General features: G+C 43.7%; 7 protein-coding genes across 8 annotated transcripts; 4 read left to right on the forward strand and 3 right to left on the reverse strand.

Moving 5' to 3' along the window:
* The first annotated feature begins 251 nt into the window (after positions 1 to 251).
* On the forward strand, positions 252 to 1,217 carry LOC137154878 (olfactory receptor 5AR1-like). Its single transcript, XM_067550726.1, has one exon. It carries the CDS (start codon positions 273 to 275, stop codon positions 1,215 to 1,217), a length of 945 nt encoding a protein of 314 aa, XP_067406827.1. The 5' UTR covers positions 252 to 272.
* Positions 1,218 to 18,242: 17,025 nt separating this feature from the next.
* LOC137154880 (olfactory receptor 5G9-like) lies at positions 18,243 to 19,187 on the reverse strand. The gene has a single exon (XM_067550727.1). It carries the CDS (start codon positions 19,185 to 19,187, stop codon positions 18,243 to 18,245), a length of 945 nt encoding a protein of 314 aa, XP_067406828.1.
* Positions 19,188 to 23,374: 4,187 nt separating this feature from the next.
* LOC137154846 (olfactory receptor 5AP2-like) lies at positions 23,375 to 26,705 on the reverse strand. Its single transcript, XM_067550695.1, has 2 exons — positions 25,782 to 26,705; positions 23,375 to 23,410 (listed from the first exon to the last, which is right to left on the reverse strand). Exons 1-2 carry the CDS (start codon positions 26,703 to 26,705, stop codon positions 23,375 to 23,377), a joined length of 960 nt encoding a protein of 319 aa, XP_067406796.1.
* Positions 26,706 to 35,681: 8,976 nt separating this feature from the next.
* Positions 35,682 to 44,751, reverse strand: LOC137154782 (olfactory receptor 5AR1-like). Of its 2 annotated transcripts, none has more exons than XM_067550595.1 (2): positions 44,731 to 44,751; positions 35,682 to 37,207 (listed from the first exon to the last, which is right to left on the reverse strand). In XM_067550595.1, exons 1-2 carry the CDS (start codon positions 44,749 to 44,751, stop codon positions 36,260 to 36,262), a joined length of 969 nt encoding a protein of 322 aa, XP_067406696.1. In that variant the 3' UTR covers positions 35,682 to 36,259. The 2 variants fall into 2 exon arrangements, with proteins under 2 accessions (XP_067406696.1, XP_067406695.1); XM_067550594.1 differs by lacking the exon at positions 44,731 to 44,751 and adding an exon at positions 39,564 to 39,583 and having other exon boundaries at positions 35,682 to 37,227.
* An 11,572-nt stretch (positions 44,752 to 56,323) lies between these two features.
* On the forward strand, positions 56,324 to 57,307 carry LOC137154847 (olfactory receptor 5J3-like). The gene has a single exon (XM_067550696.1). The coding sequence runs from the start codon at positions 56,330 to 56,332 to the stop codon at positions 57,305 to 57,307; it is 978 nt and encodes a 325-aa protein (XP_067406797.1). The 5' UTR covers positions 56,324 to 56,329.
* Positions 57,308 to 65,487: 8,180 nt separating this feature from the next.
* Positions 65,488 to 66,969, forward strand: LOC137154848 (olfactory receptor 5J3-like). The gene is made up of 2 exons (XM_067550697.1): positions 65,488 to 66,386; positions 66,858 to 66,969. The coding sequence occupies exons 1-2, from the start codon at positions 65,488 to 65,490 to the stop codon at positions 66,967 to 66,969; spliced, it is 1,011 nt and encodes a 336-aa protein (XP_067406798.1).
* Positions 66,970 to 69,953: 2,984 nt separating this feature from the next.
* LOC137154849 (olfactory receptor 5J3-like) lies at positions 69,954 to 70,916 on the forward strand. Its single transcript, XM_067550698.1, has one exon. The coding sequence runs from the start codon at positions 69,954 to 69,956 to the stop codon at positions 70,914 to 70,916; it is 963 nt and encodes a 320-aa protein (XP_067406799.1).
* The last annotated feature ends 164 nt before the right edge of the window (positions 70,917 to 71,080 follow it).

The raw sequence follows: 71,080 nt of genomic DNA on the forward strand, positions 1-71,080 counted from the left end.
AATGAGATGGTCTAGCTGACAATGAACGTCATTGGCTCCTTTTGGACTCAGGGGCCCTGTGTGTGGTGAAGGAATGAATTTCTGTGTTATGATTTGGTTTGTTTCTTTGTTTACTAGAGAAAGGAGCTGATCATTTTCCATACCCATGTTGCAAAAGAGCATCTCAGAGAAACATAAGGTTGGATTTCAGTGGGTCAGTGAGATTTGTTGACCCCATTCATCCCTGCAAGTCACTTTTGCCTTAACTCCAGAAATTATTCCACACTGAACAAATGGCTGAGGGCAATGGCACCACAGTGACTGAGTTCATCCTCTCTGGGATAACGGATGATCAGCAGATACAGGTCGCCCTCTTTGTGGTGTTCCTGGCCATCTATCTGGTGAACATCATGGGGAACCTGGGCATGGTCATCCTGATATCATCCGATTCCCAGCTCCACAGCCCCATGTACTTCTTCCTCTGGCACCTGTCCTTCTGTGACCTCTGTTACTCCTCTGCCATCGCCCCCAGAATGCTGACTGACCTCTTCTCCCAGAGGAGAACCATCTCCTTTGCCGGCTGCACTGCCCAGTTATATTTCTTCGCTGCCTTCGTGAGTGCAGAGTGCTATGTTCTGGCTGTAATGGCCTATGACCGCTACGTGGCCATCTGCAATCCGCTGCGCTACTCCTCCACCATGTGCACAGGGCTCTGCATCCGGCTTGTAATCAGCTCATACATCGCTGGCACGGTGAATGCAGTGATACACACAACAGCCACCTTCAGCCTGCGTTTCTGCGACTCCAGCCCCATCAATCATTTCTTCTGTGATGTCCCCCCACTTCTGGCGCTGTCCTGCTCTGACACCCGCATCAACGAAATCCTGCTCTTTGCCTTCGCTGGCTTTGTTGAGATGAGCTCCCTCTCCATCATCCTCATCTCTTACATCTTCATCCTCTCTGCCATTCTGCGGATCCGCTCTGCCGAGGGCAGGCACAAAGCCTTCGCCACCTGCGGCTCTCACTTCACTGGGGTCACTTTGTTTTACGGGACGGTCATCTTCATGTACCTTCGACCCACTTCAGTCTATTCCCTGGACCAGGATAAATGGGCCTCAGTGTTCTACACCGTGGTGATCCCCATGCTCAACCCCCTGATCTACAGCCTGCGGAACAAGGATGTGAAAACGTCTCTGAGAAACCTCATCAGCAGGAAACTGAGATTTGCACTGACCTGAGAGACAAAATCAGAGCCCTCATGGCCGTGTACCATGGTATTAGACAGTAGTGAGCACAGAAGTTAGGGTTCACTCGACCATTCAATTTTCAACACCATTTTTCACAGTTATTCATATTTCCCCTCACCAAATCAATTCCCTGCCATTGCAGGGGGCTCAGGTATTGCCCCTCCTGTGCTCTGCCCATGGCACACAACAGTTTAGTCTCCTGTGGGTTGTAGTACTTTGATCTATTTCTGGTTGTTTCGTTTAGTGTGCTTGTGCTGGGTGGGGGTTAATGGCTTGTGATATACCAGAGGGCAAATTGGATGATCTGGTGGTCCCTTCTGGATTTGAACTCTAAGACTCTTTGACAGTTATTCACTCACATTCTTTGTGAACTGGACATTTTCATATTCAGTCAGGCCAGAGGTGACTTTTTCAGGAAAATCTAACGCAATGCTGTTTGTCCATTTTTGTTATCAGGTAGAAGAAATAAATACATCATTTCCAGATACACAGGTTGATAATCAAATATAAACTAACATAATAAAATGATATATCTATAATAACAATTACAAAAATATTCTGAGCTTTTTTGTATAAGCTCTGAGGCCTTACAAACTGCATCCTTTACAAATGTTGCCAGTTGAAGTAAATAGAGCTGTCCTCTCTTAATGCAAGTAGTGAAAATGGCCTTCTGGGCTAAACATATGCAAAGTCCTTAGGTGAGGAATGTGGGCATTGATCAGGCTGAAAATGGTTGGATTGAAAATAGCAAATATATTATTTTTTGCATTATAGTAGTACTTAAAGACTCCTAAACAAATCACTCTCCTATTGTGCTAAGCACATTATAAATGTGACAGATATGGAAATTTCCTGCGTATCCTTGGGAGATCTTATTAAATGCAAAGTTTGCATCTTATTGTGGGCCAGGATTGCATGTAACTTCTCTAGGGAGGAGATCTGAAATGAAGCCTGCAAGTTCAAAGGGCTATGTTGAAAATGTGTCAGACCAGAATGGACTTTTGGAACAATAAGTGTGTGGTGCATTTCCTGTGGGATAACGAGGGAGAGGTTAATGCAAATACCACACCTTGGGTTATGTAAAAAAACAGCTTTTTTGAAGCTATGGCCTAAAGAATGTTTCGCTGTCTGCTGATTACCTTTTTATGAAGATTGGAGATGAAAGGCTCATGCTGTATAAAGAAAGATCTGAACTGCCCAGCTGGAGTTCTGGTTGTGAATCTGAGATAGTTATGAGCTTGTAACCTTATGGAAAAACCTAGCTATGGGCATTGACACACTGCCAGCTACCAGAGCCTGAGGTTGAAGCTGGGGGTGGCATCTGATAAGCTTTTTAGCACGTCTGAAGGTTCTTTTATTGCTGTTAGTATGTTCTCTTGATTATACTTTCACCTTAAGAATGAATGTGCTTGCTTAGAAAGAGCTATGTGGTAACTTATATCTGCAGGCTATACATTGACCATAGCCTCAGGACAGAAAACCAAGTGTAGACGTGAATATAAAGGCTGCCTAAGTTTGACCACTAGAAATATCATAGAAATTTACCTTCATTTTTAAAGGAATAATTACAAACTGTGCTCTCCACAACTTGTTCAGCATGCCTCCATGTACACGCTAGGCAATCTTTGATTTTTTTTAAGTGCAGACCTGTCCAGGTCAATATCCTGCATAATAACACAAATGCAACATTAACTGTGACTTTGTAAACACACATGAAGAAAAAAAATATCTCTTTGGCTATTTTTTAGTCAGATGCATGAAAAATATTCTAGTTTTCCAGTAAAGGGAAAAGGAAATCTTGCAATTTTTTTTGGTGCTCAAATAATTCAAAAGTGGCAGAAGATTTGACATAAAACACCTCAGCCAAAAGAATGTGTGTGGGGAAAGCTAGGAAATAAAACAATCAAACAGTAAAATAGACAGAGGGAGGGAAATGGAAAGTACAAACCCAAAAGGTGAATTAAGGAGCATTTCTGCAGCTTATCAAACTGGAATGGACTGGTTCTTCCTTTAGATACAGGCTTCGTGTTTGTTGAGGCAGTGGTAGGTCGGAGAGGGGAGGAGGGAAGGGGAGGAGAGGTGGACAGTGTAGTCCAATGGAGATAGTACTCCATTGTTGTAGGCTAGATCCTCTACTGGTGTAAATTGGTGTACCCTGCTAAAATCAATGGAGCTGTACTAGTTTATGCCCACTGAGGAACTGGCTGAGTCAGAAAATGTAGGTTAATAGATTTGCAGATCTTAATACTGAAAGGGACCCATTATCATCATCTAGTCTGACCTCCTGCACTACACAGGCCACACCAAACAATTTCTGCATCAAGCCCATAAATTATGTTTGAGTGAAAGCATACCTTTTAGAAAGACAGACAGACAGACAAACAGAGAAATACCATCATGTTGAGTGTATGTCGTCTGAAGGTCAGCCAGTGAAGGGATTCCAGTTTTCAGAGTCACTGATAAAATGAAGCAAAACACTTTCATATGGATGGATCAGGGGTGTATGAGTTTCTGATTTTCTCAGTGCATATCTGCAGCAGCAGGGTAACAGAGGTCTGGGTGCCTTGTTTGAGAAGCTCAGCCATAACTGAGCATTCTTGATTTTCTAATGTTTATGGTGATGCTTATTCTTATTAAACGCTATGGTTTTGAAAGGTTTTAGACACTCGGTCCGCCGCTACGTGCCTGGAGACTTAATTTCACCTTAACAAAGCTTTTGTGTGGAAACTGCCTTAGTTTCTTTTCTTTTCTTTCCTTGATGATACAAGGATCTGCAAGACAGAATCTCTGCTCTTTGCAAAACCTAGCAGCCCCATAAAAGTGAAGGTCCGATCCTGCAGGACTTATGAGACCCAGGGAAAGGAAATGTCCCCTTGATCTACTGACCATAGACACTCCTACTAAACGTAGTCCCCACCCTCCATCCTTTGGAAGGGAATCCTAATACTGCAGCTGACCTTGTAGCTAACATTGTAGCTCCTCTCTTGCTGTTGTTCAGAGCAATGGGTACGAGTGTATTGGAAGGAAATGTGGCTGTAGTAGGCCTGGAGGGTCAGCAAAACTGTGGGGAAGAACCTCCCTACCCCCAGTTTCTCCTCACATCCCATGGATTGTGTGCTAGAGAGTGAGGAGCCACATTCTCCCTCTCCCTGCTGCCTTCTGCTGCTGCCCAGGCTCCAGTCACTCCTCTGGGAGTGAAGACACCCTGAGCTGCTTCCCTTGAACTCCCTGCTCTCCACTCATGGGACCTAAGCCCCTAAGCAGCCTTCATAGGCAGCCAATGGATTCCTGCTGCAGCCTGAAATGTAGAGGGCCATAACAAGGATGTTGGCCCCTTGACTACCCAGAATAGGACAAATCAGGCCTCTGGTGGTCTAGAACGGGTTTGAGGAGCCCAAGCAGCCTTGCTGGAAGGGCCAAAAATCCTAGTTAGGCCCTAATGAGCCTCCTAAACCTCAAAGGGTTGGCAAGTCCCTACAGGCCAGAGAGCTGGGTTGACCCTCAATGGTCTTAGCAAAGGAATCCAACAAGCCAACCTAATGGGTTCTTCCCTGCTGCAGACAGCAGTATGTCCATAGGAAAGAGGAAGATCCTGATCCCCTCACCAAACCTCCTGCTGTCTCCAACATCCCTTCTCTCCCCACACAGAGCTACTGAGGCCTATAGGAGCAGGGTTCCCTTCCTACTGACCTCCGGACAGGTCACTGGGTGAGAGCAAGGGGCCCTGGGGAAGAAGAGTTTAGGGGGACATTTGTTGCCTTTGTGAAGCCCTCCTGAAGGATGTAGGAGAGGAAAGCCCTCAGTGAGCCTCAGGCAGCTCATCAGGCCCTCTGAAGAGGCTCAGGAGACTGATGGAGACTCTCCTTCCCATGAGCCTTTGGAAGGTTGATGCCTTCTTCTCCATCCCATGACTCTTAGGAGTCTCATTGAGGCCTCCCTCCCTGTGATCCTAAGGAGATTCATTAGCCCCAATTTCATCATGCCAGGGGCACTGGAGTTGATGATCCCCAAAGTAACATTCCCACTTTGAATCCTCCACAGTGTCTCCAACTCTCGTGAGTGTCTTAGAACTTGGTGTTTTTCTTAAAGCCCCAACTTCTGGAGACAGGAGACTCCATGGGAATCTCAGATTTCATCAAGAAAATGTAAGTTTCTAGCCCTCATGGTTACAGAGAAAACCTTGACTTGGGTGTGACCCTAAAGCAAAGAAAAATAACCCAACATTGATTTTGTTAAAACCTCCTGATTTTTAAGCCACTCTCATGATTTTTGAGGCCCAATTCATTATTTTTGAATCGTTGAGGTTGTCAATATTGCTTTTGTAATGAGACTTTAAAGCATGGGCCTGGGCACTAGTTCTCATATCAGGGAGGGCATAAAACCAGACTTTATTTCTCTCCTGCTTTCTGGGGGAGTTTATTAAACTCTTAAACTCTTGTGGACATACCTATTTTCAGGATATCGCAATTCAGGAACTTCTTACCCATTCACTTCAAATTTTGCAGAAGAACTCCACCCTGTCCCTAGGTGGTGCCTTACCAATGTTGAGGCCAGTGCAACTTGTTATGTGTATTTTAGACTAGGGACCAAAACCAGACCTGTAATGGAAACTCAGTTGAGAACTAGACTGTTGAAGAACTGTTGCTGCTCCTTAACACTGTAAACTTTCCATCAGTGGGGTTGCTTTTGCCCCGGCAGGTGTATTCTGTGCATCACATGACACCAGAGAAAGCGCTGCATAATATGGGAGGATGGAGTGACCACGGCCATCTTCTGTGCCCTCTGCTGGCCTGATGGCAGAGAGCGATCTCCACGACAGCGCATAGCGCTTCATCAGTCAGGGTAGGATTGACCACTGACTTCTGCTCGTGTGTCCGGAGCTGTGCCAAGAGCAGTGGACCAAATCACCTCTGCCCTCAGCCAGCATGACTTGTACTGCGGTTTCTGCAGGGCATCGTGCAACCACTGCCCCCCTGCTTGTCTGTACTGGAATGTGCAGGGCACAGCCTCGGCAGTAGGCTCTGTGCTACCTTGTCTGTAATAATGACAGCCCCCTCTCAGCAGGCATGTGCTGTACGCTATAAATCTGTGCAGAATATGTCTGGTGCTGCTTTGGCAGTCAGCCACAAAGTGTACACAGCCCCAGGCAACACATCATGAGATTCCTCAGCTGCAAGGAATGGAGTGACAGCTTCCCTCTTCTGGCATGCCCCGTGCAAGGGACACAGTGACTTCCATAACCAGGAGCAGATCCCACACAGCCTTATTACCTTGTGCCAGTGTCCTGTTTAATACAACGGATGCAAGTACCGGGGTTCCTGACTGGTATATCCTGTGTTTGCCCCCTGCTAGAATATCCTGTTTTACATAGACGTGACGCTTTCTGAGGGTACCGGGCTTGAGAGGCACCTCACTACCACCTGCCCTTAGTGTGAGGGAGCCTGGTCTGTGCTGCTGTGAATCAGCTCCTCAACTCCAAGGCAACACAAAGCCTATCCAGGCCCCTCTGTCACTCTGCAGGTTAGCAATAGGCACACTCCAGACCTCTGAGCATGTCCCAGGCGTGTCCAGTGAACACTCACAGTATTTACAGATCCGCTGCTTCCAAAGAAACAGTATGCTCCAGTTTCCCAGTTCCACCTCAGATTACCTCTCTCAAGTGCATAACTCACAGCACTTAGATATGTTTATAGTGAAGTCAAGGGTAAGTTTATTTAACAAAGCCTGGAGATTCAAGTAATAGCAATTAGAAGTATTGGAAACAAATGGTTACATATAAAACAAAATCATAACATGCATATATAACAAAATCATAATAAAATCAAGTAGAGCATTGTTCACTCATAATCCTTCAAGCGCTTTACAGCCAGACTGTCTGAGATATTCCTTTCATGAGATATTTACACTGTCAGCTTGCTTTCTCAGTGAAATACCCTGTGTGTTTCCTTGCACCACAAGAAATACCAGTCCCATTCTTTGTGTTTATTCATTAACAGGATACCCCCTGTTGTTTGTCTTATCTGGTAGATTTCTTTTCTTGTAGATCTTGCCATCTCTTGTTTGCAGCTGGCTTGGTATGCAAATAGGCCTGCAGTGTGAGGCAGACGCTACACAGTACACATACAACCAGTCAGGGAGATGGGTCAGTTACCTCCTGCCCGAAACATCTCCAAGGTATAGCACGTCCTGGTGACCTGCCTTAACTCCAAAACCTTTGAACATAATATTCAGTATAGATAAATAACTCCTTAAACACTATCCATATGTACCTTTCACAATGATCATGACGACCAGTGGGCAGCTGGCTCTCAGTACAGACCTCACCTGCCACCTTTTGGTGAACTATTATGCATCTATCTGACCCAGGGATCCTTGTAAAACCCTCTGCACCCCCTGTGCCCTCTGGCAGTTGGCATCAAGGGGCCCCTGGGTCACAGCAGGGCATGCAGTACCCTGTGCTGCAATATGCTGTGTTGACATTTCTGTGGGCCTCAGAACTGGACACAGTATTCCAGCAACAGTCTCACCAGTGTCAATTACAGAGGTAAAATAACCTCTCTACTCCTACTGAAGATTCCCTTCTTTATGCATCCAAGGAACGTATTAACTCTTTGGCCACTGCATCACTGTGGAAGCTCATGTTCAGCTGATTATCTTTTTCTGAGTCACTGTTTCCCGGAAGAGTGTCCCTTGTCATATAAGAATGGCTGACATTTTTCATTCCTGGATGTATACGTTTTCATTTACCCTTATTAAAACACATATTGTTTGCTTGCAACCCAGTTACCAAATGATCCAGATCTCTCTATATCAGTGATCTGTCTTCTCCTTTATTTACCATTCCATCAGTTTTTTTTGTCATCTGTAAACTTTTCCAGTGATGATTTTATTTTTTCTTCCAGGTCGTTAATAAAAATTGTAAATAGTGTAGGGCCAAGAAGCAATCCTTGTAGGATCCCACTGGAAACACCTGTTCAATGATGAGTCCCCATTTATAGTTACATTTTGAGACCTATCAGTTAATCAACTTTTAATCCATTTAATCTGTGCCATGTTAATTTTATATCATTCTAATTTTTTAAAATAAAAATGGCATGTGGTACCAAGTCAAATGCCTTACAGAAGTCTAAGTATTATGTCAACACTATTGCCTTTATCAATCAAACTTGTAATCTCATACAAAAAATATATTGAGTTAGTTTGACAGAATCTATTTTCCATAAACCCATTATGATTGGCACTAATTATATTACCCTCATTTTTTAATTCTGTATTAATCGAGTCCTGTATTAGCCACTCCATTATCTTGCCATGGATTGACATCAGACTGACAGGTCTACAAATACTTGGGTCAACTCATTTACCTTTTTAAATATTGGCACAACATTAGCTTAACTTCAAATCTTAACTTACCCAATATTCCAATACTTATTGAAAATGAACATTAACAATAAGCTCCTCAGGCAACTCTTTTAAAACTCTTGCATGCAAGTTATATGGACCTGCTCATTTAAAACTGTCTAACTTTAAGAGCTACATTTTAACATTCTCCTGAGATACTAGTGGAATGGAAAGACTGTTTTTCTATGCTATAAGTACATCATCTGTTTTTTCCTGAATACAGAACAGAAATATTTATTGAACGCTTCTGCTTTTTCTGTATTATTATTGATAATTCTACCACTTTCATCTAGTATTGGACCAATACTATTGTAAGGAGTCTTTTTGTTCTTAATATATTTTAAAAACTCCTTCTTATTGTCCTTAACTCTGCTGGCCATATATTTCCCCTTGTGTCCCTGTGCATCTCTTAACAATTTTCTACAATTCCTAGCTTCTAATCTATATTCATTATCAACTTACCCTTTCTTCCATTTATTATATATTATTTTTATAACTGCTTTCACTTCCCCTTAAAATCACGTCAGTTTTTTAATCAATATGGGCCTCTTCCTCGACTGTGGAATTGTGGCCTTTTGGTCATCTAGTAAAATGTTCTTAAACAATTCCCAATTATCATTCACATTTTTTCTGATTAGATTCTTCCTCCCAGCATATTTGGCTCATAATTATTTTGAGCTTTGTGAAAATGGCATTTTTAAACCACCAAGTATGTATATCATTGTTCTGGACTTTATTCTCTTTTCACATTAAAAATGTGATCAAGTCATAATCACTAGTACCTAAGCTACCATTATTTTTTAGTTCTGTGATCAATTTCTCTTTATATGTCAAGAAGAGGTCTAATATAGAATTCCCCCATGTTGGAGCAAAACTTTTTGAGTTAGGAAATTGTCATTTATAATATTTGGAAATTCCAAGGATGTTTTAGTACTAGCAGAATGAGACTTCCAGCATATACCCTGTAGGATAGTCATGTATAGCTGTGTCTGTTGGAAAAGGCCTCTTTGCTCTTCCTTGCTGCAATACCTACAGTGTGCACATTGCCACTGCTGGTGTATCTGGTACTGTATTGAGTGCAAGAGATAGAATTACCTCTCTTCCCTGTGGCTATATCTGGCATTGCCTTTTCTGTGTCTGGATGGAGTGAGTACTGCCTCCTGCTGGTACATCCAGCACTGTACAGGACAGCCGATGGCCATTACAATGTCTTGTGCTGACCAACCTGCAAGGGAATATAGTGACCACTGCCTCCTTGACTCAGATGCAGGGGCTGCAGTGACTTGCTGCTGGGACCCTGCCTAACTTGGTGTCTCCTGCTCCTAGCCCACTAGCTCTGGGCAAGGCCTCTATCTGATCTGCTGGGGAAGGCCTGGCTTCTGGAATTTCCTCTTCCAGCTTGCCTCCGGGGCAGGCCCTAGGCCAATTGGCACCTAAATACCTTATTTTTTTGTTGCATTTGCAGCCCATTTCATGACTTTGATGCACGATTTGCATGCGTGATCTAGCCCTGTCATATAAGATGATAAATTTGCATGCTAGCATTTGTGAATCTGTATTTTATCGCTATCAACAAAAACAGCACCCTGAGCTCCCCCAAGACCAGCACCCCAGGTGGTCACCTGGGTGTCTGCCCCTTAATCCAGCCCCGCTTGCCTCCAGGGGAAAATGACTGCCCCGCTATGCTTGTGTGTCTTGACTGACTTGTGACCACTACCCCCTACTGGCAATTCCCGTGTAGGACTGCTGCTCCCTGGTGTTATTTACTTCTGCCTCATCTGAAGGTGATGGAGTGAGCTATTTGGACAGGACAGCATTGAAAGGAAGGACCACTGTCCCCCCCCCTCCACCTCCTTGGTGTGTGCCATGCTGTCACATCTGCAAGGGACAGCCTCTGCTGGAATATCCTGAATTGCCATGTGTTGCTCTTGCTAATGTGTTGTGTCACTTCCTTCACAGATCGGGGCCTTGAAGCTGTCACATTAGGCAACGGACCGGAAGCATTGGCCTTTTGTAACCCTGAGCCATGTCAGGTGAATGGGCACAGGAAATCAGATTCAGACTCTTTGGCTTGAATTTCAAAACATGCCAAGGGCCTGGAGCTTCCACTTGCTCAGTGGGATTTCAACATGCCCTGGGCTGCTGCAAACTAGGCCTTTAGGAGCACTCCAGCCACAAGCAAAGGCCAAGCCATTGCCTGCAGTTACTGAAGGGCAGAGCACACAAGCAGGGGGCAGCGTTAGCTATTAATCCTCCTCCCCCCCCCCCCCCATCCCAGCTCCCCCTTCTAATTTTAAACAAGAAGCTGTAAAAACAGAAGCAAATAGAAAAGTAGCTTGATTATTTTTTTTCTTTTAATTGCTGCATATTTTAATATGAGTGAAAGAAACCAGCAGCCACAGAGTCCCTATGAACAATGAGATAACAAGGCAGCTAGACTGTGCACACAGAGTGACTGTGAATGAGATGGCACTCATATACTTTATGCAGCATGGATCTGAATGAGAAGGGGCAGCTGTACTTTATATAAACTGGATGTGAATTGAAAGAGGCTGCTAATACAGACGACCCTTGATGTTTGTTGCAACTCAACACACTGAATATTTCAGGGCCAGTGTCCTAAATTCCAGGCACTGACACCTGAGCGGTTCACTCCATGGGCATCAGAACTGTCACCAAGTTAATTTGGCCTCTCCTTCCCAAGGCAGGAACGGAAATGTACATTGGGGCTCAGCAGCCCTTGGGGACTCTCAAACTAACAAGCCATGCTGGGTATTGTTAAGAGAGTCTCTTAACAATCCTGGAGACTTGGAGACAGTGCATCAGAGAACTTGTAGGCAGCTTTCCTCATCACTCGTAAACAAGCTACCAAGGGGCTAATTAGGAGACTAACAAAAAGAAAACTTTTCTGTTGCTGATGCTAATGAGTTGCTGCTAAAACCTTTTGGCCTGCCACAGCTCATTCAGGCCCTGAAATCAGCAACTGCAGAACCTAGGGTCAGTGTCTTGGCACACAGATGAACATTACTAGCTAGTTCATGGGATACCACCAGCCAGCTAGCTCTCTCTCTCTCCCTCCCTCCCTGAGACTACCACCCACTGAGGCTCTGTGAGCAAAGAAATAAAATCCCCAGAGTTCAAAGGCCACAGAGCTGAGCTCGTTCTCCAACCAGCCCAGAGAGCAACAGCAACCTGTGAACTGCTGACTAGGGCCTGGGCAGTGGTGCTAACTTCATACCCTCTGCAGGCATGAAGCACCTCATAGGATCAAGCCCTTTGTAGTGCAGATGGATGGAAAGTGGGGGCTCCAGGCCAGCACTAATTCCCCGCTGCGAGGTGATGCAGTTTCCTGCCAGTGCCTCACAATCCTGCCCAGCAGCATCCCTTGCTCTTCTAGTCCTAGGCCCCCCCAAGGTCTGCCAGTTCATGCCAGTCCTGAGCTGCAGAACCCCTTGATATTGTGGGCCTGGACTCGTGCACACACAGTTCTCTCAGTGCATCTCTGTCCTGACCCGCTCATTACTCCAGTATGTATCCCCCAGATCTGCTCCCAAAATCCTGTCTTGTAGAAGCAACCCTTGATTTCCCACTGTTCAATCAGCTGCCAGCCCCAACCAGCACACTACAGTTCTGAACCTCATGTCTTCTGCTACATTAACCCTGGGACCTACCAGTAATTAACACTACCACTTAGCTCTTATGTAGCACCTTTCATCCAATGAGCTCAAAAAACATTACACACACTAGTGAATGAATCCCCACAGTCAGATCTTTGTGAGTGAAATAAGTAGCAACTTGCATGTATTAATAAACCCTTTAAAATACCCTTTTTTCTTAAATAAACTTGAGCAAATCACTTTCCTGCTCTGTGCCTCAGTTTTCCCACCTGTGAAATAGGGATAATGATATGGATCATCCATGTAAAGTACTTTGAGATTTACACTAGCTAGGAGCTAGATATTATTATCCCCATTACACAGATGGAGAAACTGAGGCACAGAGAGGCTTTTTTTTAAATTGATTTGCTGAGGTCACTCAGGAAATCAGTGGCACATGGATTGCAAATCCTGTGTTCTGGCTACCGTGCTTGTGGTGCCACTATGCCACTTCACTGAATGAGTTCCTTTGTTACATCTCCACCCAGAGGACAGCTCTTGTAAATGCAGCTAAAACTAAAAGTGAGATTTGACGTGTTGGGATCCCAGAATTTTTCCAGTAAATTTTCTGCAAAACAGCTTGCAAAGGGAGCAAGAGAAAAGCTAGTGACTGCTGATCAAAGTGATGGGGGAAATCTTCTCACCATAAGCTCTGCCAATGTACCTCAACCCTGATTATCAGCCCCTGCTATTGTCCCCAGCCTAGGGCCTGCTCACAGACCTCAGCCAACATCCCGCAGGACTGGTCTGCATGGCCTCGTGCCATTCCGGCAGTGCCTCTTGGTGGACAGCTGATGAACTCACTACCAATCCTGTCCTGTTAATGCAGAATATCACTGTTGTTCTACCCCTGGTACTTCAAGCAAGTCTGCCAATGTGACGCAATCCTGGCCTGCGGCCTTCCTTCCGCACCACTCATGCCGTGCAAGTCCTGTGACCTTGGGCACTATACCACAGTCCTTATCTGCAGCACTGCTTATAGGTTCCCTTCTATCTCTGCGAGTGCCTCGCACACACCCATGGATATGCCACCCATGCCCCCTCAAAGTTATTCTAAGGCACTTCCCTCCTCACTAGGGTTGCCAGGTATCCAGTTTTCGACCAGAAAGTGGTCAAAAGGGGACCTGTACAGTGTCCAGCCAGATGTACTGACTGGACAGCAAAATTCTGGTTACCACGGGCTGGGGGGAGGTGCCAGGCCATCAACCCCTGCCAGCCCCTGCATCTCATGGGCAGGAAGACTCCACGTCAGGGGCTGCAGCTCCCATCTCAGTCCCGGAGCAGAGGGGAGCCCCACTGGGGGTGGTGAGGGAGATGGAGAGGCTCAAGCGATAAGGAAGAGGGCGGGGGAGAGCAGTAAGCGATGAGGGGAGAGAGGAGCGAGTAGGGGGCAGGGCCACGAGGGAAGAGGAGGGGCAGGGGTGGGGCCTTGGGAGAAGAGGTGAGGCAGGGGGCAGGACCTCCAGGGGAAGAGCGGGGTGGGGGCTGGGCCTCAGGCAGAAGAGGCAGGGCAGGGGCGCAGAAAGGTTCCTGCACTCCTGCTGTGGTGTCTGGTTTTCAGAAATTAGAAAACTGAAAATTGTAATCCTCCCCCACAATGCACCCTCCTGGTCCAATCTGGAAATCCCACCTAATGTCAGTCAGTACATCACAGTCCCAAATATGGGCCCCAACATATCTCTTCTTCATGCTTGTGGCTCATGCACCTGACCCTGCTGACTAGGCCTGGGCAAGGTGTGGGGACAGAGAACTGTCCAGGAGGGGTGGTTGATGGGGCTTGGGCAGTGTGTGAAGGGGGGGGCTGAGCAGTGTTTAGGGGTACTGGTGGAGTCTGAGCAGTATCTAGGGGGTGGGTAGTGCTTAGTGTCTGAACAGGGCGCGCAGGGCGCTGAGCAGTGTCTGAACAGGGCGCTTGGAGGAGCACTTTGGACAGCCACTACCACTGCCATTGCGACTGGCCTTTGAAGGTTTTATTTGTTGCTGTAAGCCTTGTTAGTCCTAGGACATTAGCGACAAGGTGGATGAGGTAATATCTTTTATTGGAGCAACTTCTGTTGGGGAAAGAGACAAGCTTTCGAGGTCCTGAAGAAGAGCTCTGCATATGGGCAAAAGCTTGTCTCTTTCCCTAATACAAGTTGGTCCAATAAAAGATATTACCTCACCCACCTTGTCTCTTTGAAGGTTTAAGTCACTGTTGTACTCTGTATTTCAGTGGTTTACACACATGCTCTTGCACTATACTTCATGTAGCACACTTGTTATTCTTCACTTGTAAGCAAGGCACGGGTATATCTGTAACCCCTTTGCTATATTTCTTTTCCCCTGCTTTGGTTGCTTTTGTTATTAAAGGTGTTGGCTTGTGCAGTAGGTTGCTATGTGAGTTGCTTGCAAAGGAAAGAAGAGCGAGGAAGTTGTGTTGTAAAATTTTAATCAAGTTGCAAAATCTCACAGTCCCATAAAACCTAAAACCACAATAAACCAATAGTCTCAGAAAACCTATAGCAAATTGACAATTGTACAGTAGTACAGTAAAAATTGATTAACAGAGTTCAAACCATTACAAGCCCCTGTTGACCAATATATATTGGGTATATACATCACATTATCCATGTGTATTATTCACACCACATGTATTAATATGCATTAAACACACACTATTAATATAATATTATATTGTGCATATGTTTGTTTGTGTGTGCGTATATCTAGCAGTTACAAGACCTGAACTGGCGTATGTCTTTCTATAATCCTGTTCACTTATGCTAAGTATTCCATACGCCATTTTGCAAAGCTGAAGTTACCTTTGTCATTAGACTCAAGGAGCTCAATTTATTTAGCTCAACAAAGAAAACATGAAGGGGTCATTTGATCACAGTTTATAAATACCTATATGGGAAACAAAACTTTCATAATCAGGTCTTCAATCTAGCAGACAAAGGTATAACAAGATCCAATGATTGGAAGCTGAAGCTAGAAAAATTCAAATCAGAAGAAAGGCATGATTTTTTAAGAGACAGGGTAATTAGCAATTGGAACAATTTACCAAGGTTGTGGTGGAGTCTATATCTGGGAAGTGTTATGGCTTGTGTTTTAAATTAATAGATTCCAAGGCCAGAAGGGACAATTGTGATCATCTAGTCTGACCTCCTGTGTAACACAGGCCAGAGACCTGCCCCCAAATTATTCCTAGAGCATATATTTTAGAAAAAATATCCAGGAGGTAGACTAGATGACTACAATGGTCACTTTTGGCCTTTTACTCTTTGAATCTATGAAAATCATGAGAGTGTCTTAAAATCATGAAATTTTAACAATAATAAATTCTGGGTTCTCTTTAATGATGACCGTCTCATATATTCACATGACTCCAGGAGCTGAAGCATAGGAAAAACACTTAACAACCTGAGAATCATGATAAAAATCACCATAGTTGGTGGCACTCCTGATTTGGGGGATATAAACAGTCTTTTGTCCTGTAGTTCTGTAAGAATTAAAGAGGCTTTTTCATTATATCTTGTAATGATCATCGGGGTAGCATAATGTCATTTTAAGAGGAATACTGATTCTGAGAACTACATCCCTGGAAGAGAAGAGGTGTCATTGTGGTTAAGACATTGGTCTAAGACTAGTAGTGCTGTTTTCAGTTCCCACCTCTGCCACAGACTCACTGTGTATCCTCAAATGGTCACTTAATTTCTCGGTGCCTCAGTTTCCCAGCTGCAAAATTGGGAAAATTATACTTCATTGTCTATTTAGATTGCAAACTCTTTGTGTCAGGGACAGTCTCTTTCCATTTGTTTGTACAATTCTTTGCATATTAGGGCCCTGTTACTGTAATGCAAACAATAATAGTTATCACTCAAAACTAAGTGACAACAGATTTTGAGTATTGAATAATGAGCTATAGGAAAAGTTAAACTCATAACATTTCATTCAGTAATCTGGAACAGCAAACGCATGGGAGAAAATTAAGATCACTTCACTAACATTCTGCCAGCAGAAAGAGAGAATTTGTCAAAATACATTATTTATCATGAATAATTTCAATCTGTTTTCAGAAATAGCCAATTTTAGTGTACATACAGAGAGGCAGAGTTAAGGTTAAAGTGAACCATATTTTTGTTTACTTTTCAAAGTTCATATTTCAACATTAATTTTTCACTAATTTAGTGTTTTCATCTTAATTTCAATATATTTGGTTTTGGAACCAAAATACATGTAAGAAAAGTCACCAAATTATCCACATTTTAGTGTAATCGAATCACAGTAACTTTCTCCATGAGTTTCTAGGACAGTGAATTCTAGAGAATGGCTGTATGCTGCAGATTGTAGAATTTCTTTTTGTGGTCCAAAACTGATATCCTTTGAAATCACATGGAGCACTATTCATGTATAACAGAGAGTTAAAGAGAAGAAGTAATCTCTTCTCTTCTATACAGAAATAAATAGAGATGACTGGGAATTTTTGATGAATCATTTTTTCATCAAAAAATACCAGTTTATTGAAACTAAAACTGTTCAATGAAAAGGGCTGGGTTTGATGAATCTCCTTGATCATATCTCCAAAAAGAATATTTTAAGGAAACAAGTTTCAAAATTATCAAATTGTTTCCTTTTGATATTTTCACAATGAAAAATTTCAGTTTTCCCATTCAAAATTACTTTTTTTTCAAAATTCAAGATAATTAGGCTGAAAAAAAGGTTTAAGAAAAAAGGGTCAAAATGAAACATTTCAAAATTATCCAACAAAACATTTTGATCTGAAATGAAAAAAAAAACAACATTTTTTGGTTCCCAAATATTTTTGAGATTTTGACTTTCCATCATGGTTTGAAATGGGAAAAAACCTCAAACTCTCAAAAATGGTGTTGGGATGGGAAAACCATTTCCTGCCCAGCTCTAGAAATAAACAGATGACTGAAGAGCACCTGGCTGTCATGTCATCTAGAGAAGAGAGAAGAAATGAAGATAAGAAATGAGAAACATATAGAGGCACATCCTGGTATTCTTCTACAGCAAGAGGCAGCGTGGCCTAGTTGACAGAGCATGAACATCAGGAGACCTGTGTTCTGTTCTCACTTGTGACTTTGTGCAACTCACTTCACCTCTCTGTCTTTCTGTTTCCCCACAGAACCTCTGGCATTTATTTGGCTAATTATATTTAAGGTACGAGGGATAGGGATCTCTTTATGTGTGTGTGTGTGTGAGCATGTATGCACACGTGCCCCGGTGCACACAGTTCCTAAATGGGGCCCCTAATCTTGGTTTGGGTCTAGGTGCTACTATAATATAAATACTAGCATAGAGGACACACAGCCACTGATTGTTAGGGTAATGCACAGTCAAGGCGTACACTATTACTGGACAATTGAAGGAGAGTGTGGATGAACGCCTTCTAATACTTCTGAGCTATGTGTGCCTTTACCACCTCTGTGTTAGACGGCTGCAGTCACGCTGCCTACGGGTGAATGTCAGCATTACATGGACCTACTCATTCTTTCAGCATGAAGCAGCTTGCTTCTCAAACAAGAAAGGAGGGTGTGATTATGTCACTCGGGTGCCTCCTGACTGGTTCACAATTTGCTTCCGGACCAAATTCAGTATCCTAGTTCTGATCTACAGGGCCCTAAATAGTTTAAGGCTTTCCTGTCTCAGAGACCTCCGTGCCATCTGCACCCCACCGCGACAATGGTACTTAACAGGGATAATGCTACTAGAGAAGCCCATGGGTAGACTCTTCTGTGCTTGGGATAATATTCCCAGTGGCAGGTGCCCAACTGTGGAATTCCTTACAAAGTCCAAGTGTGACTATGTCCAGATCAACATGAAAAATACACATTTTTTCTAAAAACTTCCTCTTGTTACACTATCTTCCTGCAAACATCGCTCTTTGGGGGTCAGGAGAGAAGAAACAGGGAGAAGGAAATAAAGGGAGGAGAAGAGAAAATAAAAATAAGAATCACTTGTGTGAGCATGATAATTTTCTCTCTATCGCTCTCCGCAGGGCGTCCTTCACCTCCTTGTTTCGCAGGCTGTAGATCATGGGGTTCAGCAGGGGAATCACCACTGTAGAGAACACGGAAGCCACTTTATTCTCATCAACTGCAGAACTAGAACTAGGTCGTAGATATATAAGGACAAAGCTCCCATACAATATCATGACGGCGGTCAGGTGGGAGGTGCAGGTGGAGAAGGCTTTGCGCCTGCCTTCGGCCGAGCGGATCCTCAGGATGGTGGCCAGAATGTAGGCGTAGGAGACAGTGATGAACAGCTGGGTGGTTATCATATTGAAGCCAGCTAATACAAACATCACAATTTCATTGATGCGAGTGTCGGTGCAGGAGAGCACAAATAGTGGGGGGCCATCACAGTAGAAATTATTGATGATATTGGGGCCACAGAAAGACAATCGTAACATGGTGCTTGTGTGTATGATGGAGTTTAGAGACCCAGCAAGGTATGAACCTGCTACCAGCCAGACACAGAGCCTCCGTGACATGATGGTTGTATAGAGCAGTGGGTTACATATTGCTACATAACGGTCATACGCCATTGCAGCCAGGAGGTAAATCTCAGTGGTGGCAAAAATTGCATAAAAATAGAACTGAGTAAGACAGCCCGCAAAAGAAATGACTCTCCTCTTTGCTAACAGGTCCAGCAGCATCTTGGGACTGATGGTGCATGAATAGCAAATGTCTAAGAAGGACAAGTTATTGAGGAAAAAGTACATGGGGGTGTGAAGTTGTGAGTCAATCCTAATTAACAAGATCATCCCAAGATTCCCCATCATAGTGAGCAGGTAGGTCATTAGAAACAACAAAGCAAGGGTGAACTTCAGCTCTGGAAGATCTGTGAGTCCTGAGAAGATAAACAGGGTCACCTGGGTATCATTTCCGTCAGCCATTTTTATGGCTTGTAAACTCTGTTGAGAGACACAGACGAAGAGAGAGACACAGAAAAGAGCTGAGATAATTCTGGGTTCAGGTATAAATGTCAGAAGTGAGAAGCTGATGTGATCTTCGAGGTTATATACAGAAGACGACATTGGATTGATAACATTACTGCCTATAATCTAGTGATTTTACCGTAAATCAAGAATATAATTTTAGGTAGGAACTATAAGTGCAAGTTAACCGTAAGTGCAAGATGTGCGATGACTGCATGATTGTACGTTCTTAAGTTGACACAGCCATCTTATGATACCTGCTAGGGCAAATATCTATAGCTATAACTATCTGTCTAAGGCCTCCTGTTGTCCTTATATCCTCCAGTTTATATATAGACTACGCAGAATACTATTGGCAGCAGTGGAAGCTTCACCTAACCCCCTGTGTCACCTTTGTCTTCTCCCCTCAGCATCTCCTCAAGAATATCCATTGGGGTAGTTGTGACTTCAACCCTATACAAAAACACAACCTATGGGGAGGGACCATTTGGTTTGTACCCCTTCGAACTAGGACTGTGGATGTGGATAATTCTCTAGACACCCTTTTCCCTTCACTTCCTCTCATTAGTGGTTCACTGGTGTTCAGACACTATGGCAATGAAAATGGTCTTAGAACCTATATAGAATAGGGGAATTGCTCTTTTTGAGGCAGTCTGCAGGAAACTACACACAAAACTGAGATTTGTAGAATCTTATTAAAATTCATGAGCAAATTGTAGTAAAACTATATGAAAGTTTGAAGGAAATACCTAGCTTTACACAGCTTGTAGGTTAAACTGAATGAAGTACTCTTGTCTTAGTTATAGACTGATAAAAGGAATATCCATCCATTACTTTTCTAGAACATTATGTTCACTGTGCTGTGCTTTATACTAGTTACCTATTAGTTTCATTAGGTAGTTTCACTACCTCTGAGAGCCCGTTTGAAGGGTCGATTATGCTCTTTAAAGAACTGAAAGGTCTTCCTCCCAATCACCCCAAAGATCCTTCCCCCCCTTATTTTCTGTCACGGCCATCAAGAACAGCCAGTTTCCTCTTCCTTCGGCACTGGAAATTTCACTGGCAGTTAATGTCCCCAGCTGTGGAACTCTCTCCCTTGCATGGGTTTCCAGATCCTACAAAGTGTCCATCTCAAAAGGCTGAAACTGTCATTTCAGGGACAGTCTGATATTCCTCTGCATGCAAGGGCACTGAGATTCTGAGTAAAGGCAGGTAGATATCAAATACTGGCTTCTCCTACCTGCTTGCAGAGCAGAGGGACATTTCCACACCGCCTCCATAGCTCCATCCCCTCATAAGGAGGTGGGAACTATATTGACTTCTTGTGGCTTTGGGACCTACTCCCTATGCTCCAGGTCTCAGGAGCTCAGGTGTAGAGAGAAGAAATAATTACAGGCAGCTTTATGTCTTCCAAACTGACAGTTCTTTCCACACAGACTGTTTGGAATTAAAGTTTCTGCCACTGGGAGATCTTCCTTTTCATGATCTTGTGCCTGGTGTCGGCTATTTCCCCTGATTTACGCTCTGTGTGGTGGTCATTGCTCCAGTCACACAGTCACAGCTTTCTATACATGTCCTGGGATTTCAATCACCAAGGGCCAGTCTGAGACAATTTCAGACTGGCCAGAGTCTCCTTCTCATCCCTGACTGTGTGCGTCTCTGGCTCACACATGTACACAGATTCTCATGCTGTTATACACAACTGTGACGCACTGTCACCAGGGCTCAGAAGTCTCATGGCAGAATGGAGCAAGAACCCAAGAGTCCCAGTGGTCTACTCCAGCCAGCATAATTCATACTTTGCTCTGACATCTTCATGGGCCATTCCTCTGTCTAATATCCACATGGCAGCCAATAGCTTCCTCCATACAGCTAAATTCAGCCCTTCTATAAACAGGTGTGTCTGGGCACCATTTTAATATCATAGTCCACTTAACAGTGAGATTTAAACCCAGGATTTTACATGCTAAAAGTATGAACCACTACCTCAGGAGTGAAAAGAGCAATTCTCAAAATGTGTGACCCGTACCTCTGATTGTCTATGTGCTACAGTGAGGTGGAACGTGGGTCAGTTCTGAACAAAGACTGGTCTTCCAAACTAGCTCAGTAAATCGAAACATGAATAATCAGACAGAAAGAATAGGCAAGCTGGGGGTGGGGAGCACATGTTTAATTAAGATACATTTGTTTTAAGGTGTTTAGGATGTGATAGACAGAAATCCACAGACAGTAACACAGAAGGAATGCTTTATGAGTGCAGCTGGCTGCATAGTGCATATGTAGTGGGGGAAATAATGTTGCCTTTGAATCAGGGGCATAGTTAGAGTGGGGGGGGCAATCACTCTGTCACAGCCCAGATTGACTCCCCCTTTGTAGACAGTCATCAGGCTTCTGTATTGGACCCAGACTTCGGGAGCTTCATACCGCTAAGCCCATTGGGTCTGAGCAGTGCCCAGGCACTGTTTCTAAGTCCGGCCCCTCAGACACACTTCTGGGGTGCAGACTCCCTATGCGGTACCCCCTTTTCTTGAGTTGTGGGACCCTGCAGTCCAACTACCCAAGGCGCCACGGTCAGTGCTGAGCCCCCTACTCTTCCCTCTTTAGCTTATGCACAGTGTCCCCAAGCCATGTTGGCACGCTGGCTTGCAGTATAACCTTTTGGAGACCACATGGCAGCTAAACCAAGGAACTTGCAAAGCGGCTTCTTAAACACTGAGAAGCACAAGAGATCTATATATTTACAGAAAAATATTAAACACCAGAAGGCAAACCCCTCCCTCCAGGGTCCCCACGGTCTTCTGAGTTTTGGGCAGTGTTTTTCAAGGAGTCCAGAGCCCTCCCCTCCTTTCTCCTGCTCAGTCATCTCATTCTGGCAATGGCATGCCCACTTTGTGAGAGAGGGTCTCTATTTAAAACCAGTTTCTAGCACCTTGTGCGCCTTCTCACTTTCCACTGTGGGATTTTTCCATTCTCCAGCCCTCCTTGGGATAACTGGCAGAGAGTCATAAACAGTCAATAGCTCAGCTGGGTTGCCTTCATTGTGCCAACAAGGCAAGGCTGTTAAGAGTTGATGGCCCTTGTTGACTAATATACGCTGGCTAGCATACATATATATTATGCTGGTAATACTATCCCCAATAGATATAGTCCAAGCGTTTAAGAATGCACATTATTAAGTATCAATATAGCAATTATATAGCCCAAATTGGCCTATACCGTCATTATAATCCTGTTCATTTATGCTAAGTATCCCATAACACCTTGCATTAACTGTGTTATGGGATACATTGGCTTAAGTAGATAAGAAAAAGGTCAGTATCAGGCCATATGATTGTTTCCTCATAGCAACAGAAAGGAAGCAACCCTCACAAACCTATTTGTCCTGCTACAGGCCTAGAAGGTCTCTTCATGCCCCTCAGTTCCTGGAATGCAAGTGCTCAGAGCAAAGGTTAGGGTGTATCGTGATCTGGAATGCATGGGTTCAGAACAAAAGAGAAAGGGGTACACCATGATGCCAGAAACACACAGATAAAAAGTGGATTAACGGAATCCAGTTTCAAGTGATGTATATCATACCTTTTACTGGTGAACAAGTAGGGTGTAAAAAGATGGCTTTAGAGAAGTACCTTTGGGGAGCACACCTTCTGCATCAGGAGGTTTTTCAGCCATTTTTGGCTTTTTTACACTTTACAAATTGCTCTGAGATGGATAGGTGCAACTAGCTCAAAAAGTGGCTCATGGTCCATGTTACAACATTGCAGAAAAAGTGGGAAATGTTTGGCTAAAGACACTAAGGCAAATTCTTATCATCGTACCAGGGGCTCTGTAATGGTCCTGCATAACAGGCACTTGTATCTGTTCATCCAACAGCTCTCTGCATAGTATATGGAACTCATTTAATCTGCATGGAAGAATAAAAGGTTGGGTTGACAGTTCTGGACTTTCAATGGGAGACTTCTGGGTGCCCTAATATTTGAAATATGAGGCTTAGGCCACCACTTGCCCCTGAGTAGAAATGAGAGCTTTTTCTTGGGTTCATAGATTTTAAAGCCAGAGAGATACATTATTCTGATCTCCAGGCCAAGATATTTCACTCAGTAGTTCCCATATGTAGCCCATGTTTTGTAGCTAGAACATATTCTCAGTCAGATTCTGCATAAATGGTTTTGGGTGAGCAAAACCTGTTTAAACAGGTAAATAATTGAAGCAGAGATAAAATTTCCCCTCTTATAACAAACACTTTTTCCAATGATGCAGCTCTTCACTACATTTGAAATATATCCCAACTCTAACAAACGACAGCCAGAAACTGATGTTGCCTCAGTCATTCCAACTGGTGCAAATCATGATTTTCCTTGTCTATACTTGGGATGTGTTTCACTGCAGCTATACCAATCAACTGCTGGAATCAGGGCAAATTCCCTTGTAGTCAAGGCCAGGGAGTCAAAGTCAGGAATGTTCCTCAACTCACCATTTTCCTGGAGTTCAGGAAATTCCTTCCATTAGTCTGAGCGATGCGGGTGACAGAATGACTTCCAGTTTGGATTTCACAGGGGAATTGGCATCAAACCACTTTTCCTTACTCCACAGCAGTTACTTTATACTGATGTCCCTTTGATGGGGTTGGGACATCAATTCCATTTCAAGAAAACTCATATTATCATACTCATTCATCCTGTAGGTGATTTACATCAGGGATTTGTGACCATGGGACCTGTCCCAGAAGAACCCCAGAGCTCATCTGCATGCATGCAAAGTGATGGCAATTAAATTCACACCTCCCCTATTGAAAATGAAATGCACACAGAAGTATTTTTGTAAAGTTTTTTTTAAATTAGGACAATTTTTTCTCCTGTTTTTTGGGCTCTAGAGAATAAAGTGAAACTTTGTACATTTTTAATGATGGGAAATGATAGTTATTAGTGAACTTGATGAGTTTATTTGGGTGAGGCACATGTATTGTGTTAAATTTCCAACTGTATTTACCCTATGCTTGCGTAGAGCAAAAGGAAATGTTCAATTTAAAAATAACATCAGCCAGTACATTAATCCAAGTGACTCCATCTAATAAGCTGAGTTCTCAGAGTTAAAGTAGCGCTGTCATATTATAAAGGAATTTCCAATGGATTTGTACATTGCTGCCTTCTGCTGGGTGGGATGTCAGACATGACCCCACATATAATGGCCAAGATTTTCAAAAGCAACTAGCAATTCTGGGTGCTTCCATTCCTGGAGGCCTAGCTTCCAAAAATCTTAAAGAAGCCTGACTTTCTGGAGAGTAGGTACTCAGTACTTTCTGAAAATCCCTGCAAAGTGTTTCAGGTTGGGCACCTAAAAATCACGAGTCCTGTATAAAAATCTTAACCATTGTAGAGAACAGGCAGGAGGGAATGAAAAAGCATGGAATGTTAAAATTGCAACAAAATATATTCAGTGATGACAGCCACCAACTACCCAAGCAGCAGACTTTTTGCAAATACCCTTATTAACACCAACCCAACAGAGTAATGGGGTGTGGTAATAGTGATTCTCAGAGTTGATCTGTCCAGGTGCATGGGGCAGTTGGCACCTATCAGATTCATTATTTCAGCCTGTCTGCAGGCTCAGGCAGACAATTTGCTTATGCTCAGGGAATACTTTCAGGATTTTCTCAGCAACCATGAAAGCTAGAAACATATATTCCAGCTTTTGGAATCCTATAATAATGTCAGAATCTCAGCTTTTTTCATGACATTATTAGATGATTCAAAAAGCTGGATGTCTAGGTGCATATTTACAGAGCCTATGCTTTAAGCTGCCCTGATCAGAGATAATTACCTTACAATTGTCCTGTGAGGGTACCACTCACATAATACTTTGGCTTTCCTACTATCTATTGTAATATATGTGTATTCAATATACATAGTACGTCTTTTATATGTTGGAACTGCATCATACATGTGACTGATGTTGGAGATTTGTAACTAATATGGAGATAGATACTATAACTGGATTTAAATGAACAGCTGTATAGTCTTTGTGATCTCTACTAAAAATTGAATAGAGCCTATGGAAAAGTGAAGATAATGAAATGAATAAAATTCTTTTAATCACCCTCTTTCTTAAAGTAACAATAGGTTCCTCTCTTTGATCACTTGGGGTTGAAATGGTAATACCTTTTTAAACCTCAAAGAACTGCAGGAAAAAAGAGTGTTTTTATCTTCTGAATGATTCAGCGAAGACTATAAAACATAAAATAAACTGTATTTAAAAATGCACGACATCAGAACAGACTACCAATCCATGTAGCCCATTATCCTGCTCACAAGGGCAGTCAGAAACTGAGTATTAAGGAGTAAGGGGGAATGATACAACAATACACCTGATAAATTCTGCAATACTGTTCCTGACAGGGGAATTCTTCTGTCATTATGGGACTGTTTGAGAATGAGGGATTCAATGATTCCAACTGCACTCTCCCAAGTGTGCCTCCAAATTTTTGTTCAAGAGTTTGGGTATAATTTACCCATTGGATAAACCAAGAGGCATATTCTCCAAGTGCAAGGAATAAACTTTCCTCTTCAACATTTTTCTCAGGGTGTCCTTCACCTCTTTGTTCCTCAGGCTGTAGATGAGGGGGTTCAGCATGGGAGTCACCACCGTGTAGAACACGGAGGCTACTTTGTCTAGTTTCTGTGATTGTCTGGAACTTGGTCGGGAATACATGGACGCAAGTGCCCCATAGAAGATGGTGACAGCCATCAAGTGAGAGGCACAGGTGGAGAAGGCTTTGCGTCTGCCCTCGGCAGAGAGGACCCTCAGGATGGTATCCAGGATGCAGATGTATGAGATAAGGACGGTCAGGTTAGTCGTGATCATATTGAAGCCAACAACTACAAACATCACAATGTCGTTGACATGGGTGTCAGAGCAGGACAGTGCGAAGAGAGGGGGACCTTCACAATAAAAATTATTGATGACATTGGGCCCACAGAAAGACAGTCGTAATGCAATACTTGTGTGCACCAGAGCATTCAGAATCCCAGCCATATACGAGCCAGCCACCAATAGAGCACAGACTCTGGTGGACATGACAACTGTGTAGAGCAGTGGGTTACAGATGGCCACGTAACGGTCATACGCCATCACAGCCAGGAGGTAGCACTCAGTTGTGGCAAAGACAGCATAAAAATAAAACTGTGTAAAGCACGCAGCATAAGAAATGACTTTCCTTTCTGCTAAGAGGTCTGCCAGCAACCTGGGAGTGATGGATGATGAATAGCAAATGTCTAAGAAGGACAAGTTGCTGAGGAAAAAGTACATGGGTGTGTGGAGTCGGGGGTTGACCCTGATTAACACGATCATCCCGAGATTCCCCACGAGGGTAATAACAAAGATCAGTAGAAACATCATGAAGAGGGGGACCTGCAGATCTAGCCGATCCGTGAATCCTGTGAAAATGAACTCAGTGACTTGGGTCCAATTTCTCTCCTCCATTTTAATAACACATAGTTGCTCTGGGGAAAAGGAGATGGAGAGAAAAAAACATGGTCAGCATCATCTCAATTATTTTCATTCACATAGAAATAACAGAATTTTTGGAAAATGATGTGATTTTCTGATGGGGAAGCACAAGATTCAGAGGGAGCAGGTGCAGAATGATATGATCAATGTATATTAGAACATTCAACAAAACAATGTACGTGAAGGAATGTGTTTCTAAAAGATACACTCTGGTTCAACCACAAATTCTTGGGCTTGATGATGCCATTTGTGTATTAAGGAAGAATAGTTCCAACCACTGAAGGCTTGACTTGGAAAGGGCCAGATGCCTGTATACACAGGAGGTGCAACAAAAAAACTACAATAGTTCCTTCAGCTTAAAAAAAATCTATAAGGAAGAGGAATGAGAGCTTCAGACACCAGCAGGAGAAAAGGATATAGCCAGTAGTGAAAGGAAGGGAAAGATTCAGTTTAGACATGTAAACAAGCTTAAGGAAATTCAAAACCCTAAGTTTACTGAGTAAAACAAATAATAATAAAACATTCATTTGGGTTTCTCACTGTGGAAAAACAGACATCATAGTTAAGTTTGAGGTGGAGGTTTCAGTTTAATTTTGCATAGTACTGAGGATGGTAACTATTACTGAAACTACATATCTCATTTCTGAGATATAAAGGGGGACAATAAGAAGGATTCTTTTTAATATATTAGGAACAAAAGAAATCCTAGTACTGGTATAGGTCTGTTACTATATATGGATAGTAAAATTGTCAGTGATTATGCTGAAAGAATAGACATGTTCAATAAATATTTCTATATTCTGTGTTTCTGAAAAAGCTAAATGATATAGTCACATCTTACAGACATAATGAAATACTTTCTGTTAAAAAAGTAACCAGTTTAAGAGCAACTGCTAAAGTAAACATCTTCAAGATCAAATAGCTTGTAACCAAGAGTATTAAAATAATTGGCCTACATTTTTAAACCACAACTATTGATAATTAACAAATCTTGGAACACTGAGAAAGTGTCTCAGAAATAAAGAAAAGTTAATCTTGCACAAATATTTGAAAAGAGATATTTTAAAATACTTTAAAAGGAAGCCCTGGCTGTGTATAGTTTGGTGAGCATAATATCAAGAAAACCAAGGAAAAGCTGAAAAGGGATGCAGTCACTAAAGAGTTAAAGATGGTACTATTATTAATGGCAATCAACATCATTTTATAGAAAATAGGTCTTATCAAGCAAACTTGATCCTGTTTTTTGATGAGATCAAAATTTTGGTCGACAAAGGTAACTGTGTTGACATAATATATTTAGCAATAAAGGTGGGTGAGGTAATATTTTTCATTGCACCAACTTCTGTGGGTGAAAGAGACATGCTTTTTGAGCTACACCTGAAGAAGAGCTCTGTGTAGCTCAAAAGCTTGTCTCTTTCACCCACAGAAGTTGGTCCTCTAAGAGACCCCATCGCCTTTGTCTCACTAATATCCTGCGACCAACATGGCAACAGCAACGCTGCAAATGATATACTTAGACATTTGATTTAGTACCACACAACATTCTGATTTTAAAAAATACTACTATTCAAAACAAATGCAACACATATTAAGTGACTTAAGAACGGCCTAAAAGACAGATTTCAAAAAGTAATTGTAAATGAGGAACCATCATTTATGAGGCATATTTCTAGTGGGATCTATTCTTGGCCCAGAACTAGACAAAATCTATATCAATTATATGGAAGGAAACATAAAATCAGCACTGAAAAAATTGGCAGATGTCACAGAAATGGATGGAGAGATAAATAAAACGATACAGGCAGATCAGTTCTGTAGAGAGATCTGGGCTGCATGAGAAGTTGAGCTTATGTGAGCCATATGTTTAATAAACCTAAATGCAAGATTATACATCTAGGGATGGGGGTTGTGTTTTGGAAAGCAGGATGTCAGAAATGGATTTAGGAGTCTTAGTTGATAATTCACTAAACGTGAGTTTACAGTGTGTTGCGGCAGCTAAAACAGCAAATGCACGCCTTGGATAATAAGCAGAAGAATTTCAAGTAGGAGTAAGGAGGTGGTTTTGCCACTGTATGTGGCCTTAGTGAAACTATTTCTTGGGTCTGTGTTTTTAAAAGGATGTTGCAAATTGGAAAGGGTGCAGGGAAGAGCTACAAGAAAGATTTGAGGTCCAGAAAACTTCAGTTCTTCTGTTCTTATTACAGCTCTCTGCTGGTAGAGAGAAGAATGATAAATTGTCAGGTACATGTGTGAATTTGAGGGTGTTTGACTCATAATAATAGCAATGATGAGTAAATACTCATCAAACATTAGTTAGAGATCCCATGAAAAGAGAGATTTGATTTGTATGGCATGTATTAAGAGGTGCAGCAGGCAATGCATGTTTACAGGCACTGGAAAGAAAAGTTTATGGCAGAAGAACATGAGGCAGAAAAAAGAAGATCTTGAATGAATGATGTTGTACCCTGGGTGGATCAAAAGAACTATTCATCCACAAAAAGAATAGCAGAGGACAGTACAGAAGAATTACCAAGATTGTAAACCTCCAGTAATGGAGATGTCACGTGAGAAGAAGAAATACTATTTTGCGTTTACAAAGCAACATGTTCTCTAGCTACAGCTCTCAGTGTGGAGATACCACTGGTATGGAGAAAAGCAGCTGGACCAAATTTCTTAACAACATGTTGCAAAATTGTGCCCTGTGACCCATCCGTGACTAGGGTAGACCACCTGAAAATGCGAAGGTCAGGGCAGGCTGCAAAAGGAGAGCAGATTCTCCCGACACTGGTGCATGACACAGAAGTCAGACTTCCCAACCAGCCACAAACAGTGCTTTTGATTCCTCACATTGGTTATCAAGAAGCTAAAACAAAATATACAGAGCCCCCTTTACTGCATTTCAGTCTCTGGCTCCCAATCAGCCATTAGGTCCAGTAAAGAGACCAGTTATTTAAATCTCTATGCTCTTTATCAAAAAGGTTTCTCCTGACCCCAAAGAGTCAGGCACAGTACCAGTTCAATATAAGTTTAGATCTTACCCAAAACACCACACTGTCAGCCAATCCTTTAGTAAATACAACTAAAGACTAAAGATTTATTATAAAAAGGGGGAAAAAAACAAGAAGAGAGTTGTTAAATGGTCAAAGAAATCAGATACATACAAATTATTTGAAAGTCCATATAAATCGGGTTTTCAATAGAATTGTGGAGTATGCAGGCTTGTACAGTCCCTCTGGTGTACATCCATTACCTGGATGGGTCTCAGTCCTTTGTTTCAGAGTTTCAGTTGTAGATGAGTAGTTGACCAGAGGTAGGTGAAGACTAACGACTGAAGACTGACAACTGAAGACAAAATGGATGTGATGTAGCTACTTTTTATGTCCATTGGTGTTTGCTATGCTGCTTGTGGAAATTTACAGAAATAAGAGGGAGTCCAGGGTCACATGAGTAAATCCTGGTGATTCATCAGGTGTACTCTTGGTTTCTCTCCCTGGGTCCATTGAACCTATGAGTTTCCTTAATGGGCCATTAAGCAGACTAGTGCTGCAGCCATCTTGTCTGGGGTGTCATCCAGAAACACAGCACAAGTTGAAATACAAATACATCAAACAGATCCATAACTTCCAAAGCAAATATGACACAGGAGCATAAACAATATCATCATACTTAGCAAATTATAACTTGTCTAATGGTACCTGACATGGCCTATCTCATATGAATTATTATAATTTTGACATATGGATGTTAAATAATATCAGAAATGGTCCCCCTAATCCCTCCAGTGTCACATGCCCAAGAACAGGAAACTTTAGACCCAAGATAATGGATCAAGTTGCTGCTGACATGGGCTCTTTAGCCCTCCTGCAGAGCAGGTAGCACCTCCATTTGTATGAACTGAATCATAAGATCTCCATCTGGCAGCATGCATAGTATTCAGCGTATCTGCACCAGAAAAACAAGAGTTAAATTTAAAGTTCTGGTGGGCTATAAAATAATGACACCTGGGATTCCAGGAGTTTCACACTCAGCAGAAACGATTGCTTGTTCTCAGACAGGTTCTGTATGGACAAATTAAAGTTTAAGTCCCTTCATGTTTGAAACATGTCATGTTCTGGTGTGCAGTACAGACCAGTGAGTGGTTGTGTCACCAAATGTGACATTGCCATAGTTGAACCAGGATTTACACACAGCTTGCCCTTTTAACTGAGATTTATACTTTAAGCAACGGTGAAACATTTTAAAGTATTCTCAAGAGCAGAGGCTGGAAGTAGTCAATGTAAGGTTACAGTTTGTTATTTTCTGTTTGCTTATTTCAGGTGAGAGCACAGAACAGAAGCAGGGGCAAGATGAGCAAAGAACCATATGCCAAATATACCAGAAAAGAGTAAGAAGAATTATGCTCAGATTGCTGCATATTCTATGCTTGAAAAAAAAACAGATGAGTTAAAAAGCATCCTCATGGATTAAGACAAATTACATGCTTTCTGGAGTCCATCTGAGGTCCCTGTGTCCATAGAATCTGGAGGGAACAGATCCTCTAGCTTACAAGTGCAGAATGGATGCAGCTGGAGAGAGAGAGAATGCAGCTGGCAACCCTTTGAATCCAACATAAACAGGAAGAGAACAAAAAGAAAAGTCGACATGAACTCAAAATGTGGGGGCTAAGGGTGGAAAATTTCACCTCTTGTGACAGCTCAATTCTTCAGTGTAATTTAGGCTAAAAGTGATGTATAAAGATCTCCAAAACTCACCTGTTTCCTCAAAATATGTGAGCACTCTCTGCTATTCTAAGATATGTAGGTACCACACAGCAGCTCCCAATCTGAACTCAAATTAGGGGAACTGATAGCAACCCTCCTTTTCCTGAGGTTGACATTCAAAGCAAGAATCATCTCCCTATAATGTAAGGTGTAAGGCCACTCTGATGGAACTCAATGCTTCTCTAATTTACCTTCAGGAGAGAACAAGGGATATAATCACTGGCTTTGGAGTTACGTCATGCTGGAGATTCCTCTTGAGAGCGTGGGACTTTGGGAGCTGTTCCCTGATGTGTCCCAGAACTCAGGTGTGAAGACACTAAGCAAAAGGCAATTATCTTCATCTCTTTGTAGTTGAAAATAGAGAGCAAACGTATAGGCTTGTGTAAATGTTTTTAATTTCACTCCTGTGGTTTTCCCCCTAGAATCCTAGGAGAATGAATTAAAACTAGATGGAGATAAAGAATGGCCCTGTGGTTAAGAGCTAGCATAGGACTTAGGGAACCTGGTTCTCTCCTCTGCCATAAACTATGTATGTAACTGAGAGTATGTCTGGACCGCACGTAGTCTTAGACTCAGGTTTGGGCCCAAGCCTTCCTTCTGTCCATACACAAATCAGTCTGGATCAGCAAGTATTCAGGACCTGGGCCCTGCTAGAGGGGTGAGTCAGAGCCTGAGTCCTGCTGTGACTCAGGTCTGAGTGCTGTCATCTGTGCAGTGCAGACATGGTTCCAGCCTCACACCTGAGTCAGAAAGTTTGTGCAGTGCAGTATCATGCCAGCACGGCTGTGAGACAAATTATGTGCCCTCACCTCACATCAATTATATTTTCACCCCAAACCCCTCATTCCCCCTTGCCTCCATCTCCACATCTGTCACTTGCCCTCATCACACCTCTCTTCTTTATGAAGTTCTGAGGATTCTTCACCTCATCCTCACCCTTTCCTGTCATGACGGGTGGGCATCTCCAGAGCATCTTCAGAGTATAGGGATGCAGATAGGAGGGGAAAGGATCAAAGGATCCTTCCCATTGCTCCCAGGAAGGGAGGAGGGACTGGAGAAGCCATGAGCTGTTGGACTCTTTCTGCTCCCTCCTCAACCTTACCCTCCTTTGAAAAGGATCAGCCACTCCTTCCCCTCTGGAACTGAGAAAAGTTTTTGGGGAGGATGGGCTAGCACCCTGTGTGATACACTGTATCCCAAAGCAGCACACTGAAAACCCCATAGTCATTGTTTCTGTACGGTTGTAATCATTCATATGAAGTATGTCACGTAAAATATCTGATGAAAGATTGTAATCTGCTAAAACCCGTTGTGCTTTCAAAATATGCATATCACTAGTATATATCATATAATAAGATTTTGCTGTTATTACAATATGTTAAAAGATTGCTAGTATCAGCAAAGGAGTTGTAAACAAAGGATTTACAATACAATGACACTGCACAAAACTATACAATAGAGATTGTTCAACTCTGTGGCTCAATTGCATGGGAGGATATGGTCAAAAAGAAGAAACAGAGGCTGCATGCCTGATCCTCTCTCATCCCCTATCTATGCAGAAAGGAACAGGAACCCTGGAAAACTAGGAGACTGGACCGAGGCTTGGGAGAAGCCTGAATACTGAGAACAGGAACATTCAAGTGGGGTGAGAAAACTGCCTAATCCAGATGCTGCCTAATTTTAGAGGTTTAAAATTTAGATTGTGTGTTTATTTTATTTTCTTTGGCACCTATCTCTAATCTCTTATGCCTGCCACTTGTACTCACTTCAAGTCCACCTTTATGTAGTTAATAAGCCTGTTTTACATTCTTAACTTAAGAAATGTGTGTTTCAGTAAAGTGCTTGGAAAAATCCACACTCAGTGAACAAAATCTGGCATGTCTTCTCCACACTGAGGGAGGGACAAACCAGGTGATACACTTACTGGTCAGACTTCTGACCAGGGCAACTTTGGGGATCAAGGCAGGGAAGTGGGGTGACCAGGCTCATGCCTGTCTCTGTGAGATTCATGAGTGGCTCTGGGAGCGTTTATACAATCTAGCTGAATGTAGAGTTCCACCTACTGTTGGGCTGAGTGATAACAGCAGCTGTAGGGGATTGCTGCTTGTCACTAGCAAAGTAGTGTGGAAGACAACCCAGTCTGGAGAGTTAAGGGGGTGCAGCAGTACCCTACTCCCAGGTGGCACCCCGACGGAACCCGTCACACCCTGCAACAGCTCTGATTGGCTGCTCTTCCCCAGGAGGCAGAGCCATGGGGAAGCCAGCCAAACACAGGGTGGGCAGGGCTGAACCTTGTGTAATAGAGGGACCATCCTGTGTTATGAGACTGGCTCCAGCAGGGGCTAAAATAGCAATAACTGGCAACACTGCCCCCCCAAAATTGACCCATGACCCTGATCCCACCATTTATTACACGCACAAAATGTTGAGCAATGTAGTGTGTCACCATACAATTTTTCTGTTATTGTGTGGGTGCTGGACTAAAACTGTTTGAGAGCCTGGTTTCGGGAGCCTCTCCCCTGAAAGAGCCCATTTGAATGTTGCCCAGGTTAGTCGTGTCTAAGCATCACTAAAGCTATGGCTGTGCAGTGGTACATTTGGGATAATAGCTACTCAGAGTCTGGAGGCAAACTGGAAATGTAATAACTGCTTTTTATTAAGAGTTCAATTCCACTAGCTGCATTGGAGTGCCCTCTGATCACCAGTGAGTACTTTCCACTCATTTCCAGCCACACAGCAATCACATCAAGATATTGCATGGAAACACACTCCGCTGGGGAAATGCAAGTATACTTGCCAAGGCAAGTGGCAGCAGACCAGAGCTGAGCATACATTTGTGGACCACTCTACAGCACACAGTGGCACATTGATGACACCGTGAGGTCAACAGGAAACTGTGCAAGGCCTTTGTGACCCACCCGTGGCTAGGGTAGGCATCCCAAGGTCAGGGCAGGCTGCAAAAGGAGAGCAGATTCTCCCAACACTGGTGGGTGACACTGAAGTCAGACTTCCCAACCAGCCACAAACAATGCTTCTGATTCCCCACACTGGTTATAAAGAAGCTAAAATAAAAATATCCACAGCCCCCTTTATTGCATTTCAGTCTCTGGCTCCCAATTAGCCACTAGGTCCAGTAAAGAGATCAGTTATTTAAACTCTACGCTCTTTACCAAAAAGGTTCTCCTGACCCCAAAGGGTCAACCACATTACCAGATCAATATGTTTGGATCTTACCCAAAATACCATGCTGCCAGCCAATCCTTTAGTAACTAAAACTAAAGGTTTATTATAAAATGAAAGAAACAAACCACAAGGGCAGTGTTAAATGATCAAAGCAATCACATACATACAAATGATTGGAAGTCCATTTACATCAGGTTTCCAGTAGAAATGTGGAGTTTGCAGGCTTGTGTAGGCCCTCTGGTGTACATCCAGTACCTGGATGGATTTCAGTCTTTTGATTTACGACTTCAGTTGTAGATGAATTGATCCCGAGGAATGAAGACTAAATAGTCCATGTGCATAGTTTGTTCAAATTCTCCCATGAGAATTAGCAGGGTGATTCCAGGCTGGTGCTGGGATCTCAATCTTGCGATCCAAACTTTCCCTGGCAAGCTTGGACAGATTTGAGATAAAAGGATCAGTTCCCTAAAGTCTTTTATAGATCCATGCAGGCTGACCAATACTTTCTTGACAGCAGGTATCTCCTTGAACAATTAATAGATGATTACTTGGGACTCTGAAGTACCATCTCCCATGTCCTGAGCATACCGATAACTAGTTATTTTAGCACAAGGTAAATGGTCATTTATAAACTGTTCACAGGTGTTTACTACTTAAACTTCAAAGAGAAATACAAACAAGAGTAGTTACATTCAAAATTCCATCTAAATGTTCATATGTTCCTTTTGAAATCTTAATCAATAGAACAGTGACAGACAGGAAAGCAGTTTATCTATCTTGCTAACCTCTAACAAGAGATACATAAATAACATCAAATAACTACCAACAATACATTTGCATATCAAAGCTGTAGTCTACTTATAAGGAATGATCCTCACTACCTTTTATTTTTCTATAATATATCTTGAAAGGTCAGAGTTAGGTCCTGCAACTTGCAAAGTTGCTTCGCTGTTTTGGACCTACTGTCACAACCTTCCCCTGAAAGAGGAGAAGAGACTCTGCACCCAGCTGATGAGTGCAGTTGAGCTGTGGCTCGTGAATGAGGTTTAGATGGGAGTTTTGCATCGGAGCAGAACTTGGGAGACCTCAACACTCAGCCATCAAGTACTAATGGAGGTTCTTGGTCTGCCATGGCTCAGGTACCTTTGGGGTTCCTGCTTAACCTGATTAGGTTCATTAAGGAGATGTTTGTCCTTTTCCCAATGAAGAAGCATCCATGGCATCAGCTCCCCTAGACTCGGGTGTCTTTGCTGAGTGAAGAAAAAGCAGCGTGGGGGGGGGCGGATAAATAAGGTTTTAAGTACTTAGAACCTGCCAGCATGAACAACATTGTAGGGGAAGCTATGAGCCAAATGTATATTTATTGTGAAAGATGACACTACCATGTAATTTAATCATAATACCTGAATGAATCCAGACACATTACCACTTTCAACACAAGGCAGGATGTTTACATGTAACCAAATATATGAAATTTGGAGGAAATGTACCATTCTGAGAAACTCCAAGGAATGTTTCTTCCTTCCTCCTCATTATTCCTCCTCATTCCTTCCTCCTCCTTTTATCTTTATAATTTCATGAGTATTAGACCAAGGAACACAGACATAGGCGGAACAAATTCCTCCCTACCATTCTCCACAAGGCGTCCTTCACCTCCTTGTTCCGCAGGCTGTAGATCAGGGGGTTCAGCATGGGGATCACCACTGTGTAGAACACGGAGGCCACTTTGTCTTGGTCCAGTGAGTGTTTGGAACTGGGTCGTAGATACATAAATGCAGCAGATCCATAGAAGAGGGTGACAGCCGTCAGGTGGGAGGCACAGGTGGAGAAGACCTTGCATCTGCCCTTAGAGGAGTGGATTCTCAGAATGGCAGCCAGGATGCAGGCATAGGAGATGAGGATAGTCAGGCTTGCAGTTATTATGGTGAAACCAATAAATACAAACATCATCATCTCATTGATCCAGGTATCAGTGCAGGAGAGTGACAACAGTGGGGGCATTTCGCAGTAGAAATGATTGATGATATTGGAGCTACAGAAGGACAACCGCAACACAGTGGCTGTGTGCACTAAAGCATTGAGAATCCCAGCCACATATGACCCAACTACCAGTTGGGTACAAGCTCTCTGGGACATGATGGCAGTGTAAAGCAGTGGGTTACAGATGGCAATGTAGCGGTCGTATGCCATCATGGCAAGGAGGAAAGCTTCAGTAGTGCCAAATACAGCATAAAAATAAAACTGTGTGATGCACCCATTAAAAGAAATGACATTCCTCTTTGTTAAGAGGCCTGAGAGCAACCTGGGGGTGATGGAAGAGGAATAGCAGATGTCTAAGGAAGACAAGTTGCTGAGGAAGAAATACATGGGGGTTTGAAGTCGGGAGTCAACCCAGATTAAAATGATCATCCCAAGATTCCCTACCAGGGTGATAACATAGATCACTAAGAACACCACAAAGAGGAGCATCCGCAGTTCTGGATGATCTGAGAATCCAAGAAGGATGAACTCAGTCACTGTAGAGCAATTTCCCTGGGTCATTGTCTTGGTATCTGGAGAGAGAAGACAAAGAGAAATACACAGTATAGAGGTGAAACAATCCTGCTCCTCACACAGAAATATTCAATGAAGGGAGCTGACATAATCTCAGTGGTTTTCTCATTGGGGAACCCACAACACAGTGGTTGGGAGGGCAGAATTGCATACGTCACAAATGATAGACATATTCTTTGGTACAATAGACTAGAAATAAGGTGAAATACAAGGCCTAAAGCAGCACAGGTTTTGGCTGAAACATAAGGAAACAAAACCCTGAACCTGTATGAATGTTCCCAGTCTCACTGACTTTAATGTGTGAGCAGGACTGTGCACCAATTAGTTTAAAAACAATAATATTATTGTGAGAAAATGAATACATTAATCTGTGATTCTCAGTTGACATATTAATGAGTATGGTATTAATGAGTATGTGGCAAGGGAAATACAGGTTAGATATTAGAACAAACTTTCTAATTATAAGGATAGTTAAGCACTGGAATAGGGTACCAAGGAAGGGTGTGGAACCCCCAACACTGGAGGTTTTAAGAAATGCTTTTTAAGAATGATTGCAATGTTGTTGTAGCCATGTTGATTCTGAGATATTAGAGAGACAAGGTGGGTGAGGTAATATCTTTTATTGAATCAACTTCTGTTGGTGAAAGAGACAAGCTTTCGAGATAAACACCTGTCAGGGATGGTTAGGTGAATTTGGTCCTGCCTCAGTGCCGAGGTATGGACTAGCTGAACTGTTAAATTTCTCTTACAGTCCTACATTTCTATGATTCTGTGGTAGATGTCATATGTGACACAGCTAGATGGAGATGGTTTTCCTGTCATCTGATAATTTTCAAAAATATTTATCAACTTGAATCAGAATGAAAAGTAAAAAATTTTGTCAACTGAGAATCAGAAAAAAGAAATTCAGATTGGGTCAATCAAATCATTTCATTTTGATCATTTCAAAACATTTTGTTTCTTTTATATAATGTCCTTTTTACTATTAAGCAACTTAAATTTCAAAATGAAAAGTCATTCTGAACTAATGGAATTTTTTAGTTTCAAGAATGGCAAAATAGGATGTTTTGACAATTTTGAAACATTTTTCAAATCTTTTCATAATGGGAAACTCCTCAAAACCACATCTTTCCCACAAAAAGTTTCAGTTTCAACATATCACATTTTCAGACTTAAAAAAAAAGTTATCAAAAAATTCCCAACCAGCTCTAAACACAGCTATATTTTCTTACACTGTGGTCCTGGTGCTAACTGAATTGAATTGCGCTCCGTTGAATTTTAGCCAGTTATTTGTCTAGGATCAGAACAGACCCAGACCAGTTTACCATGGTCATTAGACTATCCAACTGTTTGGAAATTTCTGATCAACACTATCCCATGGCTGTTTTCTTTAGCCTAGAGGTTTTCCATTCTCTTTTCGATCCACTTGCCTCACTTGATAAAAAAATCAATCTAAAATACCACCAATCAACTTAACAAATTAGGACCAAACACTCAGGCGTTTTCATAGATTCATAGATGTGTATATCTCCAGGCCGGAAAGGGCCATTAAATCATCTAGTCTGACCTCCTACACAACACAGGTGAAAGAATGTCATCCCTTAATTCCTGTACTCAGCCCGAGATATATTTGCCTAAAGCAGGGGTGTCAAACTCGCTGATGATGGTGGACCACATTTTAATAAATTGTACCTGAGCTGGGCCATACCTAGGAGCGATACCCGCCACCAAATATTTCGGGGCATCTTCTCTTTTTTGGCGGTTCGGCAGCAGCTCCTTTTCAGCAGCAACTCCTAGTGCTATCCTCGCCGCCGAAAAAACTCCCCGCCTCCTCACATTTTCGGCAGCAGCTATGATGCCGTGAGCTGCCGTAGAAAAGGGGAGGAGGCAGCTACTCTTCTTGGTGGCAGGTCGCGGAATCAGAGCTGCCGCCGTCAAAACTCGCCGAGTCCTCCCCTCTTCGGCTGTGGCTCCAGGGGCTGCGGACCACACAAAAATGGTTCGCAGGCCACATCCGGCCCATGGGCCATATGTTTGACACCCCTGGCCTAAAGCATATCTTCCAGAAAGACATGCATTCTTTTTTTGAAGACTTCAGGAGATGGAGAATCCATCACTTCACTTGATAGTTTGTTCCAATGATTTATCACCCTCCATATTAATTCTTTCCCCTTATTTCTAATCTAAATTTGTCTGGTTTTACCTTCCAGACATTGTTTCCTATTCTGCCTTTCTCTGCTAAATTAATGAGCCTTTTAGTACCTGCTATTTTCTCCCCATGAAGATACTTATACCCCATAATCAAGTCACTTGATCTTCTTTTTGACAAACTCACCAGACTGAGCTCTTTAAATCCCTCCCTGTAAGGCGTTTCCTCCAATTTTCAAATCATTTTTGTGGCTCTTCTCTGCACCCACTCCAATTTTTCAGCATCCTTTTTAAAATATGAACACCAGGACCAGATGCACGGCTCCAGTATCTGTCTTCTAGAGCATACAGAGGTAAAACAATATCCCTAGTCCTGATCACTACTCCCCTTTTCATACAATTCAAGGTTCACATTAGCTCTTCTTATCACAGCATTGCATTGGGCACTCTTGTTAGTCCACTGTGGCCACAAAATCCTTTCCTTGTTCTATTTCTTGGTGAGCTGGGTTGACCAGAATGGAGAGTTGTATCCCATACTGGAGTATCCCATCAATTTATGTAACAATATTATTATGTTTTCATCCTTATTTTTTCTCCTCTTCCTTTTACAAACTTACATCAGTTTCCTTACTTGACCCCACTGCATACTAAGCAATTGTTTGCACTGCACTGTCAATAAAGACACTCAGTTCTTTTCCTTGAGTGGTTACAGGTAGTTTAGAATTCAGTCAGGTGTCTGAGAAGTTCATGTTATTTCCTCCCATGTCCATTCCCCTTGAAATTCTCTACACTGAATTTCCTCTGCTATTACGTTGCTCAATTTACCTACCTTTGCTTGGTGCCTCTGTCATTCCTCACAGTTCTTTTTTCTTTCTTTTAGCCCATGTATAGATGGTAGTTTATCACTCAAATGTTGTCGGAAGGAGTTGGGTAACTAGATTATGTGCAAACAGATACATTTTCCATCTAATAACAGACAAACTCTTCGCATAAGTCACACGCAATCATTTAGACTCAGAAACGCTCCAGAATTCACCCATTTCCTCAGTTCAGTGGTTCCTACATTTACTCTGAGACGTACACATAGCACAAAGCCACTCTTGGGCTGAGCTCTGCATATAGGGTTTGCTGCATCCCTGTCAAATGATCTCACTATGACAAGGTGGGTAAATCCATTCCCATGGAAATCAAAGCTTCTTCCATTTACCTGCACAACAGAATGACATATCCTTTGGGAGCTGTGGAGTTGCATCACACAAAAGATTTAACTTTGAGGTTGGTGACTTTGGGACTGGTCCCTGAAGTACCTCAGAGCTAAGGTGTACAGAAACTAAGATAATGTAATTACTTGCCCATCTTTGCAACTGGAAATGAAATGGACACAAATGGATTTTTGTCAAGGTTTTAAAGTAGATGAAACTTTTAAAATAGAAGAAAAACTTGTATCCTGTGTCTCTTGGTGTTCTATGGAATAAAGTAAAATATTGCACAATTTCAGTAACAGAAAATGATACTTATTAATGGTCCTGATTTGAGTCAGTGTGAACTAGTGTTCATGTGCACACAATGCTACTGTGTGCTACTTTGACAATCTTCCAGCTGCTGACCCACACTGCTTCAGGGCCAGCTTTGATAGAGGTGTCTGTTTCCCTGTGTGCATGTGCTGCTCCAGGCTCAAGTTGACTAGATGCTCCCTAAACCATTAAACAGCTAGCATGGACAGTCATTTTGCTCCTGGATTTGAAGCTATTGATTGAGAGTGAGTTGCACTGGAACTTCTCCATTGTCATTGACTGGAGTCTTCCAAAGCCACATCCCAAATACTCTCTTTTAAGCCCATTGGTTCAGGGAAGAGAACAATAATTTAGATCTACCTATCTATATTTATATAAAATAGTGGTTTTGTATAGAAAAGTATTTAAAAGAATAAAGCAGGGATTAGGGATTTTACCATATACATTATTCCTTGTTCTCTGTGTGGTTCTATAACTTTTATTTCTCTCTACCTACAGTCATGTTTACCCACCTCCCATGGTACATATCTTGGCTCTGGGCCCATGGGCAGTATGTTATCTTACATATGATTGCGCGCTCAGGCTCAGATCCTTCAAACTTAACTACACTGATTAACCCAATGGGGCAATGCCCCAGAAGCAGAACATATGTCTAACAGGGGCTTCTCAGTGTGACAGTCACTACCTTTGTTTCCTGTGAAGGTGTTTGGGGAGGGAAAGAGGAGAAATGTGCTCCTAACCTTCCCCTACCACTTTATTTCACTGTCTGCACTGGCTCGACTCTATTGGCTGGCACATTGTGGGGCTGGATCCATGATTCCAGCAGTCATACACCCCATCCTGCCCGATCCCCAGCCCCCTGTGTATGAGGCAGCTTTTCATTGTTCTGTAAGGATGTGGCTGCAGGGACCAAAGTTGGTCCTGCACTGTGGGAAAGCAGGGCTCTGCACAGCAGGGACAGATCAGGGGGCTGCAGGCTGATATCTCGGTTATATAATGCTTGAATCTAAGTCATTTAATTATTGAGCTCTTTCTTGTTTAAATGCAAACATTTCCACAAGCGGCACAGAGTAGGAGAATAGTGGCCTGGTGATGATGGCAATATTATCAACCCAAAAGGCTCAAAAATCATGTACCAAACCCCCAGAGTTCATGAGATTTGTTTTTAAAAAGATGATATGGTGGGTGGTGTGATACGATCCATGCCCAGAGTTGCCAACTGATAATACCAAGATCAGGGCAGGCTGCAAAAGGAGAGCAGATTCTCCCCACGCTGGTGGGTGACATTGAAGTCCGGCTTCCCAACCGGCCACAAACTGCTTCTGATTACCCCACACTGGATATCAAGAAGCCAGTCCACAAATGCCCACAGCCCCCTTCACTGCATTTCAGCTCCAGGCTCCCAAATCAGCACTAGGTCCAGTAAAAAGACCAGTTACTTAAACTCTCTGCTCTTTGCTAAAAAGGTTCCCTCTGACCCCAAGAGGCCAGCCACAGCACCAGAGCAATACAAGTTTGGACCTTACCTAAAATATCATGCTGTCAGCCAATCCTTTAGTATCTAAAACTAAAGGTTTATTGTACCAAGAAAGAAATAAACGATGAGAGAAATGTTAAAGGGTTAAAGTAAATCACAGATATACAAATGATTAAAAGTCCATATACTTCAGGTTTCTGGAAGAAATGTGGAGTTGCAGGCTTGTGTAGTTCTCTCTGGTTCACATCCAGTACCTGGATGGGTCTAAGTCCTTCGGTTCAGTTGCAAGATGAATTGGTCCAGAGATAGGTGTATGTCTGCAGACTGGACAGGAACAAAGACAAAATGGTTTTTCTGGCTTGATCTTATAAACCCCCTCCCCCGGCCATGCAGCCTGTGGGCAGTCACAAGACCCAAAATGGAGTCCATAGTCACATGGGACAATCCTGGTGACTCCTCCGGTGTGCCTGGGGTTCATAGTCACATGGGACAGTCCTGATGCTTCATCAGGTAGGCTGCCTGCAATGGAGTCCAGAGTCACGTAAGCAGGTTCTGGTGACTCAATGGTGATGCTGGCTTCTCCCTCAGGGCCCCTTGCACCTGGGAATGCCTTAATGGGCCATTATGCAAGCCATTGTTCTGCAGCCTTCCTATCTGGGCTGTTGCCCAGGCAGAACAATTTGAAATACAGATATCTCAAATACATCTTTAACTTTATTATCTTACTTAGCACATTACAACCTTCCTAACAGTACCTGACATGGCATATCCCACATGGATTATTATGATTCTACCATACTGATGTCACCCAATATACTAAATGCCCCCCCACTCAAGCCAGTCCACATGACACCCCCAACACAAGACTGGTGTAGAAAGGAGTAATCGGAGCTCCTGAATACACCTCAGGGCCCCCCTTATCCAGACAGCATGACACCCCCCATGCAAAACTGATGCAGAAAGGGGTGTGCCTAGACACAACTGAATGCATCATAGGAACTTTCCCTCTTCAGGTTTTAACACGTTTCAAGGGATTTACACAATATCAGGCACATGGTACATTTTTATTATTCTTGCACTAACAACAGATTAACTACAAGACTTAATAATGGCACACAGATCATTAGCAAACTCATGTTTAGCTAAAACAGGCTTTCTCCTTGCAAGGTTCACTAAGGAGTTAACAATGTTCACTAAGGAGTTAACAATGTTATACAATTTTTTACAAATAGTTGTAAGGGTTTAGTTAGCTCAATGGTGACACATACTTTACCACTGGTTGTTCTGTTATCTCTACATTACCCTCCTGCTGGGGCTAGGCTTTGGACCCCCACTCTGGCCCCCTCTAAAGAAACATTCCTTCATTGAGCCCTAACAAACTCATTCTGCATGTGACTCCAAGTCAGAGCTGTTCCAGGCATGCCCAACTCACTTTCAGCTGGCCACACCCAAGAGGAATTCTCCTTGCTTACAGCCATGGGTGGATCTTTTTCCCCCCTGTCCAGCATGTCATTTACATTAACACATACACTAGCTAGTTTACTAATTTCCAGATGCTTAACTGCTATCCCTTTCAAGTCTGGACTAGGTTTTAAAGAGACATCCACCATTTTCACTAGCATCTTATAAACAGGGTTCTGATGTTCTTCCATTGCTAATCTCTGACTCCATATAGCATCAGATGTACCTGAGTCCACTAAGAGACTACAAGATATACCCAAAGTCTTCAGAGGTGAGAGTTTGTCTACCACCCCCTTTTTGTCCCAGCCCACATGGCTGTCCTCAGACAAACTTTCAGGGACTGGGGCAGCCTCCCCCATGGGCAAGCTACTACCCCCAACAGACACAGGTTTAGGACCACTTCCTTCCTGGGTCTCAGTTGGATCCAGAACCACTTCTGGTATATCAACTGATAAATCCTGCACCAGTACAGGCTGAACAGTACTTTCTGCCTCCTCCACAGACAGCACTCTGGGGATTACTTCCCCCAGGGGCAAGCCATTACCCCCAACAGACACAGGTTTAGGAACACTCCCTTCCTGGGTATCAGTTGAATCCAGAACCACTTCTGGTATATCAACTGATAAATCCTGCACCAGCATAAGCTGAACAGTACTTTCTGCCTCCTCCACAGACAGTACTCTGGGGATTACTTCCCCCCCAGCAGATAAACTGCTACTTGTAACACTCAAACAATTTGAGGTTTCTTCCCCTTTGTCCCAGCCCACATGGCTGTTCCCAGACAAACTTTTGGGGACTGGGGTAACTTCCCCCCTGGGCAAACCATTACCCCCAACAGATGCAGGTTTAGGAACCTTTCCCTCCTGGGTCTCAGTTAAATCCAGAAACACTTCTGGTCCCACTGACAAATCCTCCATCAGCATAAGCTGTGAGGCACCCTCTGCCTGCTCCACAGACAGAACACTGGAGATTTTTCCTTTCCCAGCAGGTAAACTGCTATTCTGAACATACAAGCAGCTATTCTCCACAATCCCAAGGCTAGAGACACTCTCTTCCTTGTCACAGCATACCTGGCTGGACACAGACAACTGCTCACAGTCATTCACCCCCCACTTCACAAATTTCCCTGTTGATTACCGATAACATAGGGGACTTACATTTATACTCCCCCTGGGACTGGGTGACATTAACCTGGCTATATATAATTACCACATCAGTATTAAACACATCAAATTCATTATAAACTGGGAAGTCTTTCTCCCAATCGCAGTTAAGAGCTGGGCTTCTAGAAGGACACTGTTTCTGCTTTTCCAGGCTCTGGAGTCGGAATCTGGATGCTTTAATCAATCTTTGATGAGTTTCTTTAGCTGCAGCCCTCTCTCTTTGATAAGCTTCTTATTTGGCTCTCTCTTCAGCCTTATATTTTCTTAGGAATTCACATTTGAGTTTGGAAAGTTCTTTCCCCGCTTCTAGTCTCAGCCTTCTCATTTCCTTCTCATGCTGCAGCTGCTCTCTCTCTCTCTCAAGGCTTGCAGCTTGGTTGCTCTATTTGATTGTGACTTACTCATCTTGACTAACTTTAATCTTTAACACTCTCAATATCAGATTATAAAATTTGGAATAGTGTGAGGTTCTGATCCAAAACCCAAATGTTCTGGTTCTGTGGATCCTGCTATGACTACGCCACTGTGATACGACCCGTGCCCAGGGTTGCCAACTGATAATGCCAAGGTCAGGGCAGGCTGCAAAAGGAGAGCAGATTCTCCCCATGCTGGTGGGTGACATTGAAGTCCGGCTTCCCAACCAGCCATGAACTGCTTCTGATTACCCCACACTGGATATCAAGAAGCCAGTCCACAAATGCCCACAGCCCCCTTTACTGCATTCCAGCTCCAGGCTCCCAAATCAGCACTAGGTCCAGTAAAGAGACCAGTTACTTAAACTCTCTGCTCTTTGCTAAAAAGGTTTCCTCTGACCCCAAGGGGTCAGCCACAGCACCAGAGCAATATAAGTTTGGACCTTACCTAAAATATCATGCTGTCAGCCAATCCTTTAGTATCTAAAACTAAAGGTTTATTGTACCAAGAAAGATATAAACGATGAAAGAAATGTTAAAGGGTCAAAGTAAATCACAGATATACAAATGATTAAAAGTCCATTTACATCAGGTGTCTGGAAGAAATGTGGAGTTGCAGGCTTGTGTAGTTCTCTCTGGTTCACATCCAGTACCTGGATGGGTCTAAGTCCTTCGGTTCAGTTGCAAGATGAATTGGTCCAGAGATAGGTGTATGTCTGCAGACTGGACAGGAACAAAGACAAAATGGTTTCTCTGGCTTGATCTTATAAACCCCCTCCCCCGGCCATGCGGCCTGTGGGCAGTCACAAGACCCAAAATGGAGTCCATAGTCACATGGGACAATCCTGGTGACTCCTCCAGTGTGCCTGGGGTCCATAGTCACATGGGACAGTCCTGATGCTTCATCAGGTAGGCTGCCTGCAATGGAGTCCAGAGTCATGTAAGCAGGTTCTGGTGACTCAATGGTGATGCTGGCTTCTCCCTCAGGGCCCCTTGCACCTGGGAATGCCTTAATGGGCCATTATGCAGGCCATTGTTCTGCAGCCTTCCTATCTGGGGTGTTGCCCAGGTAGAATAATTTGAAATACAGATATCTCAAATACATCTATAACTTCCATTTCAAATATTACACATGAACATAAGTATTATGATCTTACTTAGCACATTATAACCTTCCTAACAGTAACTGACATGGCATATCCCACATGGATTATTATGATTCTGCCATACTGATGTCACCCAATATACTAAATGCCCCCCCACTCAAGCCAGTCCGCATGACAGGTGACTTTTCTGATCTGTTTAGGTTTCATGTACTCCCCCTGCTCATCTCCGGTGTGTGGACAGGACAGTTAGGTTTGGCCACTCTCCCACGTTTATTGGGGAAGGGGATTTTGGCTCCCACTACAGGAACTTGTACTCCCACTGTGACGCTGTCTGGATTAGGGATGACCATTTATAATATTTAATATCAGTATTGCACAATTACAATAATTTGTATGAAATAGGCCATGTCAGGCATTATTAGAAAGGTTATAATTTGCTACATATGATGATATTGTTTATGTGTATCTGTCACATTTGAATTGGAAGTTATGGATCCGTTTGATGTATCTGTATCTCAATTGTTTTTCTGGGCGACACCCCAGACAGGATGGCAGCAGTACTAACCCTGCTTAATGGACCAATAAGTACAATGAATCCAGGGAAAGAACACGGGCTGTACCTTATGAGTCATGAGGACTTGACCAGGTGACCCTGGACTTTATCTTGTTTCTGTGAATTTCTGTTGTGTATTTTGTGTCTTGCCTTAGTAGGTTGCCATAGCAACAGAGCTTCATGTCAGAATGTGAGGAACACCCCTCAGTTGGCACCTCTACACCTATGAGACTGGCCTGAAAACCCATGGCAGTGCATTCATGTTGATTTTGCTGACTCATTTGAAGGAAGCATGTTCCTGGTTGCTGTGGATGCCCACTCTAAATGGCCAGAAGTCTCTGTAATGCCAACCACTACTTCTGAAAGTATTATCCAGAAACTGCATGAAATCTTTAGTCATTTTGGTCTGCCAGAACAACTTTGTGAGCAACAACGGACTGCAGTTTGTCTCTCAGGAGTATGAACATTTTATGAAAGCAAATGGGATACATCACATCACTTCAGCACCGTATCATCCATCCACCAATGGATTAAATGAAAGGTTTGTGCAGACCATGAAACAATCTTTAAGATCTGCAAGGGGACATTCGTCCATTCAAAAGCTTCTGGACACCTTCTTACTATCCTACAGAAACACACCTCATGCTACAACCAAAGCGTCCCTGGCCTTTCTAATGATGGGACGACAGCTGCGCACTTGCTTTGATCTGCTGAAACCCGCTAAAGCATGACAAGTTGTGCAACGTCAACAGCAAAACCAAGTCATCAAAAGTGCACACAGAGCAAAAGATCGAACTTTTAGCCCTGGACAGCCTGTCCTAGCTCAGAACTATGCTTCTGGAGCTAAATGGGTCCCTGCTACAGTCATCATCCAAACAGGACCTGTTTCCTACACTGTCCAGGCTGCAGATGCTCTCACCTGGTGGTGGCATGTAGATCAGTTGTTGCCAGGTCACACACATCTCAAGGACACATCTCCAGTTGAACTGCCTGATCTCACCATTACAGGTGAGATATCATTAAGGCAAGAGTCACCCATTCCTGAATCCCCTTCTCCATCCACCCCTGCAGCAGATACAACAACACCTTCTGGTGCAAGAACACCAGAAGTCTGCCGTAATCCACCTAGAGAGAGAAGGCCTCCTCAATGGCTGGATCATTAGCTAGGGCAAACCCACATTATGGGGCAGAATAATCTCTGGGGTTTAGCTGCGAAATGAGGCAGTCTACCCTCATTCCCTAGTTTAGTGATTGTTCTGTTAAATGGGCGTTTTCATTAAGGGGGAAGGAATATGTTGTGTATTTTGTGTATTTCTTATTGCCTAAGTTGCCATAGCAACAAAGCTTAGCTTGTTGCCGTAGCAATAGAGTTAGACTATTAGGGGATAGTTCAGCCAGTCCTGGCTGGTTTTAGTGTAGTTCAATAAAGACTTTTCATGGGTTTTCATTTCTCTGTGTTCCATGCTAATTTCTCTTTTAATACAAGTACTTTCCAAGGATTTAACTTAACAATTTCCACAAGCTTAGCTAGAACAAAGAGCATCTACCCACAGGGCAGAATGGATATAAGGCCCTGAAAACCATCCACACCTTGTCTTCATTCCTGCTTCGTACCTCTGGATCAACTCATCTACAACTGAAGCTGTGAAACAAAGGACTGAGACCCATCCAGATACTGGATGTACACCAGAGGGACTGTACAATCCTGCAAATGCCACAATTCTACTGAGAGCCTGATATATATGGACTTTAAAATCATTTGTAAGTATCTGATTGCTTTGATCATTTAACATTTCTCTCATTATCTGTTTCTTTCCTTTTATAATAAACCTTTAGTTTTAGTTACTAAAGGATTGGCTGGCAGCGTGGTGTTTTGGGTGAGATCCAAACTTAGATTGCTCTGGTACTGTGACTGACCCTTTTGGGATCAAAAGAATCTTTTTGGTAAAGGGACTAGTTTTAATAACTTATCCCTTTACCGGACCTAGTGGCTGACTAGGAGCCTGAGACTGAAATGCAATAAGAAGGCTGTGTAGCTCCTTGTTTTTAGCTTCTTGATAACCAGTGTGGGGGGATTAGAAGCACTGTTTGTGACTGGTTGGTGAATTTACTGCAGTGTTAGCCATCAGTTTGGGAGAATCTGCTCTCCTTTTGCAGCCTGCCCTGACCTTGGCATTTTCAGGTGACTACTCTAGGCATGGATGGATCACACCCACCTAGACTTTAAGGCCAGAAGGGACCATCATGATCATCGAGTCTAACCTCCTGCACATCGCAGGCCACAGAACCTTGCCCACCCACTCCTGTAACAGACCCAGAACCTCTGGCTGAGTTACTGAAGTCCTCAGATCATGATTTAAAGGCTTCAAGGTACAGAGAATCCACCATTTACACTCATTTAAACCTGCAAGTGACCCATTCCCCATGCTGCAGAGGAAGGTGAAAACCCCCAGGATCTCTGTCAATCTGACCCAGAAGAAAATTCCTTCCTGACCCCAAATATGGGGATCAGTTAGACCCTGAGCATGTGGGCAAGACCCACCAGCCAGATGAATTCTGTCCTCCAGCCCCTAGATCAATTTTGCCCCCACATCAATTCCCGCCCTCCCCCTAGCCTCACCTCTGCTCTTCCTGAGGTTCTTCCTCCTTACACAGGCACCTGGGGGAAGAGACAACCTTGTCCTTTGTTAGTAACAGATGCTGTTTCTCAGAGTTGAATTGAGACTGTGGCTATTATTTGAATGATTTCTTATGGCCAGTGGCTAAATCAGACTGACATGGGAGGTGGAGCTCACTGACGCTGATGGTTGTATATCGTCATGGCTGTTGGTAGGATGTGGTGAAGAGGTATCCTCCTCATCTGGTGTGATAGGGATGTGGCATAGGGGATGGAATGGCATCCTGGCCAAAGCTTGGCATTCAAAAAAATCATGAGTCAGATCCCAAAAACCACAAGATTGGCTATATATATATTTTATTTGCCTCCGGTTTCTGAACCTTTTACGGTGTGCTCAGGCCCCATTTTCAAGCTTTTCTCCTGAACTACATCACCGCCTTGGCTGTTTTATTAAATATAAGATGGGATTCTCAAGTATTTCCCCTGACTAAGGGAGATGGTGCTAGAAGAAAAACACCAAATGTCACATGACTCACAATCGAATTGCGAGAGCTGGAAATGCTGGAATGGAGACAAGGGAGTGAATGTGTCTGGAAGGAGGCCATGTCCCCAGCAGGCCTAGAGCCATGCACATGTGTGGGGCTGCACAAGGGGACAAAACCTTCTTCTCCCAAACACCCTTCCCCTCTAGCAGCTGCTAGGAAGGGAAAATGAACTGCCAGGACCATTCTCTTTTCCCTGGAGAGGGAGACTTGAAGGCAGCCAGTTTTCACTATTTCCTTCCCCAAACACCGGCAGAGGAAGAAGGACCAGCAGAGGGGCAGATTTTCCTGAGGCTCCCAGCTTGGACAATTCTCTTCCCATCTGCGGCCAGTGCCACTCTCCCTACTGGCAGGAAGGCTGGCAGGCCCATAAACGCCCCAGCCAGCAACAGCTCTTCTGCTTGCTCCCCCTTCAGATTCCCTTCCTGACATCTCCCTATTTCATCCTCCAGTCAGCAGCAGGAGGAGGGCAGTTGAGCTCCCCCAAACCCAGGAGACAAAGAGGACAGGGCCTTCCCCTTCTGCTCTTAGCGGATGAGAGAGAGCTGTGCCCCACTTTAAATCCTGCTTGGCATCTCTTGCTTGATGGGCAGGCGACACAGCACAGGCCTCTGTGAGGTTACCAACTGAGCATTTCTGGGGCCGTGCCTGTCAGTGGCATACCAAGCAGGGAGACGGGGGGTCATGCCCCCAGGCGCCAGCTTGGGAGGTGGGGGGGCGCCAGCCAGGTCCTCAGAGGAGCTGCCCCCACTGACATCCACGATGGTTGTGCCGACCCGGCCCCTCGCCCACATGCTGGGTGCAAGGAGGGAGTCGTGGGAATCCCAGCTGTGCAAGTTTCAGGCAGCCAAAGGCGGGGCTCCAGGGGCAGAAACCGTCACGGCCTCTGGGCGGCACCTTCATGCTTACATTTGCACACACCCCCCCCCCCCCCATCTGTGGAAGCAGTGGCAGCACCCTGTGGGGGAGGGGGTCTATGGGCCCATTTCCCTCTCTCCCCCACTCCCGCTACCCACCAGACCCGCTGCCCCAACAACGGGGAGCGGAAGTGAGGGAGAGCAGGAAATGAACCTGAAGACCCCTCCCCACGGGGCGCTGCCGCTGCTGCTGCCAACTGGGGGGGGGGAGGGCGCAAATGTAAGGATTGGCCCCGGGAGCCAGAGACCCATGGTACACCACTGGTGCTTGTGCCATAACTGGCAAAGGTCCCAGACCCCTCCACTCTTCGGTAGTGTAATGGGGACCAGATAAAGGGCCGTCTTGTCAGGCAGGTTGTCACTGGGCTGTAGTGGGCCGTGGCTGATGCTGACTTCTCCATGGCCCTCCTTTCAGCTTTTCATTTATAGGATAGGAATCAAAGGGATTCCTCCCCCATACACACAACACGCTTCTAGCCCTGGCTCCACGTCCACCCTGGGCTAGTGTTTCACACCATCGTTTGCAGAACTCTGCTCTCCCTCAGTTGCACACAACGCATTACTCCCCATGACACATTTTGAGCTCCGCACCACCCATAGCTCAGCTGGTTTAAAAATCCCCTGTAGTGCTATAGGAGTCAGTGGAGTTACTGCAGGGACTGTCTATTTGTTGTGTATTTATACAGCACCTAGCACAATGAGGCCCTGATCCCTGATTGGCCTTTTTATGTGCTACTATCCTAATGCCCACCTGCAGCACCGTTCCTTCTTCCAATCCTGAGGATCTGAGAGAGGTCTCTCAAGGCACCTCAACCCTGTGCTGTAGCATCCTTTGTTAGTCCACTCCTCCACGGCTCTGACAATGCAGCCGAATTTTGAAATACAATAACCCCTGCTAGTCCAAAGAGATGCTCCCACGTTACCCTAGCAATACAAGTCAGTCTTGGTCCACAGGCCCCCTATCTACTCCTGCAATCCTGCCTGTGCCCTTGGCCAACTTCAATATTTTTACGAAGGCATGGAGGATCAGTGTGGCTACAGAGCTGGTGCCCAGAGCCTTATTGCTTTGCATTGCCATGTGTTTGATGCAGGGTCTGTTCTCCCATCTGACAGGGCATAAGAGCAGAGCCTGGACGTAGCTCACGCTTCCCTAGCAGTCAAATGTTTTCAGCTGCCGTATAGGAAACCTGGATTCATGTCCTGTTCGAGTCTTGTTTCCTTGGTGAGTGGCAGCTGTAAATAACTGCTGAGCTGTCACTATTCCCTTTCACTTAGATTGATCCTATGGACACATCTGACAGCTCTGTCCTGTGGGAGCCCAGGCTGTTGTTCTTTGGCATGCTGTCTTACATTTTACAATGCCAGGGGTAAAACCCAGTGTCTTTTAGGTTAGCACTTTATATTGCCTTTTTTCCTGTAGGAAAGAGGGAAAAAAAGTAATTACAAAGTCTTGTCTGATCACGCTGCCATTGAGATCCTAGGCCAAACTCACATTGTCTGCATTAGTAGCAAAACTAGGTCACTCTGTACACAATTTGTTTCCAATATGAAAGGCCAGGAGATAGCTGTCTGTTTTTTGTACATTGATACTCCTGTGATTAGAGTTGCTCCCCAAGTCCCAAAATCACGAGAACCCACTGTAATTCCCAATTCCCCATGATGTAACTCCAGAGTTAATAAGGGAAGTGTCACTCTTGTTCAACCAGCAGGAAAAGGAGGCTTGCTACTAAATCTTATGGTTCAAACCAGAAACTGATCCGTATCTACTCATCTCAGAATAAACGAAGGGGGAAAACAAAGAGGTGCCACAAAGCTATGGGAAATCTGGTCAGTTTCAGAACATTTCTGTTTATACACTACATTATAGTATGTGATTTGCAAGAAAGAAATAATGTCTTATCCTGAGAGGGGAAAGGCTACCTTCTCTTCAAATATTTATCTTTCCAGAGAGAAGACAACAGCTTTACCAAGAGAGGAACAAGGTATGCTGAGATCATTGCCTATGCTGATGTTCAGCATTGTCGCATTGTCTCCATGTGCTCCCCTGTCTGTCACCTCTTGTCTTATAATTAGATTGCAAAGTTTTAAGGAGGTGGAAATGTCTGTTTTTTTAATGTGTTTGCACAGTGTCTAACCCAAGGATGTCCTGGTTTATGACTTCGGTCCTGAGTTGTTACCACAACACAAATGTTATTTATTATTATTATTATTCCTCAGTATTACATCTTGAGGATTATTTTTTTTAAAATGGCCTTTAAGCATAAAAAGGGGAAAGCTACAATCAAAAATGGTTTCTGATGAGTCCCCAACGAATCCTCACCATAAATTGACTCCATAGGTTTGAGTAGTCAGGAATTTGTTAATGCCTCTGCAGAATTCCTGCATTTTAGGGGCTCAAATGCACTTGTTTTCCTTTGACTTTCCTAAAATTCCCAGTGTCTAAGGGCACTGTCTTCTGTCATCATTGATGATGTCTTGCACTCCTAATGTGTTCTTTATCTGCTCATTCATACCATTAGAGATTGCTGCAAATTCTCCTATAATCACTAGGATTGTCTTCTAGTTTTACATATTTTTTCCTCTTCATGGTACGTTTCGTTATACTTTGCCATCTTCTCGTTTCTGTTTTATGTTTTTCTGCTGGTGTGATCGTAGCATGGTCTTGTTTGTCTTCTTTGCTACAACAACTATGTCCAGCCTGTTTGCCTGCATCATTCAGTCCTTAACAATTGCCAGATCCAATAAAATCCTAGCCTCCTCGTTCTCTAGAGTTCTTTTAGTTTGGAGATTGTGGTACCACCTGGTTCATTTAAATCCATACCCACCACAGAAACTCCAATGCAGACACTTAGCAACCTCACTGTATATGTTCACATTTTCTCTCCCAGCCATTTTTGGAACACATTCTACAGTTCAGGAAACAGTTTGTCAGACAATCTTGTTTCAATAGCATTTAAGCCTTAAGGACCGCTCCTGTGCACTCTTTTGAGGTATCCTTCTACAAGCCAGGTGTCTGTTAATCTTCTATCACTGAAGGGCACAAGGATGATGGTGATTGATTTTTTTCATACATTTATTCTACTTCACACTCTAGTAGAACACATCAGGAAATTTCCCCACAACTCATTGTAACTATTCTCTTTAATAATTTCATCCCATTACTCCTAGATTTTACCTACATCCACAACCTCTTCCTCCTTTGCATTTATTGCCCTCACATTTTTGTTGGCCCATCCGATAAGACGATGCTTAGTAAAGATAGATAAACTTAGTTCTTCTAATCTTCCCCTCCATTCCCAGTCCTTCCAGCCCCCCAAGCAATTCTGTTATTTTCCTCAGCACTCCCTCCAATTTCACTAAACTTTTCTGGTTATGAGCTACTCAGAGCTACCAGTTGCCTCTTTTCCAAGCTGAACAATTCTAGTCTTTTTAATCTCTCCTCATATGGAAGCTGTTCCATACCCTTCATCATATTTATTGCCCTTAGCTGTACCTTTTCCAATTCTAATATATCTTTTTTGAGAAGTGGTGAGCAGAACTGCCCGCAGCATTCAAGGTATGAGCATACCATGGATTTTTGTAGTAGCATTGTGATATTTACTGTTTTCTGATCTTAATGGTCTCTAACATTGTTAACTTTTCTGACTGCTGCTGCATATTGAGCAGATATTTTCAGAGAACCATCCATGATGACTCCAAGAGCTTTCTCTTGAGCAGTAACTGCTAATTTAGACCCCATCATGTTGTATGTATAGTTGGGATTATGTTTTCCAATGTGCATTACTTTCCATTTATCAACAAGGAATGTTATCGACATTTTGTTGCACAGTCAGCCAGTTTTGTGAGTTCTCTTTGTAACTCTTCACAGTCTGCTTTGGACTTAACTCTCTTGAGTAATTTTATACCATCTGCCAACTTTGCCACCTCACTGTTCACCCATTTTTTCAGATCATTTCAGAGTATGTTGAACAGCACTGGTCCCAGTACAGATCCTTGGAGAACCCCACTAATTACCTCTCTCCATTCTGAAAACTGGCCATTTATTCCTACCCTTTGTTTCCTATCTTTTTACCAGTTACTGATCCATGAGAGGGCTTTCCCTCTTATCTCATGAGAAACATGTTCAAACATTTTACTAACGCCACAGACGTTATGGCTATGACTTTCTTCGTCCAGTGAGGACCCAGTCCTACTATTAGACCCTTTGGAGCAGATGATAGTGCTCTTATGGAATTCAGTGGGACTTTGTGCTCATGCGGCTATACACCTGTATGTATATGATTGCTGGTTCAGGAGCTAATATTGTTAGACCGTCAAAAAAAGTAATCAGGTTGGTTTGACAAAATCTGAATTGTCGCTGAGAAAACTTTGAAGGAGGCAAGCTGAAAGATGGAAATTGTGCTTATATATTACCCAAAATCAAAGGCAAAAAATTGTCCAAGGAAAAAATGAATTCACGTTAATCACTGATTGCACCCTTAATCTCCCATCTAGGTAATGTGATGCTCTTTTATTTGATTTATTAAATTATATTTTAATCATGCTTATTCACCTGTAAACCCTGAGAAGCCTAAAGCTGAGGGTTTTTTAAGGTATTGATTTCATTGAGCATTAGATGCCTAAATCTCTCTAAAAGTCTGGCCTAAATGACATGACACAATGACTAAAATAAATGTAACTACAAGTCAAAGAAGCTTTTTATATGACATTTTAATCAATTTACAAAAAAGGTCACTGCTGGAGAGAAAGAGAGATGAGGTGTATCTTGAGAAGGAATTTATAGGATGACAGAAAAGTTGCATGGCATACCTCATTGGGGCATACTCCAGACATATGATATAACTGAAATGGGAAAAAGCATTCCTGATGAAGGAATTATATGCATCATATTATTTTCCTATTGCATTGATCACTGATCATTGATTTCTATATAAATGATCTCTCTATAAATAGCAATGATCTCTGTATACATTTCTGTTTTAGGACTAAACCATCCTGTATCTAGACAGGAACCGTGACTCCCACTGGCCAGTGAGAACATCATCATATCAGACTTCTGTGTGAAGATCCTGACAGTCTGCATGAGCACCAGGCTGGAGAGAGATTTGGGTAGCTGATTGTAATAAATTCACTGCAGCTCTTTCATGGTTTCCATCTGTATTGTACAAAAGGAGACTGTGCATCATAGACATGGTCAGAGGAAACTGTACTCAGGTCACTGAATTCATTCTCAAAGGATTCACAGATCATCCAGACATTCAGGTCCTTCTCTTCATGGTTTTCTTAGTGTTCTATATCATTACTTTGCTGGGGAATCTTGGAATAATCATGTTAGTCAGGATCGACCCCAGACTTCACACCCCCATGTATTATTTCCTTAGTAATTTGGCATTTGTAGACCTCTGTTATTCCACAGTTGTCACCCCCAAGATGCTGGCTGATTTGCTAGCAGAGAGGAAAGCCATTTCTTACACTGCCTGTGCCTCTCAGATCTGTGTATTCTGTATGCTGATCGTAACAGAGTGTTTCCTCCTGGCTGCAATGGCATATGACCGGTATGTGGCCATTTGTAACCCACTGCTCTATAGGGTTGTCATGTGTCCAAGACTTTGTGTCCAGCTAATGGCTGGGTCTTTCCTAGCTGGGTGTGTAAATTCAATGGCCCAAACAACAGGCATGTTAACATTAACCTTCTGTGGCTCCAATGTCATCGACTTGTTTTTCTGTGACATCTCCCCACTCTTATCGCTCGCCAACTCGGACTCCAGCATCAACCATATTGTGCTTCTAGCTGTGACATATTTGACGGGGGTAGTCAGTGGCCTGATCGTCCTCATCTCCTATGTTTTCATCCTCTCTGCCATCCTGCGGATCCGCTCTGCCGAGGGCAGGCTCAAAGCCTTCTCCACCTGCGCCTCCCACCTGACGGCCGTCACCCTCTTCTATGGGACGGGCCTGTTCATCTATTTACAGCCCCGCACTAGGTCCTCGAGGGCTCAGGACAAGGTGGTCTCCGTGTTCTACACGGTAGTGACCCCCATGCTGAACCCCCTCATCTACAGCCTGAGGAACAGGGAGGTGAAGGACGCCTTGAGGAGAGCAGTAAAGAGGAAAACATTCTCTCTAGCTCTCAATTCACGACCAGAGGCCATAAGCTTTAATGGGTGAATGCCTGGCCCATCTGTCGTATCTCATTTTGCAATGCCCAGTGCTTGGGATGAATTACACCTGACTTCTCTGTTGACACTGACCAGGCTTTCCCACAGCCACCCCCTAACAGTTCCAGTTTGAGACATTCAGCGAGCACCCCCTCGGTACATTTATGTTGACAGGATTGGGACCCCACAGCCCCCAAGGGTATTTTACCCTGCAGTTTTGAGCCCTTGGAGAACAAGGCCAGTATCTGTTTTTTCTTGCTTGCCTGCAGGCCTGTAAGAGATTCTCCTTTGTTTTTTACCCTTTGTATCCTTTCCCAAACTATTTCTTTCTCCTGATCATTATTAAATTGTATTTCAGCGCCTGGGAATTATATAGATATTAACCCCTACACACACACACACACACTTCCCGTGATCTCTCTCCTCTGCAGGCTGTGCTCATTAGTTCTGATGTTCTTCTTGTGATAGCTGGGAGGGGGAGGGGAAGGGAAGGGGATACAATGGTTGTGGAGCTGATCTGTAATCATTTATGAATGTTGTATGTGACCTGGTTATTGGGATGTTTCCTGTATGCCTACATTGATTTAGGTTGTGTCTACCCTACAGACCTTACAGCAGCACAACTGTACTGCTGCAGCTGCGCCACTGTAAGGTCTCCCATGGAGCCGCTCCATGCCGACGGGAGAGAGCTCTCCTTCCGGCATAATTAAATCATCCTCGGTGAGCGGCGATAGCTTATGTTGGCGGGAAAGTGTCTCCTGCCAACATAGCACTGTCTACCCTGGTGCTTTTAATCGGTGAAACGTTCGTCAGAAACTTTTCACCCTCCTGACTGACAAAAGTTTTACCGACAAAAATGCTAGTGTGGACAAAGCCTAAGTTTAATAGCCGGGATGTTGGAAAACAAGCAGGAAGAAAACCTAATGGCTTCAGATAAGCCACCTCTCAGTAAACGTGGGATCACAAGGTGACAGGGCTTGAACCATTAGCTGTGAAGATGTTTACTTCCTCATAGACACATAGACTTTCAGGTCAGTAGGGACCATTATGATCATCTAATCTGACGCAGGCCATAGAACCTCACCCACCCACTCCTGTAATAGACCCCTAACCTATGACTCAGTTATTGAAGTCCTCAAATCATGGTTTAAAAACTGCAAGGTGCAGAGAATACACCAACAAGTGACCAGTGCCCCATGGTACAGAGGAAGGTGGAAAAACCCCAGGGCCTCTGCTAATCCGCCCTGGGGAGAAATTCCTTCCCGACCCCAAATATGGTGATCAGCTAAACCCTGAGCATATGGTCAAGATGCACCAGCCAGACACCCAAGAAAGAATTCTCTGTAGTAACTCAGAACCCACCCCATCAAACGTTCCAGCCAGCTAGAATTACGCTGCCTATTTGCCAAGGCTGGGAGCAAAAATATCATAAGGACAATAAAGGGTTTTAAAGATTCTCTCTGAGCAGAGGCCAGGCAGCTGTCAAGGAGATGTTCATGTGGAACAGACCGACACAGATACTCACTTGGTGGTCTGAAGAAGTTTGGCCTTTTTAAGCTTCCAGGGGGGTAGAAAGATAGACATGCATGTAGACCTTGTGATGTTTTAAAATCCTGTTTCTCTTATGTTATGCTTTTTTTCCCTGCTGTTAAGATAAACAATACTTGGGTCTGAGAAGGCTCTTTTGCATCATTGTATTTACCAGTGGACACAAATCCTGAAGAAAAGGTGTGGAGGTATCAAACCTAGTCCAACCTGTTGGGCAAGCACAGTTGACCCATGTGGTGCTGTAGCATGGGTCCGTCACCAAAAATGAGAGGATCACATGATTCCATCCCGAGAGAAGAGAAAGCACAGGCCTGTCATCTTAAGGGGAGAGACCAGAGAAGGGCTCCAAAATGCCAGCTAGCCATGTAGCTGTAGCTAGCTCTGGAGATTGGGGGTCCTCCAGGACTAAAAGCATGAGTTACTACAACTTAAATTCAAGACCCAGTGAATCTAGCTGTATCTGTAACTCAGCCTTACCCTTTGTATACCTGTCACAGAGGGGAGGGCCTGTAACACACTCTCACCAGTGGGTATACTTCTGACAAAAGTACAGGTGGGACTAGCAGGTGATCAACACCTACCAGGATTTGACCATATTTGTTTTGAAAATGTTCACAGAAATTTGTTTTTGAGAAAAGGTTATTTTGTTTGTTTCATTTAATTTCAAATAAAACATTTGGTTCAGTTTGCTTTTAGAAACGGGCAAAAATGGTGGGGATTGCTTTTCAAAACACTAAACATTTTGAATTTATGTTATGACTTTTGAAAAACATTTTCCCATGTTTTTTCTCTTGCTGATCTCTTCTGAATCATTTTTTACCCTTTTTAAGAAAAAAAAAAAGAGAAGGGAGAAGAAAAAATGGGAGAGAATGGGAGGGAGAAACCAAAAACCAAGTGATTTTTAAAAAAATTTCTAACTGCAAAACAGATTTTTATTTCAATTTGAAATAGGACACAATTGAAATTTTCAAATGAAACAAAAGTTTTCTGCCAAAATTTTCGTTTGTTACAAAATGACATTTTTCAACCAAAGATGTTGACCAGCTCTAATTTATTTCTTTAGTGGCAGTGTTTAGATTGCAACATATCATTTGGTATGATCATTCATTAAAATTTTTTATCTCTAACTCCTAGAGTCACATTATTACATGTGAATCCCAACTTTCAGTTTAAAATAAATACATTTCTAGCCCTCATGTTTGCAGAAAAACCCCTTAAAAACCAGAAGGTAAATAGAAAGATCCCAGAATTTATCATTTTTCTATATCTCATGATTTTTAAGTCACTTACATGATTTTCAGGGGCATGACTCCTGGTTCTTTTTTTATGCTTGTGTCTGGTGATACTGCAATCGCCCTGAATAAGGACAGCATAGAAGGCCAGATCACAGAGAAAATTGTGATTCTCAGTCAAAATTCCTCCATGGTTCTCACTGTGTTTGCAGCAGCAGTGGGTGGGAAATAATGTGCTTCTAGCCTTACTTTTTCTCCCATTCTGTTGACTAGCACTTTTGGGGTGGGGGGGGGGGGGGAACCAAGCCCCAGCCCTCACACACATAATCCTTCCCTCTCCCCTTCCACCTGTGTGTGGAGCAGCTGGTGTTATTGTATAAAGATGTAGGATGTGGCTGTGGAGAGCAAAGAACATCCTGCATCTTGGAAGGAGGAACTCCAGATTGCATGGATAGATCAGAGAAGGGTAGGCTGCAGCCTACACCAAGATCTGGTTGCTCTGTTATATAATGTTGGAATAAAAGTAGGTTGATTTTTCAATTCTCTCAAGCTTTTACACAAAGAATATCACAGCCTGCATGGAGTCAGAGTAGTGAACTGATGGTAGCTACTTTCCTGCCTGCACTGTGACTGGACCTGGTCAGCTAAATGAGGGGGTTTTGCTGTGGACATTTCTTAATTCTTTTTTTGGCAAAAATTTCAGGCAAACAAAATATTATATTTTTTTAAATTCTGCCATGGCACCTCCTGGGAGTTGTAGTTCTGGTGCCTCATGCTCAGATACTCCTAGAAGGTAGGCATGCCAGGCTGCCTACATCTCCTATGATGGAGCAAAGGGAGAGTTGGACACCGCCTGCCTTTGCTATTTCCTGCCTCAAACACCCTGCAGGGGAGGAAGAACCAGCAGACAGGCACTTCCAAGGCATCCTTCATGGCCTAAGGTTACTCTACAGGCAGCCAGCCTGCCTCCCTCTTGGATGGTTCAAATAAAACTTCCCTTCTAGCTTTTTCTTAGTCAAAAATAGCTCTTGGTGGGTGCTAGCTCTATTAATATCAGATAAACTGCAAATGAAATCCCAGATCCCAAAACAGAGTCTGTTCTTAAATCTAAAGAACACAAGGTTTTTCTTCCTCTTCCCAGTCCTTCCAACCAAGGGCCTTTGCAGTCTCTCTCCTGCTCAGACAGGGCCTCTCCAGGCCTTCCTAGCTAAGGCATCTTCCCTGGCCTCAGGGTCCTAGCAGCAACCTTTTCTTACTTTCTTATAGACTTTTCCTGGGCTTACCCCTCCCCTGCAGCCACCAGCTGCCCTTTATAGGATAGTACCTGCTTCAACACAGGTATGTCTCATTCTGTAATCAGGGTTGGCTACTTCCAGCCCTTAAGAGGTGAGCCACGCTGTTCCAGGCAGATTTCCTGGGGGTTCTCACCTGGTACAATTCTCCACCCATCAGCAGCTGATGCTACTCCCACTACTAGAAGGAAGGCTGGGAGCCCATTAAACTCCTCAGCCAGGAACAAACTGCTCTGTTGTTCTGATCTTGCTGCTATTGTGATCCTTGGCCAAACTGTCACTGACTTCAGTAGTAGCAAACCTGAGCCACTCTGTGGACAATTGATTTCTGCATGAAAGGCCTGGAGATAATTGCCTGTTTTCTGCACTTTTTATTCCTGAGACTGGAGGTGCTCCACAAAAACCCACTATATTCCTAATTCCCCATGATGTAGCTTCAGAGTTAATCAACAGTGAAAAGAGGCTTGCTACTAAACCAAACACGCCTCCATGTTGCTTATCTCAGAAGAAGAAAAAGGAAAAACAAAGAGATGCCACAAAGCCATGGGAAATGCAGTTAGTTTCTGAGCATTTCTGCTTATCTCTTCAAATATTTAGCTATCTAAACAGCTCACAAGGGAGTCTGTGATAAGACCACTACCTATATTGCTGACAATCATTGTCTTAGTGTCTCTATGTGCTCCCTCATTGTCTGTTGTAATCACTGGTTGACTTTTGTTCAGATTGCAAGCTTTTAGGGATTGTGTTTGTTTGTACAGTGTCTAACCCAAAGGGATCCTAGTCCATGACTGAGGTCCCGAGCTGTTACCAAAATATATTGATGATTATTATTATTATTATGTCACAGTCTAAGAGAGTTCAATGTCATGAAGTTTTCCCAGAAGTCCGTCAAACTACACCTTTTCCTGATAGCTCTATTCCAATTTATGCCTTTCTCCAAGATGTTCAAGTGCGGTTACATCAGAGATTTACAGACTCACCTCCCTGCTCTGTGATATGATGCCTTTGCACTTCCAGCACAAAACTCCACTGATATTTTTGCAGCCATATCTTATTTTAAACTCATATTCTTCTGCCGCTTTTCATCCCAGTCTCAGTTCAATCCCCCTGTCATTGCTCATATCTTTAGCCAATGTTAGTTCAAACATCTAAAACAGTGGTTCTCAACCAGGTGTATGTGAACCCCCTGGGGATGCATAGAGGTCTTCCAGAGGGTACATCAGCTCATCTAGTTTTACAACAGGCTACATAAAAAGCATTAGCAATGTCCATACAAACTACAATTTCATATAGACAATGACTTGTTTATACTGCTCTGTATACGATACACTGAAATGTAAGTATAATATTTATATTCCAATTAATTTATTTTATAATTATATGGTAAAAATGAGAAAGGAAATACATTTTTCAGTAATAATGTGCTACAGAGCACACTCTAGGCATAGAAGAGCTTGGCACTGTGGTCAAGAAATGTTACCCATATGCCTCAGGGAGTGAGGGGTCCTTGATGGAGCTGGCAGTATAAGAGGTAGTCCCAGCAACAAGAGAGGGAGACACTCGATAAGGGACACCAGATAGCTCCTCCCCTCTGGGAATCTCTGGCATCCATTGGTCAGCTGGGGCAGGCAGGAGCAACACTGATTGGTCAGCATTCCCCATCTCCCAGGATTACGCCTGGAGCAGGGGGCATGTGGATCCCATGTAAGTAATCATCCTGTTAGCTTGTTTTCTGTGAGAAGAAGCTATAAATATGGACACAAGGAAAAATTCTTTATCTCTGGACTGTTAGGATTGTAAATGAGCAGAATAATCAAATGAGAAGATGGAGATCCCCAGAGTTACTCTGGGTAGCCCTGAAAGACTTCTGGGAAACTGGTAGATGATAACTTCTCTTCTACCTTTTGAAATTATAGACTGTGACTCACCTATACCTATATTTTCCCTGCTTTAACCTCTCAATAACTCTCATTCCTTTTCTTAGCTAATAAACTTTTAGTTTACTATAGAATTGGCTACCAGTGCTGTCTTTAGTGTTAGATCTGGGATGCAAATTGCCCTGGGTGGGTGACTGGCCTCTTGGAACTGGGTGTAACCTGAATTATATGTGCTTTTTGGTGTATGTGACCATTTATCACATTGTGTGGGTGGCAAGATAGACTAGAATATCTAAGGGGACTGTCTGTGACTTCATCATAACACTACTGCAGTACTTTGGGAGTTCACATTTGGTACTGGATTGGTGAAATCTAATTATAGAACATACCATCGGTTGGGGTGTCTGCCCTGCTTTTTGACAGTCTGTGCTGAGGTTGACACTCACAGTCCAGACAGCATGACGGTCGCAACTTGTAGCCAGTTTCCAATATGGTTAAGAAGATAAAATGAGCAGTTCCCAGAGGTAAAATACCTGGGATTTTGGTGCTGGGCCTTAGGCTCATGGAATAGGGTGAGACTTCGTGGCCCCTGGGATCCGAGGTCAGATCTTATGGCCCTTGAAGGCTAAGATCTCTGGCCTTTCTGCACCTCATGAGGAGGCTGGAGGATGCTAGGACTCTGTGAGCTGAGATCTGGGCTGTAGGCTGAAGAGAGCTTACCTTGAGTTACAAGTTCTATGGTAAGAACACAAAATGGCCATACTGGGTCAGACCAATGGTCCTTCTAGCCCAGTATCCTGTCTTCCAACAGTGGCCAATGACAGGTGCTTCAGAGGGAATGAACAGAACAGGCAATCTTCAAGTGATCCGTTGTAAGTGGAACCACTTAAATGCCTGGAATAGGAGAGCATGACAGATCGGCAGTGCCCCTCCCTGGTATTAAAGTTTTTAAAAAGTTGTGGCCTGCTGCTTAGCTCTATGCATATGTCAGTCCTCATTTCACTGCTGTGTCTCAATCAATTTCCAGTGCAGGATTTATTCTGTGTGGTATTTTATTTTCCTTTCGCAAAGCCACTTTCTGATGATTCTGTGTCTAACCTTCTCTTTTAGGACTGGACCAGAGGTCTTCAAACTGTAGGGCGCGCCCGCCTAGTGGGTCGCGGAGGAACGTTCAGGGGCATGGACGCTAGGGCCAGCCCCCATGGGTGACAGGGAGGAAACACCACAAAACCCTGCTCTATCCCAAGCACTGCTCCTGGCCCCGCTGCAACCCCTGGTCCCTGGCTCAGTCTTCGGCCCCTGGTCACAGTGTGTGCCAATGGCCTCGGACCCCGGTCACAACGTGGAGCCTTGGCACCCGGCACCCGCCTCAGCCTCTGGTCATGGCACCCAGCCACGGTCTTGATGCCCAGCCTCTGGCTTGGCTTGCTGCCCTTTTTCCCGCCACTGCCCCCGGTGCTGACCACAGGCTCCCGACCGTGACCCCACTCCATGCCGCAGCCATCAGCCCCAACCGTGGCCTCTCTCCCAGCCACAATTCACCCACACCCTCATTCCCAGGCAGCTCCATTCCCCTGAACTGGACCCTGTCAGTTCAAACTGTCCCCCTCAACAATTGGAATCTCCAAGTTCCTTCCATCTGAACTTCCTCCAGCTCGGAAATACCCACACGTCTGACCCCTAGGCTGAGGAGAACCCCATCTCTCCCTACTTAAGTCCAGCTCACAACCTCCCCTCTTACCACTCACCTTCCACTGGTGCCCCCAGGCTCAGACCATTTCCCATCCCCAGCCCTCCAGACTGAAAAACCCATGCTGAGTCTTCAGAACTCTTTCCTACATCCACCTGACACCCATAACTCCAAGATCAGAGATCCCCATCTCAGAACCAGCCCCCTGGTCCTGACCAAGAAGCAGCAGGAGCGACATAAGCAAGGAAGGACGGTGGCAGTAGGCAGCCCTGTCCTCTGAAATAACCCCACAGAAGTCTGCATTCTCTGTTCTGTGCCTCCCCAGTTTGCTCTCTAGTGCCAGTGTCCGGCAAAGACTTCTAAGCTCCAGGGGACACTTTACCTGTCCCCCAGGGGGCAGAATAACACCAGGTGAGACACCAGTCTGGAGATCCTGGAAGGCTGAACAGTGCTATTCTACTGAGGTCTCAGTGGTTGACTGCAAGCTATTTACTGCAGTTAATCGATAGTTTTCATCTGTGTTTTTCATACAGGGACCGTGCACCATAGAAATGACGGGGGCGAATTGCACTGAAGCAACAGAGTTCATTTTCTCGGGATTCACAGATCGTCCAGAGTTTCAGATCACCCTTTTTGTGGTGTTCCTAGTGATCTATGCTGTCACCTTGGTGGGGAATCTTGGGATGATTGGGTTAATCAGGCTTGATTCCCAGCTGCAGACTCCTATGTATTTTTTCCTCAGTAATTTGGCTTTTGTAGATTTCTGTTATTCCACATTCAACACTCCCAAGTTGTTAGCTGACCTGATAGCAGCGAGGAAGGCCGTACCTTATGCCACATGTGTGTCCCAAGTCTTCATTGCCTGTTCTTTGGGGGTTACTGAATGTTTCCTTCTGTCAGTCATGGCGTATGACCGGTATGTGGCTATCTGTAACCCTCTGCTCTATACAGCTGTTGTGTCTCTGAGACTCTGTGTCCAGCTGGCAGCTGGGTTGTTCCAAGCTGGGTTTGTAAATGGAATAATACAAAAAATTACCATGTTAAATGTATCCGTCTGTGACCCCAATGTCATTGACTTGTTCTTCTGTGACATCTCCCCACAGTTATTGCTCTCCTGCTCCGATACCAGCATCTATCGCATGATCCTTCTGGCCATGGCTTGTTTGACTAGGGTGTTCACAAGCCTTATTACCCTCATCTCTGATGTTTTGATTCTCTCCATCACCCTGAAGATCCACTCTGCCAAGGAGAAGTGCAAAGAATTCAACACCTGCACCTCCCATGTGACGGTCGTCACCATATTCTATGGCACTGGATTGTTTATCTATTTGCAGCCCAACACAAAACACACACAAGGTCAGGACAAAGTGGTCTCACTGTTCTACACAGTGGTGACTCCCATGTTGAGCCCCCTGATCTACAGCCTGAGGAACAAGGAGGCGAAGGACGCTCAGGGAGGTAATTTTGTGAGCAAAGGATGATAAAGAATCCCTGTATTTGTGTGAAAATAGCAGTGAATGCTAGGCATATCCACAATAGAAAATAATAAATAATCATATAACATTTTCCTTTTCCCAGTCAGCCTTTCTGACACTTTGGCACACTCAGCACTTTTTGGAACAATTCAGAGAAACTTGTTCCACTGAAAAGTTTGAAGCATTTGACAATGGCCCATTTTTGACCATTTTCGCTGGTTTTAATGCATTTCTTTAGGTCCCTCTAGCACCATGTTGACAAAACTTGGAACTCTAGATTGAGATTTTCAAAGAAGGGCTGGACCAATACTAGGCGAACTGAGGTAAGACTCTGGCCCATGGCATCTTGAATGTACGTAGAACAATGCTGGAAAATTACATAAAGAGACTTTTGGAGCAGTGACCAACATATGATGTGGAATACATTCACCTTATTCTGCAATCATATTAAAAAGACTTCAAGAGAGATGTATCGATCCAGACCAGCTCAGGATTTGTCCCTCTGTGTACCATTTCCATATGGAAAGACGTGGCAACAACATTAATTACATGTGCTAGGCACATCTATTGTACTGGGAGCTAAGATGCTCCAGGGAGAAAATCCCAAAGTCAAATTGAAGCTCCACTACCCCAGGAAGCAGCTCTAACAGTATTAAAAGACACACTGGGGTAGTTAGGAAGCAGCAAAAAGGTTAGTCTGATTTTAGGGTTCTGACCAGGTACTGCTTCCATTCTTCTCAACTCATTATAAGTGAAGGGAGGAAAAATGAAGAGATACCATCAAGCCATGGGCAAAGAGGTCAGTTTCAGTGCTTTTCTGTCTTTCATTGAAATGACAGTGTGCCATTCCTGGGAAGGGGAGGAAGGAATTATCCTGAGAGGAGAAATTTTAACTTTGCTGCACATATTTGCCTATCAAAAGAAGAAAAGAGCTTTACAAAGGGAGGGAGAAAAGTGACAGGGACAGGGAGAGAAAAATAGTCTAAATGGGAAGAGGGAAAGCCCCACCATCCAGTCCGGGCATGTCTATGCTAAAAGCACTCCAGTGACACAGCTATGGTGCTGGAGCAGCACTGTAGCATAGCCGCTTTCCACATTGATGGAAGGGGTTTTACCCACGTAGTAGTAAATCCACATCTCTAAGAGGTGTTAGCCAGGTTTATGGAAGAATTACACTGAGGGTTAGTTCAGCATAGCTACCTCGCACAGGGTGTGAAAATTATCCCAGCTTTGAGTGACATAGCTAGGTTGATGTCATTTTTAAGTGTAAACCTGGCCTCGGAGAAGCTAGTGATGGAAAAGGCGAATTGGGAAATCTAGTCCTATCTCCTGGCCAGTGCAGCAGAATCCCCTACTGTTCTTTATGTTCAGTCTTGTAAATATTCCAGCTGTTCCAATTTCCCAGTAGAGATTATTCTACAATCTGATAGAGCTCAGTGTGAGATTCTTATATCTCATCATTCAATTATTGGTTAAAAAAGCTAGACAGATTTGGTTCTTTTAGGTTTTCCCCAGATGTCAGTCCCTGGTCATTTTTGTTGTTCTTCTCTGAGCAACCTATGTCAATGCCTTTCTGGTGAGGAGATGCCTAAAACAGGGGTTCTTAGACTTTTTCATAGTGATGATCCCTAAGTTAAGAATCAAACAAACAAAGAAAAAGCCCCAAACCATTGCATCTTCCCCGTAGGTTCGCAGGCAGGGACTGCTGCCCCTGACCAGCTGCAGGGACACCGCACCAGCGGCTCAGTTCTGGCGCTAGGGAACAGGGAGGAAGGTTGCTCCGCAGAGCTCAGAACTCGCTTTGTGTGACCTGTGTGAAATGAGCTAGCCCCAAGTCAGTGGTAGGGGTAGGACAGGTCGGGGGCAGTGGGATGCTATGGAGGAAATTTTGTTTTCTTATTCTTTTCATATATGGTACCTAGATACCACAGCAATGGGCATGATAGAAAGAGAAGGTGTGGGGCTGGCAGCTGTTTTACACAAGCAAGAAAGTGCATGTGGGTATGGACATGCTGTGTGGTTGGGTGCCTGTGTGTGTGTAGGAGACACTCTGGGGAAGTAGGGGGGGTAGGGAGCGCTATGTTTGTGAGTGTGCAATGGACTCTATATGTGTATGCAAAGCGGCATTCTGTGCATGTGTGTATGTTTGCTGTATAGGGGGCACTGTGTATGTGTGTGCGTGTGCGTCTGTGTGGTGGGGCGGGGTAGCAGTGCAGGTGAATGTTGAACTTAGGGAGCTGTGTGGCTTTTGCCCTGCCGGAACCTTGCAGGGCTTCTTGTGAGATCCTTCCCCATCCCTGCCGACTGGAGTGAGCCCAGTGTCATTCTGACCAGGAGCAGGGGGCTCAATGTGCATTGCTGAGAGGGAGGGTGGGAGATGGGGCTGCTCCAGGTGAAAGCTATAAGAAATCTTGTGCCATGACCGGAGCATGTCAGCAGATGATGAAGGGGACGATTTTGGGGGGGAGGAAGCTTTGGTCTAGTCAGGGGTGCTAGAAATCGCAGTGCCTAAGGTGCAACAGCACCCCCTGGCTTGAAGTAATAATAGCAAATAAAATTTTACAAACTAAACTAATCCAAAAGTTTAATGTGAAACACAGGGCATGGGGATCAGGGAGCTGGCCTGGATTTTAGGGGAGTACTGCTAACTGACTGAAATCTGATTTTCCATAAAACAATTTTAGATCCCTTTTTTGTCACTTGTTATGATTTAGCATGGCCAAGTGTTTGTCAGACAAAAGATCACCTCACCTTCATGAAGCATTATTTTCCCCACTGGTTTTCTATTTTTTTCCCAGCTCTTTTTCATGGACTATCAGATATAGGAAATAAATAACATTAACAAAAGAATGGAAGGGGGCAGCCATGCTTGGAGATATTTTGTAACAGCACCTGCAGAGAATAATTTCATTTTTTTGCTTTATCATCACAGGCCTCCGGATGGCTTTTGTACATGGTGCCAGGTAACTGTGGGTTGATCTCTTCATGTGACATAGGCTCCCTGACGGAGTGGGCCATATAAAACCCAATCTCCACACTGCCATCTTCAACTGACATTTTATTTACAACACACACCCTTTTCTTTTATTTTGACATCCGCTGTTTTTTTCCCTCGGCACACTATAGCTTTCAGGGTGTTTTTACACAGGACTCTTTTTTTCGAAACGGGATTCTGAAATTTGCTGAATGAAAATGTTAAATATTTATCCAATGGTCTGATTATTGCATCTAACTCTTTATCTGGCATCTCTTCCTTTGCCACTTTGTCCACCAACTCTGCCACTTGAGCTATTCTGTGGCCCCCTCCTCTGTTGCCTGCTGCCTCTGTCCTGCAAAGATCTAGGGGTGGTGGACTGCAGAGAGTATTTACTTTGCTTCTGTGGGGAAAAAATAACACCAGGTGAGACATCAGACTGGAAATCCTGGAAAGTAGAACAGCGCTACACTTCTGAGGTCTGCAGTGCATCGACTGCAAGTGATTTACTTTAGTTAATCAATAGTTTTCATCTGTGTTCTTCATACAGGGACCATGCACCATAGAAATGACCTGGGCAAATTGCACTGAAGCAACAGAGTTCATTTTCTCAGGATTCACAGATCGTCCAGAGTTTCAGATCACCCTTTTTGTGGTGTTCCTAGTGATCTATGCTGTCACTCTGATGGGGAATCTTGGGATGATCATGCTAACAATGCTAGATTCCCAGCTGCACATTCCCATGTACGTTTTCCTCAGGAATTTGGCTTTTGTAGATTTCTGCTATTCCACATTCATCACTCCTAAGTTTTTAGCTGACCTGTTAGCAGAGAGGAAAGCTATATCTTATGCTGCATGTGTATCTCAATACTACTTTGTCAGTGTCTTTGGGATTACTGAGAGTTTCCTTCTGGCTGTGATGGCGTACGACCGTTATGTGGCCATCTGTAACCCTCTGCTCTATACAGCTGTCATGTCCCCGAGACTCTGTGTCCAGCTGGCGGCTGTGTCGTTCCTAGCTGGGTTTGTAAATGGAATAGTCCAAACAGTCACCACATTAAAATTATCCTTCTGTGGCCCCAACGTCATTGACTTGTTCTTCTGTGACATCTCTTCACTGTTATGGCTCTCCTGCTCCGATACCACCATCTATCACATGATCCTTCTGGCCGTGGCTTGTTTTACTGGGGTGTTCCCCAGCCTGATTATACTCATCTCCTATTTTTTCATCCTCTCCACCATCCTGAAGATACCCTCCACTGAAGGGAAGCGCAAAGGATTCAACACCTGCACCTCCCATGTGACGGTTGTCACCATATTCTACGGCACTGGACTGTTTATCTATATGCAGCCCAACACAAAACATTCACGGGCTCAGGACAAAGTGATCTCACTGTTCTACACAGTGGTGACCCCCATGTTGAACCCCTTGATCTACAGCCTGAGGAACAAAGAGGTGAAAAATGCTTTGAAAAGGGTCACAGAAATGAGCTCTTTCCCATACAGAGGTAAATTTATGAACAAATGGTGATAACTTCTGATGGGAGAACACCTGTATTAGCATGAAGGCAGCAATGGCTCCTTTTAAAGGAGTTTAGATAGACTTGTTAAATTAGAGACTTTGAGGAAGGGGAGAGTTTGACAATGACCCATTTTTGTATATTTTCACTCATTTGAATGCATTTCTTAGGGTCC

This window comes from Emydura macquarii, unplaced genomic scaffold, assembly GCF_026122565.2.
Source record: "Emydura macquarii macquarii isolate MOO-44397 ecotype Brisbane River unplaced genomic scaffold, CSIRO-AGI_Emac_v2 contig_1305, whole genome shotgun sequence".
Lineage (NCBI taxonomy): Eukaryota > Metazoa > Chordata > Testudines > Chelidae > Emydura > Emydura macquarii.

Bases quoted from the DNA above. Each gene is read 5' to 3' on its own strand.
- LOC137154878 (XM_067550726.1), top strand. From the start codon at position 273: ATGGCTGAGGGCAATGGCACCACAGTGACTGAGTTCATCCTCTCTGGG.
- LOC137154846 (XM_067550695.1), bottom strand. From the start codon at position 26,705: ATGGAGGAGAGAAATTGGACCCAAGTCACTGAGTTCATTTTCACAGGA. The intron at 23,411-25,781 runs GTTTATTCCTTG...CTGTTTAAACAG, and splicing joins GAAAAATGTTGAAGAGGAAA to GTTTTGCTCACCCAAAACCA.
- LOC137154782 (XM_067550595.1), bottom strand. From the start codon at position 44,751: ATGCTGATGGAGGATTTGTCA. The intron at 37,208-44,730 runs GTGGGACCAGAA...ACAATGACCCAG, and splicing joins TGCTGATGGAGGATTTGTCA to GGAAATTGCTCTACAGTGAC.
- LOC137154849 (XM_067550698.1), top strand. From the start codon at position 69,954: ATGACCTGGGCAAATTGCACTGAAGCAACAGAGTTCATTTTCTCAGGA.
- LOC137154880 (XM_067550727.1), bottom strand. From the start codon at position 19,187: ATGGCTGACGGAAATGATACCCAGGTGACCCTGTTTATCTTCTCAGGA.
- LOC137154848 (XM_067550697.1), top strand. From the start codon at position 65,488: ATGACGGGGGCGAATTGCACTGAAGCAACAGAGTTCATTTTCTCGGGA. The intron at 66,387-66,857 runs TCAGGGAGGTAA...TTCTGCAATCAT, and splicing joins AACAAGGAGGCGAAGGACGC to ATTAAAAAGACTTCAAGAGA.
- LOC137154847 (XM_067550696.1), top strand. From the start codon at position 56,330: ATGGTCAGAGGAAACTGTACTCAGGTCACTGAATTCATTCTCAAAGGA.